General features: G+C 42.3%; 5 protein-coding genes, 1 long non-coding RNA gene and 1 other non-coding gene across 14 annotated transcripts; 3 read left to right on the forward strand and 4 right to left on the reverse strand.

The window, feature by feature from the left end:
- The first annotated feature begins 216 nt into the window (after positions 1 to 216).
- si:ch211-114c12.2 (serine/arginine repetitive matrix protein 1) lies at positions 217 to 7,479 on the forward strand. 7 transcript variants are annotated; one of them, XM_042310976.1, is made up of 10 exons: positions 217 to 414; positions 1,391 to 1,452; positions 1,628 to 2,395; positions 2,695 to 3,342; positions 5,195 to 5,284; positions 5,643 to 5,773; positions 5,924 to 6,029; positions 6,245 to 6,308; positions 6,524 to 6,622; positions 6,812 to 7,479. In XM_042310976.1, exons 1-10 carry the CDS (start codon positions 370 to 372, stop codon positions 6,947 to 6,949), a joined length of 2,151 nt encoding a protein of 716 aa, XP_042166910.1. In that variant the 5' UTR covers positions 217 to 369; the 3' UTR covers positions 6,950 to 7,479. The 7 variants fall into 7 exon arrangements, with proteins under 7 accessions (XP_042166910.1, XP_024253628.1, XP_042166915.1 ...); XM_024397860.2 differs by having other exon boundaries at positions 218 to 414; positions 1,628 to 2,365; XM_042310979.1 differs by having other exon boundaries at positions 219 to 418.
- Positions 7,480 to 7,833: 354 nt separating this feature from the next.
- On the forward strand, positions 7,834 to 11,753 carry LOC112231230. Its single transcript, XR_002950430.2, has 3 exons — positions 7,834 to 10,048; positions 10,422 to 11,006; positions 11,184 to 11,753. It is a non-coding gene; the product is annotated as an uncharacterized LOC112231230 (long non-coding RNA).
- A 176-nt stretch (positions 11,754 to 11,929) lies between these two features.
- LOC112231229 (lipase member H) lies at positions 11,930 to 36,049 on the reverse strand. Of its 2 annotated transcripts, XR_002950429.2 has the most exons (13): positions 35,975 to 36,049; positions 25,550 to 25,627; positions 23,631 to 23,694; positions 22,993 to 23,363; positions 22,784 to 22,892; positions 22,540 to 22,641; positions 22,351 to 22,440; positions 22,036 to 22,203; positions 21,662 to 21,751; positions 21,265 to 21,373; positions 20,978 to 21,151; positions 20,601 to 20,783; positions 11,930 to 13,232 (listed from the first exon to the last, which is right to left on the reverse strand). XR_002950429.2 is itself a non-coding variant. In XM_024397868.2 (12 exons), the coding sequence occupies exons 3-12, from the start codon at positions 23,686 to 23,688 to the stop codon at positions 13,148 to 13,150; spliced, it is 1,356 nt and encodes a 451-aa protein (XP_024253636.1). In that variant the 5' UTR covers positions 23,689 to 23,694; positions 25,550 to 25,627; positions 35,975 to 36,036; the 3' UTR covers positions 11,930 to 13,147. The 2 variants fall into 2 exon arrangements, 1 of the variants encoding a protein (XP_024253636.1); XM_024397868.2 differs by lacking the exon at positions 20,601 to 20,783 and having other exon boundaries at positions 35,975 to 36,036.
- Positions 36,050 to 54,077: 18,028 nt separating this feature from the next.
- On the forward strand, positions 54,078 to 60,295 carry poglut3 (protein O-glucosyltransferase 3). The gene is made up of 8 exons (XM_024397870.2): positions 54,078 to 54,600; positions 55,837 to 56,034; positions 56,413 to 56,696; positions 56,903 to 57,119; positions 57,217 to 57,413; positions 57,589 to 57,783; positions 59,591 to 59,695; positions 59,823 to 60,295. Exons 1-8 carry the CDS (start codon positions 54,372 to 54,374, stop codon positions 59,964 to 59,966), a joined length of 1,569 nt encoding a protein of 522 aa, XP_024253638.1. The 5' UTR covers positions 54,078 to 54,371; the 3' UTR covers positions 59,967 to 60,295.
- A 795-nt stretch (positions 60,296 to 61,090) lies between these two features.
- On the reverse strand, positions 61,091 to 61,162 carry trnac-gca. Its single transcript has one exon. It is a non-coding gene; the product is annotated as a tRNA-Cys (tRNA).
- Positions 61,163 to 63,985: 2,823 nt separating this feature from the next.
- On the reverse strand, positions 63,986 to 67,360 carry LOC112231232 (coiled-coil domain-containing protein 82). The gene is made up of 7 exons (XM_024397871.2): positions 66,512 to 67,360; positions 66,122 to 66,344; positions 65,935 to 66,027; positions 65,708 to 65,832; positions 65,375 to 65,545; positions 64,928 to 65,116; positions 63,986 to 64,658 (listed from the first exon to the last, which is right to left on the reverse strand). Exons 1-7 carry the CDS (start codon positions 67,031 to 67,033, stop codon positions 64,593 to 64,595), a joined length of 1,389 nt encoding a protein of 462 aa, XP_024253639.1. The 5' UTR covers positions 67,034 to 67,360; the 3' UTR covers positions 63,986 to 64,592.
- Positions 67,361 to 67,588: 228 nt separating this feature from the next.
- Positions 67,589 to 69,638, reverse strand: LOC112230602 (sperm-associated antigen 16 protein). The gene has a single exon (XM_024396877.2). It carries the CDS (start codon positions 69,633 to 69,635, stop codon positions 67,737 to 67,739), a length of 1,899 nt encoding a protein of 632 aa, XP_024252645.2. The 5' UTR covers positions 69,636 to 69,638; the 3' UTR covers positions 67,589 to 67,736.
- Positions 69,639 to 70,746: the final 1,108 nt, after the last annotated feature.

Here is a 70,746-nt window from a genome sequence, read left to right on the forward strand (position 1 = left end):
CGCCATAACACCATAGAAGAAGAAAGTTTCTGAGTGACCGTTTACGCAAAGATGTTAATAACTAAACCAAGATAAACCACAACCCATCGTTTCAAATGGGAACAAGTGAGTAAGAGTGGGCGGAACAAGCAAGGAGGTTGGCAGTGCTAATCACAATTTAGCGACATTCTATTGGAGTATTTCCGTTAGGGGACGCCTACTCTGAAGTGCGCGTGTGCATTAACTCCGCCTTTGCACTCCTATGCAACTCAATTAGTTTTTTTCCTTTGGCAAAGGGTACATTTGACAAAACTTAGTCCACTCTGTTCGTTACATATTTTAGTTTTGGGAACTGAAATCTGTATTGAGATCAGATGTTTAATCGATGAGATGATTAGCAGGACGTCGGCCAAAATTCATCTCGTTCCATCTTCTGTAAGTGAGTGTAAACGCCAAGCGGATTGCTTCATATCTGGTGAAATATGTCTCATTGTTCTAACTGTGCCTCAAGCGTTTGCAGCACTGAGGGTTAGTTATACAAATATTTGACTGGGTATAATAAGATTTGCAGCGGCACACCCTCCACCAAATATTTTTGTTGTTGTTGCACATTTCTATGTCATTTAACTTTAGTACAGTTTTTCGTTTCGACGGATCTGACTGTAGAAGAACGAAGGCGTTTAGTGTCGGTTACAAAATTGAAAGGTAAATTACGATTAAAATGTCCCATTACAAACAACTAGTTTTACGTGGTGCTATGCAAATCAACTTTATAGAGACGTCGCTAGCTGGTAACTAGTTAACGTTAGCCAACACAGGCTTCGGGAGTTTAGCTAGCGAGAACGTACAGTGTAACACTGGCCTCTTAAATTATATTCAATAACAGATGGCTATTTAATCATGTAAACCGCAACGTTTGTTTATTAACGCGAGCCAAGTTGACTTAGTTAGCTAGGTGGACTTGTTTTGCGAGACGATATCAAAATATAACGTTACTGATATAATAAGGCCTACTATAGTCGAAGTTGTTTGGTACACTGCGTTTAGTCATAACATCATCCCACATCCCCCCCCCCACACTCGTAGATCTAAATTTTTATCAGATGACTAACTACTTTTTATAGCAACTGTTACATAACGTTACAGCTGTAACTAGCTAATTAGATACATTAGGACACTTCTGACAACCCGGGGTAGCTAATGTTAGCTAGCTAACAAGCTACCGACTAACATGTGCCCTTTTTAAAATGGCCGCAAGGGTCGTTAAGGTTCAGGTAGTTACTATTTATCCGAGTGTGTCACGTCAGTAGCTAACTAGCTATAGTTTCGCAAAATCGGCTAGCTAGTTAGACATATTTTTACCACTAACTGGCACTTCTGTCAATGCAAAAACGTTATTTCTTGTCTGCAGATTATTCAGTGTATCCCAAAGATGGTCAGACCTTACTCCGGACCTCCTCGGTTCAAACCCAGGTATGTGCAGTTACAACAAAAGGGGCAGTGTATACTAATTAATGATTGGTGATGTCAATTAATTTGGATTTTAGTCTATTTTACTTGTGTAGACTAGATATGGCTAATGATATAAATAACATGAATTGTGTGGGTGTTTCAAGTTTCTTCAAGACTTTGTTTTGTTATTCAACAGGCCCTACTCTGATGGCTACAATATGCCACATGAAGAGAATTACAGCCCCCACCCCAGGAGTCAGAGAGGATTCCGGGGCCACTCAGGAAAGGTCCCTCCAAGCTGGAGAGATTCCAGAGGCAGAGGACGTGCTCACTTTGCCAAAAGGCCCCCACTGATGGGAGAACGGAGACCCCCACTGATGGGAGAACGGAGGCCCCCACTGATGGGAGAACGGAGGGAGCGACCTTTCAATCAGTGGAGGTCCCAAAACCAGGATTCCTTCAACACATACCCCTCCCAAACGGAGCCCCATCATGGCCACAGGAGGCCTTCCCCTTCCGGGCCAAACCGTCCCCCCCCAGCTCAGCATAGGTCCTCCCCGCATACTCCTGGACAAGGGCCCCAGGGCCAGAGGGGTGCACTTATCCATGGAAACCACTCAGGTTACAGATCCCCCTCACCACGCCATTATCATAACCAACCTCCTGACAGGAGGCCACAACCCTCACAGTCCCCCCACAGTTCCTTCAGGGGCCCTCACAAGCGCCCAAGTCCGTCTCACGAAGAGGACAGGAGCTGGGGTGTCCGGCCGCCTTATAGTCCCAGGGAGAGGCAGTTTGAGCGCCCAGGTCGCGGGGGGATGCGCTGGAATGGGCCAGGGCCCATTCCCCGACCACACAATGGTGAACGTGGGCCCTCTGGCTCCCCCCAGAGAAAGCCACGGGATTCTCATAGCAGAGGTCCTTATCCAGAGAGGTACAGGAGTGAAGATACAGTATGGGCTGGGTAATATAAATGGAGGGGAAAAGTGTAAACTCACGTAGTCCTCTGCGTCAGAGGTCAAAATTATCGTTCAGTATTACAATGCTGATAAACAGTAAAATGCAGTGATCTGATGTTATTACACTACTAGTCACCTGCCACTGGAAAGTATATGCTCTCTGAAGGTTTTACTCTCCTACCTGTATCATGGCATAATGGTGAAGGGGCAGCATAAAGGAAAGCTAAACCTCCGTTTCCCACTTCACACGATAATGGATCTTCCAATGTAATCATTTTTTGTATTGTTTGTGATGGATGTGCAGGTGGTCTGCTGAGCGAGATCCCAGGCAGCAGCATGGAGTGGTGGGAAGGGAGCGGGAGGGCAGCGGACGCCGCAGCGCTGAGTGGGCACAGGAAGGCAGCCCTCACCACCCTCCCCACAGATCCCCCACATGGAAAGGAGGTTGGTCGTCGTCCTCTTTCCACGAGAACAGCCCTCAGGCAAGGCCAAGTGGGCCACCACACAAGAGGAAGTTCCAGGAGCGCGGGATCCCTCCTGCAGGCCCTGATGTGGAGCATGGTCACCCAAAGCGCCCTCGCAGAGAGATTCCACATTACTTCAACACCCCTAGGGGATTTGGCGGCCGTCCCTTGTCATTCAGGGACAAGAGTCGTTTGCTGAAGGGGCGTAAAATGAGAGCGGAGTCGGTGATGAGGCTCAAAGTACCTCCACCTCAGCCCCAAGGAGCAGAGATCCATGAAGAGGAAGGGCCTCATACGTCCAGGGGAAATGTGCCATCCAAGTTTGCTCTTCGGAGGGAGCGTTTCCAAGCAAACGCTGGCCCACTGAGGAAGAGGCCGATGCCCCATCAATCACCCCCCAACCAAGAAGCCAATTCAACCAAGTCTTCCAGGGACTCAGAGTCACAGAAGGAACAAGTGGACTCTCAGCGAGCCTTGAGCACACACAGGTACGGTATCTTCCTTCTCACTCTGGGAGCAGGGGCGTGATGATGTTTAGAAGGTCAATCTTCAAAGATATCTGAATATGAAGGGAATGCCAACTTACAGCCATTTTCCTGTGATGGAGGAAATGGAGTTACAGTGATGTCCTGTATCAGTTAAGTTTTGAAATCAAATATCCAAAGACCTCTGGGGTTGCACTTTCAAGTGTGCTGGCAGTGTACAAAATAATTCACAAGGGATTGTTCTGGGCGCCAGTCATTCAAAGTTGAATTAATATCTGCCTATTCGATACTATTCGATACAAAAGATACTAGAAAATCTGTGTTTTGCGAGGCCTGTCCCTCTGTGGTGCTATTGGGGTCTGAAGCTAGAGGTGCTCTGAGGAGCTTCTAGAGGTGCTCTTCTCTGACCAAGTGGAAAAGTTGAAGAAACATTCTCATGATGCCAGACACAACATAACCCCCTGACATAACAGAAGTTCAAAAGAGCAGTTCATACATGAAGAGGACTGCTAATAAGAGAACTGAGGACATTCCCTTTAAATCAGCTGAAATGCCACAGTCGTTGCACACCAACATGCATGACTCATAGGAAAGGAGGAGATTGATGTTGATCACCATATAGAAGGCTCTGAAACTGGAAGCTGTCATACTGGTTTAGGTTACACAATCTGTCCGTTTGAGCAATAACATTCAAATGGCAAATGAATATGCACCAGCTTCCATGAAGATGATGTCTTGAGGAACTTTGGGGAAAATGCATGATACTACCACTGGCAACAACGGGACAAGTGGCAAGAGGAGAGGACGATGCCATTAATGATTTATTTTTTAAACAACAAAAAAACATTTGAATAATTTGGCAGACCCCTATCCAGTGATTTACAGTAGTGAGTGCATCAATTCTCATACTTTTTCATACTGGTCCCCCATGGGAACTAAACCCACAACCCTGGCCAAGTGCCACGTGCTACCAACTGAGACAATTGGGACCTTACGCTGTAATAATACATAGATCATACAATGCTACTTTTAATTCTTAGACACAGAATGCAGACGTGCAGTTGACTCTATCTAAAAAAAATATGAATTACTCCCCAAATGAACAATTTGACCTTCAAGAAGCAAACTTGACGACTGAAGAGATAATGGACCACACCTCTGTACATTAACAGCACACTGAACTTCATCTGGCTAGGCCAGTGAACAGTGGACTTTTTCTGCATGCAAGAATACATCAAATCTGTGTCTATACAGAACATATGCAGTGGACTACAGTTCTCTACACTACACAGTGGATCTAATCTTTACACCGCAAGTTTTGCAGAGGATGGCAGCCTTACAAGTACAACAATTGGAATGTTCACAAGCAAACAATGGATTCCATTCATACAAAGTGCAAGCTGCTTTACAACAATTGCTCTGTATGGCTTGTTTATTCAAGCATACTAAGTTTTGACTGAAGATGTACAAGTGGAACACTGACCGTACACTGACCACCTCGAGCTGAATTCCTCACACTACTTTCACCAGATAGGATGCAAGATTACAAGATAATCCCCCATTGAAATTGAATGCCCAGGGTTTGAAGAGGAGTTTAGATTTGGAAGCTGAGACTGACCTTAACGAAGACTAGTAAGGATGAACTAAAGATCAACAGGGAAATCATGGATAGATGGACCATTTGGCTGAACAGATTAGACGCTCATCTCCCTTTTTCATCATTATTTCAATAGTAAGTGGAGAGAATTGACAGCCTTTCGAGTCCAGCTTCAAGTGAAAATCTGGACAGCAAGAGACCAGTTCCTCAGAGCTTTTGGCAACACTTTTCCATTCATGCGTGTCAATTTTCATTCAGAATTTGTGAGCAGCACTACTGGGATGTCAGGTGGATTCGGGGTTCAGTGACAATACAGCGTAAAGAAAACATGGACATTACGTGCTCTTTGTAAGTACCTGAGTGATGAGCAGCTTTTATCATTTTATTTATTCCACATGTAGACCAATGGTCTTTCCTGAGTAATTATGTGAATGTAGCTTTTCCAACAGAACTCTCTCCTTTCTGTTTGTCTTTCCATGTCAGTCCATTTTTTGAGATTACATGTTTTTGTTCTACAGAATAAAATAATTTACATTTTCCAGGGCATTATTTAGACTGATGGAAATTTCACTTACAGGGCAACATCTAAAGATGATGCTAGTAGTAGTAATGTTCTGCTCCGCTGCTTACCTAACCTGGCCTCACAGGCTCCACTGATGGGATGCTCATCACTTGTAATTCTCTGTCTTGGCTGGTCCTGCTCCAGCCCTTCCTCTATAGACAAACGGCTGGCTCGTGACCTAGTCGTTGTGTCCCAGTGGCAGGCACCTGGGACTAACTCAAGCTCAAAGGACAGCCCCCCAAGGGATAGAAGTAGGACACCAAAAAACAAAACTGGCAAGTGGCCCCTGATTTGGTTTGGTCTCATTTTGTCTGTTGGCTAACAGTTTGTTTGATGCTCCTCAATGGGAATGCAATGTCTCTTGGTGAATTTAATATGATTCATTATGAGAATACCTCTTACTCACTCAACTCCTGACTTTTCAGAGCGCTATTACAATTCAGATGAACAACTTACGCTGAATGAACGCTTCTCTAAAATTCATGACTCCAGTCCTTCCCCTTCACCAAGAGACCGGAGATATGCGGAAAGGTAATCCACCAATATGAGAATCAATATAAAACATTTGATGTGAAGTGACTTATGATTGTGTTGCATGGAACCATTTGATTTGTTTAAATCTTGGTGCCTAGTGGTTATGGGTATTTGGTAATGATGTGTCACACGATGGGTGTGGCTTCACACCAATAACTAGTTTCATTCAAGGTTATTTAGTCAGATAATTAACTTTTTACTTGTTATTTTAGGCCAACGAATGTGCCACAGGAGAACCACAGACCTGAAAGACCCTTCAGGAAACCAGGACCACAGGTGAGAATTTCCTGATGGCTGGGTTCTTTGAAAGCTGAGTGTTCATAGCTTTAGTCTTGGGAGTGGGAACGTGTTTACTGTAATGAGTAGGCCGCCCAGGGATACAATATGTCGAATGTTGCCTCCCATACTTTTTGGCAACCCCTGCGCAATTATATTTCTCGATAAACTCCATTCCACCATGTTTGCACATCCTTTACTCGTATGTCCCACAGAGATCGAGCTTCCGTCCCACTAGCCCAAATCGCAAACCAGGTCCTCCTCAGAGAAGACCAGGCCCTGAACCGCCTGGTCCCTTTAGGAAGCCACTCATGGTATGTTGCATTTGTGAGCAGCTCCTATTATAACTTGTGGCCAGTAGGACTTGTCTTAGCCCACTGACTGTGTTCATGTGCCTCTTGGCCTTTTGAAAATGGAGGTAGTAATATCACGGGGATGAAGCTGTAGGTCACTGAAACTGCATTTCTGACCGGTTTTGTTGAATTTCTTTCCCCCCTCTGTAGGGAGGCTTTGTGCCACGTCCTTTCTCTCAAAGGCCAGTGTTCAGGAAGAGCCAGAGCATCCTGTCCAAATACCGTAACATGCCGACGATGCGTCAACATGTACCCCACAACAGAGGGTCTAATTATCGCCGCTGGTGATCAAACTAGAGGGACCAGGGGCACAGTTCAGGGTTACACACCCTTTCCCCCTTGGCCTTGGGTTGCGTCTTTGTCCTGGAGATGGTCCCCCAATGGAACTCTCCCTGTCGTCAGGAGTACATCAGAAAATGACAGTTGTACTGTTTATTTTTTGACTCTGTTTGCATAAGATGTGTTTAAATATACAGAATAGGCTATCAGTTTCTAGTCTTCCAGACTGGTTATTATGGACATTGTTTTTTTGATTTCATAACTGTTACACCTCTCATATCGTGTAAATGAAATTATGAAGATTTTACCTTTTTTATAGTTCCCAGTACCACTTTTTTGTTGTTCCCCAGTGCTTAGAGAAACACTTTTTGCTGTAAAGTAGAAGCAGTCTTCAAGACGATTCCCCAAGGGCTGTTGAATATGATGCTCAGTCTAATTCTCAACCTGTAAAAACTACTGATGCCATCTTCAAGTCCTGCTCATTTCAACCTATGTACATTGTTTTGTTTAAGATATTGCAAATAAATGGCTCAACATGCCTTTTGTGAAATTGTCTGTTGTGCCGTAGGATACACAATAGAATTGGATCTATTGGATGTGTTTTCATAAGGACTGGGGAGATGTAGTTTGCATTTCACATTGCGTGTCACCAATTTCATCATGTCAAGGTTAATGTAAAATAGATGCTTTATTACTGGTCTCCCTTTACTCCAATAGAAGCTTAATGGAAAAAGCAGTGATCAGAATATAGCTGGGAAATTCAATAGACTGATTCTCATTTATGAATACAATGATGTAGATGCTTTATGTAAATCAAGTCTTTACATCAGATCTCTTTCAGAGCCTAGTGGTTAGAGCGTTGGGCCAGTAACCGAAAGGTTGCTGGATCGAGTCCCCGAGCTGACAAGGTCAAAATCTGTCGTTCTGCACCTGAACAAGGCAGTTAACCTACTGTTCCCTGGTATGCTGTTATTGTAAATAAGAATTTGTTCTTAACTGACTTGCCTAGTTTAAGGTCAAATTAAATAGAATCGGGCTGCCTGTCTAAATGCAGGTAAGGCAAAACCTTTGACAGATGTTAAAGACAAAAATGTACAGAGAAAGAATCAAATAGAAAAACGTGTGATAGAAGGAAATGTGCTGAAGTGAGAGGTGTGGAGACAACTGTTCTCGGGTGTACCGTAAATACATTCCTTGGGGATCACCAGTCTGACGAGCCGTTGGCGGTGTGTAGGCTAGCCGTGTCCTTTCTTGTGATTGGTTGTACAATGTCACCATAAAAGGAGAGGACTGCAGGGGACCATTTGTTTTTATGGACAGAAAAGAGCAGAAGCTCAGCTATCCGATCAGGCCCATTGTCTATGTTGGACCGGTTGCATCCCAGAAGTGTCAAAGGTTTGACAGCTGAAGGAAGCTTGTGGGAATAACAGGTATAGATGTAAAGAAAAGTAAGAATTGAAATAAAGGAGACAAAGGGACAAATACACTTCTTTACAGGTTTGCTACAAAGGTAACATTAGGTAGCAGGAGGGTTACAAGACCACCATCCACTTTTACTCTACGAAAAAAGATTGCTTTCAGAGTGCAGTATAACTGCAGAATGCTGAAAATACTGTGTCCAAAATATATATATATATTTTTTACTGCAGTTATTTTGTAGTGTAACTGCAGTTACAGTGCAGTATTACTGTGCCACATTTGACTGCAGTGACTACTTTTACTGCTGTTTAAAAATTCATTTTTTTTTGGTAAGGGTGGAGTTGGTTCCACTTGGAGTGAGAATGGTATAACAAAGGAGAGGTTATGGTTAAATATTAATTAAAATCTGACTCATTTTGGTAGACTGAGAGTCACATATCTCATCTCTGCATAATATACAAAAACTAATGATAAACTGGTTGCGCTTCTTATTCCAATTCAACATCCAATCCAGCTTCCTCTTGACTTTTTCCATTCAAATTCAAACTCAAATGATGGAACTGACTTTGTTTTCATGGCATGCTGTATAGATCTCAGCACCCTGTTCTCCCCTCAGAGGATATTGGATAAATGTGTGTGTTCGATGCCCTGTAGTCTGTCCCTTTAAGTACTCCCAAGTCTGTGTCCCTGCAAACTAGTTGTATCAGGGACTGCCCCAATGGTATTGGTGGTAAGCATGTCTGTGCGCTGAACTTAGCCCAAGACCACCTCTCATCACACTAGCACAATTCATGTTAGGTTACAATGGAACCAGGAGTGAATGGTGTAGAGTTACCATCAATGGAGCTGTATTGCGATAGGAACACTGGCCAAACAATGTGTGTACAGCAGAACTCCTAACAACACCAGCTAAGATTGCTGTTTTGTCAATCAGTCGCTGTCTATTTTCTTGGCTGTAACAAATGGTAACTGCTGACGCTTGGCATTTCTTCTACTGTAAACAGCACTCTGGTTATAGTGTATGCAATCATGTTATATTTCAAACAACAGTTGAACCTAGTTTATTTTCTTGATAAAGAATGATTCATTAATTCTCTTGGCTGTTGATATCTGATAAGTTTGACGCTTTTCAAAATAGGCTTGAACACGTGCATGTCTATGTTCTGATTGACTAATGTGCTTAGTTGGAGAAATCCCAAAGACTATCTACTGACTTAACTCACTCCACTCTGTCATCATTTTTAGATAAAAATTCGAAGCTTCTGGAGCTCTTTTCTCACTTTCATTTTGTCGCTCGACATATCACGTTGGCATTCTTCTGTGTCTCCATGGGCAACTATAGCTCTGGCCTTACCGTGGGTAAGCCATGTCATCATTCTCAAATCCTTTCTTATGTTCCTTTGAACTCACCTACGACGGTTTAGATTCTCCAAACTGTCATCAATGACAAAACAATGTAATACTGGATGACACTCTGTTTTTGACAGCCTGTTGTTTTGCTTCAATGACCCCACCATTAATTATGCCTTCAAATCAAGTCAACAATTTATCTAATGCGTCTGTTGGTTTGTTTTATTTCTCCAAGACATTGAAGATTTTAAGTCACACAGTGTTTCAGTCACAGAGACCCTGAACCAATTGGCAGCACGTGTGGCGGATGAAAGATTTCAGTCACAGATTTTTTCACTGGTATGTATATTTGTACACTGATGTCAATGGCTATCTGGTTATTATTGTGGAGTAGTGAAGCATGCGAGAGGGGTTGTTTATTGTCTCTGAGGAAACTTTTCAACTACTCACTGTGTTCTGTTTGTGTCCCATTTGTCCTTGAGTTAAATTTACCTAATTTGAGCTGGCAAGATGGCAGATAACACAAACGTACATTTGGCGTGTGTTAAATTGAAGTATTCCATATACTATAGTCATTAAGGACTACAGACCAAACGACTACAATATTACCATAACTACATGTACATGTAACAGGATATATGTCAATCAAAATAACAAAATCCTTCTTTCAATCCTCATGTTTCTCTGTCTGTGTTTGCTTGTGTCCTCTCAGGCTCCTCAGTCTAACCTTGACATACAGGAAGACGTACAGGTAGCCCCTACACAGGTGGGTGAGACGCAAGAGAATGAGAAAGAGGACCTCTCCTCTGTCATATCACTCATCAGCAGCCTGGCAGCACCTACAAATGCCCCAGTGTTACCTGTAATTCAATTTTCACCTTACCATGCATGCTGCCCAATGTCAATGTGGTCTATAGAGTTGCTTATTCAATCAATATTGTTCCATCAAAACATTTACACCCAAAAGGATCTTCTGCATGCCTCTTGAATTTGTTTGACCAGTTGTGCTGTTGTGATGTGTCGTTGGACATGTGGTTGAAAAGAAGCTTCACCGGCCTTCAAGGCCCACAATGCTCTCCTCCTCATTATCCACTGGTGCCAGTGCACCACACCCCTTCTCCACACTCATCCCTGGGGCTCTCTCAGCTATCCTGCGTGCTACCCTGCCCCCCCACCTTACCTCTGACCCCAAGCCCAGGAGAGAGCCAGGTGCCCAGTGCCAACTGACCCTCGAGCAGCTGCGGACAGAGCTCCGGGACCTAAGGGATGAGGTCAAACTGATGAAGAGCCAGCACAAGTAAGTCTTTGTTTATCTCAGTGTGTGCAATACAGTAATGTATTCTATTGTTAAAGTATCTCTGTTTGTGCAACTATTGTTTTGTATTGTTATTTCTGTGTGTGCAACTATAGTCATGTATTGTATTGCGTTTTCTAAGTGTGCCACTGATTAGGATTTCTCTTCTCTATGTGTTAGCAAAGAGATTCAACTGCTGATGAATGAGCTGGATGAGGAGAAAAGGATTTGCTTGTCATTACAGGTACTGCGGGTCTGTCGGTAGACGTCTGCATATGATCCAAGTACTGAATACATCACTCTATCAAATATGTACCTAACAGAGATTAGGGGTGTACCTCCACATTGTATTAGTGATCAATTTTATGACATTAACTTTTCCTGACTTACAGGCCCAATGCAGTTGTTTTTATATCAATATGAAATCATTTCTGGGTAACAATTAAGTACCTTACTATAATATTTTTCCATTACATTTACAAAAATAGCAATAATTTAGCTAGGAATGTATGGGAGTGGTCTGAGTGGGGAGGGGGGAATCTGAACTCTCAGTGTTATTAGTTTATTAACCAATTTACCACCTTGCTCGTGTCTACTTGATGTTACCTCTGGGTCTCATGTCTGTGTGTTGTCTTGTGGCCCAGATGGATGTGGCACAGATGAAGAAGCACAAGTCTAAATGAGCAGGCAGGCTCAAACAGCATGGCATCACCAACAATGCCAGAACAAGTGGTAATCTGTCTCTTAGAATGTTCTCTCAAAATTAAGTATCAATGAAATCCAGCCAGGAATTTGCTGTATAGTATCAATCATTTATGAAACAACAGAAAAACTATAGTGAATATTTTTTTTAATATAATGAACAATCTTTGTTGTCTATTTGAGAAAAGTTGATGTAACGTATGTAACAAAATAAAACTAATGAGCATCTTCTACAAAAACATTTTATATCATGTGACATTTTTTATAAAATAAAAACAAAAAAACAAGCATGTTCTTTAAGTCAAGTGGTTTAAGGTCTATGTTCAATTGTATTGGGGTCATTCCACCAATTAGATTTTGATTTCACCTAACTTTAAGTGCCAAATTAAGAAGCAGGGTTAACCATAACAGGGTTGACCATAACAGGGTTGGGGCTTTACAATGAGGGTGGAAACTTGGAGAAATGTTGGAGTCAAGTCAGTTAAAATCTTCCAAGAAGTCACAGAGGTGCACAGAGGAGGCACAGAGGGACATGTCAAAATGATTCATTTTGGCACTTTAGCAAGTCTTTATTCATATAAAAAAAATCTGTATTGAATTCTCCACGTGATGTTTAAAAAATATATGTACAATAAACCCCTTCTTTTTGGCACTAAACAGTCCAAGCCGTGTCTAAGAGGGGGGTGTGTTCTACTAAACTATATGGAATTGTTTTAAGGTCATACTAAGGATTATTTAGCTAAAAAAATAATCTAAAGGAAGTTAGTTCTTAAGTGTCTGTCATATATCTGAGAGATATAAGAAAGAGCAGGGACCGTATTTAACCCTTCTTTTGGGCACTAAACAGTCTCCATATATACTTCCAATCTTTTCTTAAACGGGTACCGTGGGACCTTCAGACAAGTCTTGTGAGGTCCTAGAGCAAAACAACTGATATTTACTGACAGACGAGTCCCAAGACACTTGTGGGGGTCGTAGAGCAAAACGGAGAACACAATTGTGTTCGAGAGAGTCTCTTCTTTCCATAGAGGGGTTAATTAAGATATCAAAGGGATACAAAATGCACTCTTTTCGTGTAATGACCCATTGACGTGGCTCTCATTCCCAAAAATGTCATATGTATTTACGTTAATAAAATATGGATTTAGTAGTGGTTTCCCACAGATATTATACCACACAGTGGTCTCAGTGATACAGACACAATCATCATAATACTTTTAAAAAATTCATAAATGAATACAATATATCATTCATTAAAATCATCACACTTACACACATTTACAATGCTCTGGACTCATACTAGACTTAAGCCACTGAATACACAGACCAGAGGGTGAGTAGCATGTAGGCTACCTGGGTCAACTGCCTCACTCCATTTACCCAGAGAGCCATCAAATGGCCACTGCTGACTCTCTACATCATACTGTGTATCTGTTATTGTCTCAGAAGTTGGACTCCTCACAGGGGATGGATCTGAAGGTCACCTCTCTGTTGTCCTCCAGGAGAATGTCATAGCGGCAGAGAGGCCTGTGTGTGAGAGAGGGTGACATTGATGATTTAGTAAAAGGGTACGAGAAGTAAGATGAGAGGTGAAAATGTTATGCAAAATGCACAGAGGAAACAGTGACTTCACATATTGTTAAAGCTACTATATCTCTCCTCTCGCGAATCGGTCTCAACCCGGACCTGCCTATCTCACAGCAGTCAGTTATTCCTTGTCCCTGATCCCAAGCGGCCTGTAAAAGGCTTCTTTGCCTTGACAACAGACAGGTCACAGCATGGGTTTGAACTAAGCCTCGGTGCCAAGGGCCTTATCGAATAGCGAGCGATCCTCAGTCTAATATCCATGCTACCTCACACTCTTGTGAGCAGGGCTTATACCGAAAACATTAAGTACCAACCTCTCCTTGCCTAGCTAGGACTAGATTGAGATACTATACAGACTCCTACTAATGCCTTACTTTTGACAGCTGGGTGTGGAACCATTTCTAGAAACCAGGACTCTTAACGCCTCCAGCCAGAACTGTCAATAGGCTAATAGGCTAACTGAAATGTTTTGTTTTGTTGTTTTAAGAGGGTCTTTGAGATTCTTGCTGTCATTAAAAGCGCTATACAAATGAAATCTTATTATTAATATAATTTATTATTATTATAAAATCCTCAATCAACTAACTAGAACAAAAGTCCTGAGTAAAATACATGCACTTGTCTGACTCTTTAATTGAATGGAAACAGGTTTGGAAATAATAAAACAAGTTTATTAAAAGTTTCACAACAGGTTTAAGAAGTCCATGTGGTTACATTTAATCACATGTACATGACAAATGCAATATTTATTTGACAATACATAATGCTTTTGGAGCCTTTAACTACATCCCTTTAGGCATTGTTTTATTGTATTGACTGTGTTTCTGAATGTGTAATACACTACATTACCAGAAGTATGTGGACACTTGCTCGTCGAACATCTCATTCCAAAATCATGGGCATTAATATGGAGTTGTATTGATTATGGATCCCCTGCCAAAGCAGCAGCTACTCTTCCTGGGGTCCAGCAAAATTAAGTCAGTTCATACTATTTAAAAAACATGACAATACATTCACAGATTTCACAACACACTGTATGCCCTCAGGGCCGTACTCCACCACTTCCACATATCTACAGTACTAAATCCATGTGTATGTATAGTGCGTATGTTACTGTGTGTGTGTGTGCCTATGTTTGTGTTGTTTCACAGTCCCTGCTGTTTCATGATGTGTATTTTAATCTGTTTTATTTAATCTAATTTTACTGCTTGCATCAGTTACTTGATGCGGAATAGAGTTCCATGCCTCTATGTAGTACTGTGTGCCTCCCATAGTCTGTTCCTGACTTGGGGACTGTGAAGAGACCTCTTGTGGCATGTCTTGTGGTGTATGCATGGGTGTCCAAGCTGTGCGCGAGCAGTTCAAACAGCTCGGTGCATTCAACTTGTCAATACCTCTCATAAAAACAAGTAGTGATGAAGTCAATCTCTCTGTACATCCAAGGGCCAGCCGTGCTGCCCTGTTTTGAGCCAATTTCAACTTTCCTGTCCTTTTTTGTGGCACCTGACCACATGACTGAACAGTAGTCCAGGTGCAACAAAACCAGGGCCTGTAGGACCTGCATTGTTGATAGTGCTGTTACGAAGGTAGAGCAGAGATTTACTTCTCCCCATCTTAGCTACTGATGTATCAATATGTTTTGACCTTTTGCTGCTATAACAGCCTCCACTCTTCTGGGAAGGCTTTCGACTAGATGTTGACTTTTTCGAGTCAGCCACAATAGCATTAGTGAGGTCGGGCACTGATGTTGTGCGATTAGGCCTGGCTCGCAGTCAGCATTCCAATTCCTCCCAAAGGTGTATGATGGGGTTGAGGTCAGGGCCCTTTCCAGGCCAGTCAAGTTCTTCCACACCGATCTGGATAAACCATTTCTTTATGGAGGTCGCTTTGTGCACAGGGGCATTGTCACACTGAAACAGGAAAGGGCCTTCCCCAAACTGTTGCCACAATGTTGGAAGCATAGAATTGACTAGAATGGCATTGTATGCTAAAGCGTTAAGGAGCCTAGCCCGAACCATTAAAAAAAGCCCCAGACTATTATTCCTCCACCACCAAACTTTACAGTTAGCACTATGCATTCAGGCAGGTAGTGTTCTCCTGGCATCCGCCAAACCCAGATTCGTCCGTCGGATTTCCAGATGGTGAAGCATGATTCATCTCTCCAGAGAATGCGTTTCCACTGCTCCATAGTCCAATGGCGGCGAGCTTTACACCACTCCAGCTGGCGCTCAGCATTGCGCATGGTGATCTTAGGCTTGTGTACTACTGCTCGGCCATGGAAACCAATGAAGCTCCCGACGAACAGTTCTTGTGCTTAAGTTGCTTTCAGAGGCAGATTGGAACTCTGTAGTAAGTGTTGCAACCGAGGACAGATTATTTTTACACGCTACGTGCTTCAGCACTCAGTGGTCCCCTTCTGTGAGCTTGTGTGGCCTACCACTTTGAGGCTGAGCCGTTGTTGCTGCTAGACGTTTCCATTTCACAATAACAGCACTTACAGTTGACCAGGGCAGTTCTAGCAGGGCAGAAAAGGTGACATCCTATGATGGTCCCACGTTGAAAGCCACTGAGCTCTTCAGTACGGGCCAGTCTACTGTCAATGTTTGTCTATGGAGATTGCATGGATGTGTGCTGGATTAAATACAGCTGTCAGCAACGGGTGTGGCTGAAATAGCCAAATCCAGTAATTTAAAGGGGTGTCCACATACTTTTGTGTATGTATATATAAATATATATAGTGCATTTTCCTAGAATCATTACGGACCATAGCCCTTTGACCTTTATGTTTAAGCTCAAATGCAAAAACATAGCGATTTAACAAAATGTTACTCAACACAGAAAGATGTTTTTGGAAAAACATTTATACAATGAAGTATGCCCAACTATTGTCTGGGAATCTGTTAAAGCAAGACGGTGTATCATGTCTAACTCTTAACATGAGAAAAAGAAGACCCCATATAGAATAATAGAACAGAAAATACACGACTTAGAAAGAAAACACAATTTGGAAAGAAATGTTGAAACCCTTCAACAGTTGGAACACTTTGAAGCTTGAATATAACACAATAAGCACCTGATCTGCAGAGATTGCTGCCATCAAATTCAATAAGAGAGAGAAAGAAGGAAGAGGAACATCCCATCTACTGTATAACATTCAAACAAAAGATGGTAGTATGACAATGGATCCTTCTAAAATGAACTTAAAAACATTCTATCACAAACGGTATCAATCTGAAAAACAAAAGCTCAAAGGAGGATATAGACAATTTCCTTAAGGCTGTTTTACCAATTATAAGTGCACCAGAGAAAATGTATATGGATAGAAACATTACCCCATGTGAACAATTGGAGGCCATCAATAATCTACAAATTGTGAAATCTCCTGGTAATGATGAATTCCCAGTGGAATGTTATAGACATTTTTGTCCCAAATGATTAAAGCCAATGTTACTTACACTCACAGTAGCACTAGAAAAAAATAAACTTCCCAAGTCACTATGTTTGGCTACAATCCCGCTACTTAAAAATAAAGTCATGCAGAGCCTTCCACCCAGTATCAATTTCGAATGTGGATTACAAAATCCAAAGAAAAACATTTTTAGTTGATTCACTCAGATCAAGTAGGGTTTTCAGACAATCGCTGCAGTTTTTTCAATATAATTACATTTACATTTTAGTCATTTAGCAGATGCTCTTATCTAGAGCGACCTACACTTACAGTAGTGAGTGCATACATTTTCATACTTTATCATTTGTACTTTATAACTTTATAATCCATCACTCCATATGGTGTAATGTGCATATTTGGTGGCTGTCTTAAAAATGTTTGGTTTTGGTCCGGTTTATATTTAGTGGATTGAACTATTGTACAAATTTGTACAAGTGTCTTTACAAACAAATGGACAGATCTCTGAATCATTTAAGTTATCAAGAGGAGCAAGACAGGGAAGACCTTTGTCAAGTTATTTATTTTCTCTAGCCACAGAACCCCTAGCATCAATCATTAGAAATCATGGCTCAATCTGGGGCATAGAGATTGGTGGAGATCAACATGTAATATCATTGTATGCAGATTACAGCTGACATTTTACTTTATTTACAAAGTCATGGCCATTGGAGTGGCCATCACAAAGCCCTGACCTCATTCCTATATACAATTTGTGGGCAGAACTGAAAAAGTGTGTGCGAGCAAGGAGGCCTACAAACCTGACTCAGTTACACTAGCTTTGTCAGGAGAAATGGGCCAAAATTCACCCAACTTATTGTGGGAAGCTTGTGGACGGCTACCCAAAATGTTGGACGCAAGTTAACCCAAGCTACCAAATACTAATTAAGTGTATGTTAACTTCTGACCCACTGGGAATGTAAAAGCTGAAATAAATCATTCTCTCTACTATTGTTCTGACTTTTCACATTCTTAAAATAAAGTGGTGATCCTAACTGACCTAAGACAGGGAATTTTTACTAGGATTAAATGTCAGGAATTGTGAAAAACTGAGTTTAAATGTAAGGTGTATGTAAACTTTCGACTTCAACTGTATGCATAGTCACTTTACCCTTACCTACTTATACCAATTACCTAGACTAACCTGTACCCCCGCACATTGATTCGGTACCCCTGGTATATAGCCTCACTATTGTTATTTTATTGTGTTACTTTTTATAATTTTTTACTTCAGTTTATTTGGTAAATATTTTCTTAACTCTTTCTTGAACTGTTTAGTTGGTTAAGGGCTTGTAAGTACGATTTTCACGGTAACCTGTTGTTTCGGCGCATGTGACAAATAAAGTTTGATTTGATTCTCAATACCATTCGTATTTGGGAAAATGTACATAAATTCATGAAGTGGAAAGAACCAATATAGCCAGGCACCTCTATTTGGAATAACCCCACCGTACATCCAGTGTTTACTGACAACACCTTTAAGTTCTGGTTCCAAAGTGGCATCGTGATTTAAAAAAAATCTCTACTGCGATTCAATCAATAAAATAAAAGAGTTGTATTATCCAAGGCCAATTTCTTCAAGTCCTTACAACTCTGAAATCTTATTTAATCGCTTCAACAGAATCTGGATACACCTAAGGCCTCTGGCACAGAAAAAATACTGAAAGAAGCTGCTACAACAAAGAAGTTGATTGAAGTTATATTAAGGGTTGATTAAAACATAAGGGAAAAATGGGAAACAGATCTAAAGAAAGAAATTGAGGAGAACAATAGGTCACAGAGATGTGAAAATGTTCATACCTGCCCTACAACCTAAAACATAAAATAATGCAATTTAAGATAATCTATAGGACTCACCTCACTCCTGCCAGAATGCATGTAATGCACCACGAAATGTCACATCTCTGTTAGAGATTCAAAAAGCACAAAGGAAACCTATTACATATATTGTGACAAACTGACACCATTTTGGGATAATGTATGTCAGGGATCATAAACTAGATTCAGCCACAGGGGCGGCAGGGTAGCCTAACTGACTTGCCTAGTTAAATAAAGGTAAAAAAATAAAAATAAAAACAGGCCAATTTCTTTTCTTGAGCAGATGGTCTGGGGGCTGGAACATAATTACAAATCATTTGTAGACTACAAATTGACTGCAAGAAGCTCAAACAGTTATAATATAATTTGACGTAAACAGTCATTTCAAACCTTGCGTACTTGTATACGATCACGTGCCTTTCTATTATGCATCGGAATACTTGGGAACAGATGAACAAAATTAAAATACATTGGAGCTGATTTCCTGGTGTTTTTACAGTCTTTTATGTCCAACAATGAAAAAAAAAATATATATTTATTTATACAGTACCAGTCAAGAGTTTGGACATACCTACTCATTCCAGATTTTTCTTTATTTGGACTATTTTCTATATTGTAGAATAATCCTGAAGACATCAAAAACTATGAAATAACGCAGGGAATCATGTAACCAAAAAAGTGCTAAACAAATCAAAATATATTTTATATCTGAGATTCTTCAAAGTACCCACCCTTTGCCTTGATGACAGCTTTGCACACTCTTGGCCATGAGAAACAAGATTATCTGATCCGATGAAATCAAGATTGAACTATTTGACCTAAATGCCAAGCATCACTTCTGGAGGAAACCTGGCACCATCCCTACAGTGAAGCATGGTGGTGGCAACATCATGCTGTGGGGATGTTTTTTCAGTGGCAGGGAGTAGTCAGGACGAGGCAAAGATGAACAGAGCAAAATACAGAGAGATCCTTAAATCCTTAAACTTGCTCCAGAGCACTCAAGACCTCAGCCTGGGGTGAAGGTTCACCTTCCAACCGGACATCAACCCTAAGCACACAGCCAAGACAACGCAGGAGTGGCTTCGGGACTAGTCTCTGAACGTCTTTGAGTGTCCCAGCCAGAGCCCGGACTTGAACCTGATCGAACATCTCTGGAGAGACCTAAAAATAGCCGTGCAGCAATGCTCCCAATCCAACCTGACAGAGCTTGAGAGGATCTACAGAGAAGAATGGGAGAAACTCCCCATATACAGGTGTGCCAAGCTTGTAGCGTCATACCCAAGAAGGCTCGATGCTGTAATCGCTGCCAAAGGTGCTTCAACAAAGTACTGAGTCTGATACTTTTTGCTAATAAATTAGCAAACATTTCTAAAAACCTGTTTTTGATTTGTCAGTACGTGGTATTGTGTGTAGATTGATGAGGGGGAAAAAACAATTTAATACATTTTATAATAAGGCTGTAACGTAAAAAAATGTGGAAAAAGTCAAGGGGTCTAAATACTTTTCAAAGGCACTGTGTGGAGACTGTTTAGTTCGATTTTTTAAATTTATTTTTTACATGTATTTTTCTTATCTCTCAGATATAGGATAGACACTTCAGAACAAACTTTTTGAACATTTTTGGGGTGGGACTATCTGTTGTTCCATGTAGTGAATCTGTTATTCGATGCATTTGTATGGGCTAACAGGGCTTATATTGTTTAGTGACAAATAAGGAGTTATATACATGAACATAAAAAAACATGTTTCCTGATCTTTCTTGTATCGCTCAGATATAGGACAGACGAGGCTTCTCTTAAAACTTATTTGGGATAGGGGGTAGCATTTTCACTTTTGGATGAATAGCGTGCCCAGAGTGAACTGCCTCCTACTCAGTCCCAGATGCAAATATATGCATATTATTATTATTGGATAGAAAACACTCTGAAGTTTCTAAAACTGTTTGAATGATGTCTGTTAGTATAACAGAACTCATATGGCAGGCAAAAACCTGAGAAAAAAATCCAAACAGGAAGTGGGAAATCTGAGGTAATTTTTGAACTCACCTCTACACAGTGGCATATGGGTTATTTTGCACTTCCTAAGGCTTCCACTAGATGTCATCCGTCTTTAGAACGTTGTTTCAGGCTTCTCATGTGAAGGGGGGCCGGATGGGAGCTGTTTGACTAAGGGGTCTGCCTGCAGCCTTGTCACGTGCTTTCACATGAGAGCGACCTGCTCTGGCTTTTCTACAGACAATGGAATTCTCCGGTTGGAACATTGCTGAACTTTTATGATAAAAACATCCTAAAGATTGTTTCTATACTTAGTTTGACAAGTTTCTTCGACCTGTAATATAACTTTTTAAACGTTTCGTCCGACTAAACCAGATCGCGCTTTTGATAGAAGCTTTAGAGGAAAGAAGATGTGACGGAACACTGACCTGTCTTTGCGCTCCAGGTGTGTGAGACGGATGCGGAGCACCCGTAGTTTGTACTTAGGTTTAAATGCATTCACCCTGGAGAATTTGATTGAGATCTTGTGGACTTTCTGAAGGTCTTTTTCAAACTGGGCCAGTAATCGGGTCTCTGAGTACTTCTTAAAACTGGATGCTTTACTGAAGAAGGAGAGCATATGAGATGTTAATGAGATTCCCCAGAGTGTCTATCTATACTGTATGTACAGTATGTGTTGTTTTGGTAATGATACAGTGAGTAAATAGTTACTTACTGGTTTATTGTTGCCTCTGTCACCTCACTACCATTGTGTAGTTTTATGGTGATGTAGCCCCAGCGAGTATCATGGTTCCATGTTACAATGTCCACCCAATAGCTCGTCTCTGAGAGAGAGAGGTCAAAAAGTACATACATTAATTTGATTTCCTCTCACCAATGACCTAGTTACAGACTCTGTATGTTTCCATTCATTGAATAGGTGTAGTAACATATTTTAACAACTTTGACAGAGCTCTTGTTAGTGTTGCTATACTGTATGTTTGCCTGATCATTTAAAATAAGCCAGGCACGCAAAGCTAGACCAGGAAGACCGTCACAGAAAAATTACTGGCCATTATGTACAACAGTATTCCCGGTCAAACGTGTGTGCAAGCAGATGATTATCCTCTTACTGCAGTATGGTGTCTGTTTATTGGTGGTGAAGAAAGCCTTGGTTTGCTGCAGAGGAACCAGAGAGTCCTTCCACTCTATGATGTCATAACCTGAAACAACAGATAAAACAGCCATGTTATGTCTACGTGAAGGGACACTGCCTTCCAAAACAGAAAGATCTGATGTGATTGGTCCAAATAGCAACTAGTGTGAAAAAAATATATCAGAATTGGGCTGCATGTGTAAGTGCAGCCTATGTGCGATTCAGTAACGTACATTAGCTTAATTAAGGCCTTGATTTTGGCGAGTAGGTAAACTATCACATCTTTATGTGATTATAAAAAGCTTTTAATGAGATGAAACTCATGAATCTAAGGGGAGTTAGAGGGCCCACCAAACACAGGGCATCCGGCAGGTTTGAATTGATCACAATCCATGCAAAGTCCATCCAGGAAGTCAGTGTAGGAGGTGCAGGGGAAAGCTCTGATGTTACAGGTCCGGTTCAGGGAACCCAGATAGAGGAGCACTGATCTCTGGTGGTCACACTTAAAATATCCAGACCCTGGGAGAGTAGGAAGGGGAGAACTGAGGATGGATTTAGAGGACATCAGTGATGTATTTACCATTACAGGAATAAACTATGTGATACACATGTTGAATTTATATCTAATGTATCATTCGAAGGACGGTCTCTTACTAAGCGACTTACCTGATAAGATGGTCAGTGGACAGCCAGGCTGGTCGGCTCCACCGTTAGCATAGAAATCAATGTGGCCCAAAGGCTTCCTGAAACCAAATGCTGGTAATGCACAATGAACACGTGACAGAACAGGAAACACATCACATAACTACATGATTCCCATTGTATTAAACCAAACAGGCAAGCAGAGGCACATACCGTCCATGTCCGTGTGCACAACGTCTACAAACTGTGCATCTGTAGGGTCCAGACGATCCTCAGGGGGTTTCCCGTTGAACTGAGGCCCCGCTGGATCTACAGCTGATCAGGTCAATATCAGATCAGTACAGATGTAGGATCTTCATTTTATCACTCTTTGCAAACTTATAGTGTATAAGGTTTTTAAAGACTTCTAAAGTTTGTATCCATAATAAAAACAACAAAGAAGAAAATCTATTCTAACCTGTGATCCTCCCAATTTTGCCATTAAACTTGGCTCCAACAAAGCCTGTGATGTGAGCTCCTAGACTGAGCCCAATCATATGGATGGAACTAAGAGAGGCACCATTCTCCTGATACAGACAAAACAGGCAAAAGAGATAGTACAAAATAATACATTTGGCCCTCATCAAATATGTTAGGTATTCAGACTTAGCACTCATTCTTAATAACCTGCATGTTTCGGATGAAGGCAGTGAGGTTGTCCGCTGTATCTCGTGAGTAGGTCACAACTTTCAGGTAGTTGATATTGGCAGCTCCGCGGTTCCAGTCCACCACCAGGACATTCATGTCTCCGCGGGCCAACAGCTGCTCTATGATGTTATTCAACCAGTTGGGCGGAGCGCCCGTAGGACGGTAGCCATGAACGACAAAAGTGGTGGGCTTGGTGAGGTTGAACTGGGGCTGGGCTGACAGGTTATGGTGGGACAGCTCCTGACCACAGGTCAGATTAGCTCTGGTGTACAGCAACAGCTTCACATACAGACTGGTTCCAATGATAGCGTGATAAAGGTCCAGATAAGTGAACACATCACATTCATGGGCTAGAGACAGGTTAGGGTTAGTCAAGGGGAAAGAGAGAGTCAGAAAGAAGAAATCACTGTCATTGCTGATTGGGAAGTAACATAAGCAGCCTTTCCTTTAAGTGACTGCTTACACAGCCTATTTATGTGATGATTTAAAGTTTCCAAATGGTGGGGGGTATTATTTGATGTCCCCACCCTATGTGTAGCACAGTTAAAGTGCACTTAATCAAGTGTGTATGTATGTGTGTGTGTGTGCATGCGTGTGTGTGTGTTAGGTCACCGTACCTCTATATATTTCAACAGATCCCAGCAGCAGTGCCAGGAACCACCAAAAGATCATCATTCAGGTCTGCAATGGTTACAAAATGTCATAAAAACAGGGTGAATCTTTTCTCCAACTATTGTCAAATAACACTATTTGATTGTACATTAACATGATGAGACCAGTTGACTGAGCTGGATATCTCTGTCCCTATCGCTTACAATTGTGATTATGTGATTATGGTGAATTTGTGTACTACTGGGCATGCCGTGGTGCTGCATTTGCTTCACCGCATCAATAAGGGCATGTGTGAACTTGTAGAGCAGGCAAAAGAGGGACGATTTCGAAAAGTGTAAGTTCTCTAAAGCTAGTGAGCTATTTTTGATTGCAATTGTGCAATTGAGAAGTATCCCTCAATTGTCACTGGAGAGTCACTCTGTCATCAGAACAGCTCATGGACATAGGTTGATACTGAAGCAGCACTCTGGTCATGTAAATGTAATGACAGATCAGCACTAGGTAATTTACTAGGTAGTTTTCTAATCCTGATTCTGCAGTGTGTGATCCCATGTGTGTGGCTTTCTTCGTTGTTACAATAAAATGAATGAGGAGATAGGAAGACACTCTTCCTGACTGATCCTGCATTCAAATCGAACAGTGATAGGCATTACTGATGGGCACTGATATGGCAAGTATCAGCTGCATTTTTTCTAACCAATGTCGATATCACATTGGTTTGAATGACATTGTGTGGACTGTGTGGGCTTCACTTCAAAGGCTTGTGAAATTCAGACAACTGCTTGCTGATTGCCCATTGGGTCAGGTATGAATGTTCTGGGGTCCTAACCTTCCCAGTCAGTTTGAATACAATGGGAAGCCATCAGCAGGCAGTTAAGTATGCTAAACTGAGAGCCTGTGAGAGAGTTTGTGACAGCCGGCCGGAACAGTCATGTATGCTCTTTTACATAAAAGTGTAGGTTAACAGCAAGGATAAAACAATATCTTGATATGCCTTGCTCAAACAATAATGATATCATATTGCATTAGTGATATTGGTGCTCACCACTAAGACAGCACAGACACCTTCCTAATTAGTAGCACAGATATAAGCACATTATCATTGCATTCTTTGGAACTAAAGGGACAGTAACTTCCAAAGTTGCCTCACCCTCCCACCTACAGTTTCACTTCCTGTTTGTATGAGAAAGGGATCCAATCTTTGTCTTAGTACAGTTTTTAATAGAAATGTATTCCTAGGAAAAATGTGTAAGCCTATAGCATGCATAAAAGTAAGTGTGTGTATGTGTGAGAGAGAGAGAATGAGATAGAGAGATAATAAAATAGATAAAAAGGAATTTGGTAAAAGGAAAACATTTGTTTCTGACCACCAAAACCTAATGCATTAATAACACCGTTGATCTACCCTGTGACAACGACACTGCTTGGCTGTCAATGTGAAACCTTGTGGTTAATCCATATAGTTGTGTTCAAAACTTCTTGGATGTGGTCATGTACTGAGCTGGATTGTCGTCTAAACACAAAGATAATAATCCACACAACCCGGGAGCCGGTTAGATGACTGAATGCAATGTGAATGTTGAATGGCTTCATTGCAAGTAGATTGTAGGTTTTAATATTCAGTAATTAGAATGGAAAAAAAGGTTAAAAGTAATCCACACAATCAGAAGAACAATGCCTGTACATGTTGCTCACAGACAACGTGTTTTATTTACATTATTAGACCTCACATGTTTACAGTAATAAAAACCCTGCCGTAATGCCATTCTCCATAGTGTACATGCTGTAGTCTGCTCTGCCAACAATCTACTCTATTATAGAATAATAATACTGCTGAAGAAGCTTTAAAACCTTATTCAGGGAGAAATATAGGGAGTATGAGAGAGATAAGCAGAAAGGAATTGAGACATTGTGGAAGCCATACCTTGTTGTTAGCTGGGGAGCACTGGTTCCCTGCGCTCAGTGTGTCAAGTTCCAGAGCCCTCTATTCATGTCTGCGTGTCTGTGTTCAATAGAGAAAGTAAAAGAGGTGAGACCACAGAGCGATATAAACTCCCACTGTTCTAGCCTGGCCACACCCCCCTGCCCAAGGACATAATTTGGCACATTCCTACTCAGGTTGCTGAGATAGCTTTCTAGTATCTATCAAATCAAAACTTGTCACATTCGCTGAATACAGTGTGGACCTTACAGTGAAATGCTTACTTACAAGCCCTTAAGCAAAAATGCAGTTAAGAAAAATATCTAAAAAAAGAAGAAATAAAAGTAACAAATAATTAAAGAATAACAATAATCAACTCTGCAACCTGCTGGTAGAACAATCAGAAGAGACCTTGACAATTTCACTTGCCATAAAAACACAATGGTCTCTTGTCAAAAAGTTTTATATTTTATTAAGAGCATTAGAGACACATCAAATCAAAAATCAAATCAAATTTATTTATATAGCCCTTCGTACATCAGCTGATATCTCAAAGTGCTGTACAGAAACACAGCCTAAAACCCCAAACAGCAAGCAATGCAGGTGTAGAAGCACGTTGGCTAGGAAAACTCCCTAGAAAGGCCAAAACCTAGGAAGAAACCTAGAGAGGAACCAGGCTATGAGGGGTGGCCAGTCCTCTTCTGGCTGTGCCGGGTGGAGATTATAACAGAACATGGCCAAGATGTTCAAATGTTCATAAAATGACCAGCATGGTCAAATAATAGGTCTGGGACAGGTAGCACATCCGGTGAACAGGTCAGGATTTCATGAGGCATGGTCCTAGGGCTCAAGAGAGAGAGAGAGGTACATATATTAGCTCAGGGAACTGAAGTATGATGAAAGTCTGGAGAAAAGGAAAAACTAAAAAAGACAATAGTGAAGCAAAGCAAACACATTCATACATGCAAAAATTCAATATCACAAATACAGTACACAAAACATCGAAATCAAAGGACAACAGACACAAAATTATAATGAGGAGATAAGGGACAAATGGACACAGTAAGAAGTAAAACAACACAATCTTTGGTTGTGGAAAAATATATGGAGGTAGTCAGCACTCCTGACTGCCAGTTACTATATGATGTAGTCAGTGTTATGCATTAGCCAGCTCCATTGTTGCTGCGGTGCCAAACTTGCTTGATTGGCAGGGCAGACAGCACTGATTGAGTGAGCTGAACAGAGCAGCTACCTGACAAGATGTCCCATTCAATCAAAGTTGATTGAATACAGCCCTAGGTCTTTGGAAGAGCAGTGCAGAAAGCATGACATAGTCTATTCACTCCTAGGGAGCCAACATGAAAAACGGCCTTTCTATTTACATAAACCAGTAGGTAAGGTAAGGCAAGGCATCGCTCTGCAGGCATCTCCACGGGGGACCAGTACAAATAAATGTGTAAATGTATGCACTCACTACTGTAAGTTGCTCTGGATAAGAGCGCCTGCTAAATGACATACCGGTAAATGTTATTGTAAATATAAGGAAACCAGTCAATAATAATTTTTAAAAATCATTAGGCCCTAATCTATGGATTTCATATGACTGGGAATACAGATATGCATCTGTTGGTCAGAGATACCTTAAGAAAAGGTAGGGATGTGCATCAGAAAACCATTCAGTGTGACCACTATTTGCCTCATGCAGCTTCACACATCTCCTCTGCATAGAGTTGATCAGGCTGTAGAATGTTGTCCCACACCTCTTCAATGGTTGTGCGAAGTTGTTGGATATTGGCGGGAACTGGAACACACTGTTGATCCAAACATGCTCAATGGGTGACATGTCTGGTGAGTATGCAGGCCATTGAGGAAATGGGACATTTTCAGCTTCCAGGAATTGTGTACAGATCCTTGCGATATGGGGCTGTGCATTATCATGCTGAAACATGAGGTGATGGTGGCGGATGAATGGCACGACATTGGGCCTCAGGATCTCGTCACGGTATCTCTGTGCATTCAAATTGCCATCAATAAAATGCAATTGTGTTCGTTGTCCGTAGCTTATGCCTGTCCATACCATAACCCCATGGGGCACTCTGTTCACAACGTTGACATCAGCAAACTGCTCGCACACAACGCCATACACGCTGTTTGCCATCATCCCAGTACAGTTGAAACCAGGATTCATCCGTGAAGAGCACATTTCTCCAGCATGCGAGTGGCCATCGAAGGTGAGCATTTGCTCCCTGAAGTCGGTTACGACGCCAAGCTGCAGTCAGGTCAAGACCCTGGTGAGGATGACGAGCACGCCGATGAGATTCCCTGACACGGTTTCTGACAGTTTGTGCAGACATTTTTCAGTTGCGCAAACCCACAGTTTTATCAGCTGTGACTGGTTTCAGATGATCCCGCAGGTGAAGAAGCCAGATGTGGAGGTCCTGGGCTGGCGTGGTTACACGTGGTCTGCAGTTGTAAGGCCGGTTGGACAAACTGCCAAATTCTCTTTGGGAAAGAAATTAACATTCAATTCTCTGGCAACAGCTCTGGTGGACATTCCTGTCAGCATGACAATTGCACGGTCCCTCAAAACTTGAGACATCTGTGGCATTGCCCCAGCACAAGGTGCACCTGTGTAATGATCATGCTGTTTAACCAGCTTCTTGATATGCTACACCTGTCAGGTAGATGGATTATCTTGGCAAAGGAGAAATGTTCACTAACAGAGATGTAAACAAACATTTCTAGTCCATCGCCAAACATTTCTGTAAAAAAACAACTTTTAAGCCTTGTGTTCCTATTGTTGTTATTAGTCTCGGGCTGTTGGTGGTATGTGTAACCAATTCAGCTGCGGAAATCAAGTGCACTATAACTTCGCTGGCCAATCAGATTGCTCAGATGAACGAGCCTGCAGGAATTTAGCAGCCATAAAAGAAAGCTAAAGGCAAAATTGATACTGTGAGATTTCAAAATGTTTAAAACCATGACTAGAGCGAGACTGTCAACGAATACAGCAAAGAGCTGCTGTTTTTATGAATGTGCTCATGTTAAGTTCTGACTTAGCACTGTCAACACTTTGTATTCAACACTTGTATAAACCATCAAATGCGCGTTCTTCATATTTCCACTCAGCGCCACAACAAGCAGTGCAGCAGTAATGAATAAGTAGGAAAGTGTATCTATAGTCTTGCGTTGTTATTATTAGCGGCTTGGGTCTTTTTTTATATCAAGGATTATTTCACGATCTCTGTTCATAGGAGTGACAACATGAATTTGTGCATGAGGGAGAAATAATGCAGTGCGACTCGAGTTTTCACTACCAGCTGGAACACAGTGTCCCTTTTTGGTCAGTGTCAGTGGAGGAAAGGGAGAGCGGAAGGATATTGAGAGACGGCCCTTCAGTCTGCTGGTCTCTCCCTCCGCTGAGACTGACCATCAGATGCAGGCACCATCAGCCCAGTAAATTAAAAAGCAAATTATTTAAATGTATGCTAACTCAGCTGTACCTCACAAGTAATACATCAATGGATCTATTACCGGTGTGATCATAAGTTAAACCTTTGTTGCAAAATGGGTCTTCCAAATGGACAATGACCCCAAGCATACTTCCAAAGTTGTGGCAAAATGGCTCAAGGACAACAAAGTCAAGGCATTGGAGTGTCCATCATAAAGACTTGACCTCAATCCCATAGAAAATTTGTGGGCAGAACTGAAAATGCTTGTGCGAGCAAGGAGGCCTACAAACCTGACTCAGTTACACCAGCTCTGTCAGGAGGATTGGGCCAAAATTCACCCAATTATTGTGGGAAGCTTGTGGAAGGCTACCCCAAACATTTGACCCAAGTTAAACAATTTAAAGGCAATTCTACCAAATACTATTGAGTGTATGTCAACTTCTGGGATCCACTGGGAATGTGATGAAAGAAATAAAATATGAAATAAATCTTTCTCCATTATTGTTCTGACATTTCACATTCTTAAAATAAAGTGGTGATCCTAACTGACATAAGACAGGGGATTTTTACTAAGATTAAATGTCAGGAATTGTGAAAACTGAGTTAAATATATTTGGCTAAGGTATATGTAAACTTCCAACTTCAACTGTAGTTAGACTCACTACACACTACACAGGGCGGAATGATTATCGTATGACAGTTCATCACAGGAAAAGTGTGTGAATCACAGAGACCCTGAGAATTGGGTGTGAGCTGTCAGCTGATGGACAAGAAGACTGTACTGACTGATTGTGTGAGGAGGTCAGGAAGCCATGTGGTGTGGGAAGCGGCGTTGCTCGTCCACGGAGGGACAGCAGTGTCTGACCCTGCTGGTGGTGTGTTAGTTTTATCATGGTCACCTGACTGACCCAGAGAAAAACCATCCAGACTTAAACATTTCGATTTTCTTCACTGTGACATTCAACGTCTCAAATAAAAATAAATAGTTTTCACATGCGCCGAATACAACAGGTAGACCTTACCGTGAAATGCTTACTTACAAACCCTTAACCAACAATGTAGTTCAAGAACTAGAAAGAAAATAATCAAATAAAAAGTAACACAATTAAATAACAATACCGAGGCTTTATACAGGGGATAACGGTACTGAGTCAATGTGCGGGCATACAGGTTAGTCGAGGTCATTTGTACATGTAGGTAGGGGTAAAGTGACTACACATAGATAATAATAAGTGTTGTAAGTAGTCCGGGTGGCCATTTTATTTATTGTTCAGCAGTCTTATGGCTTGGGAGTAGAAGCTGTTAAAGACCTTTTGGACCTAGACTTGGCGCTGCGGTACCGCTTGCTGTGCAGTAACAGACAGAACATTCTATGACTTAGGTGACGAGTCTGACAATTTTTTGGGCCTTCCTCTAACATCGCCTAGTATATAGGTCCTGGATGGAAGAAAGCTTGGTTCCAGTGATGTATTGGGCCGTACCCACTACCCTCTGTAGCACCTTACGGTCAGATGCCGAGCAGTTGCCATACCAGGCGGTGATGCAACTGGTCAGGAGGCTCTCGATGGTGCTACTGTAGACATTTTTGAGGATCTGGGGACTCATGCCAAAACTTTCCAGTCTCCTGAGGGGGAAAAGATATTGTCATATATACGGTTATAAAATATATATACTGTTTGGACCATGATAGTTTGTTGGTGATGTGGACACCAAGGAACTTGAAGTTCTCAACCCGCTCCGCTACAGCCCAGTCAATGAGAATGGGGGCGTGTTCGGTCCTCCTTTTCCTGTAGTCCACGATCATCTCCTTTGTCTTGCTCATGTTGAGGGAAGGGTTGATGTGGTGCCAGGTCTCCGTCCTCCTCCCTATAGACTGTCTCATAGTTTTTGGTGATCAGGCCTACGACTGTTGTGTCGTCAGCAAACTTAATGGTGGTGTTGGAGGCGTGCCTGGCCGTGCAGTCGTGAGGGAACAGGGAGGGGCCCCGTGTTGAGGATCAGTGTGGCGGATGTGTTGTTACCTACCCTTACCACCTGGGGGTGGCCTGTCAGGAAGTCCAGGATCCAGTTGCAGAGGGAGGTGTTTAGACCCATGGTAATTAGCTTAGTGATTAGCTATGTGGACACTACGATGTTGAACGCTGAGCTTTAGTCAATGAATAACATTCTCACATAGGTGTTCCTTTTGTCCAGCTGGGAAAGGGCAGTGTGGAGTGCAATTGAGATTGCTTCATCTGGTGATCTGTTGGGGTAGTGTGGTAATTAGAGTGGGTCTAGGGTTTCCAGGATGATGGTGTTAATGTGAGCCATTACCAGCCTTTCAAAGCACTTCATGGCTACCGACGTGAGTGTTACGGAGTGGTAGTCATTTAGGCAGGTTACCTTCTTATCTGTAACAACGTTTGAGGGTAAAACATATGCCACCTCATAGTTATGTTTCTGATCGGTTGGCCATGTATAGCGTGAGGTGTCAGTCTAGGGTGGACCAGGTGAAACTGGGTCTGTGTTCAGTGGCAGGCGTGTCATCATGAATGGTGCTGTGTTCACTGAAAAAGTGAGGGACAGGAGCAGCCTGCAGTTCAAGTACCTGGCCTTCGACACAGAGCATCTGGTATGTAGTCATCCAATCCACACAAGTATCATTCTGCTGTCCACTCTCCTACACACGTTATCCATGTATTATATACTGTACACTGCATTGTCTTATGGATATCTTAAGCTTATGGCTCCCTCACTGGCAACTCCTGTGAAGTTTTACATTTTGGGAAAGCCCAGATGCATTCGGAAAGTATTCAGACCACTTGAATTTTTTCACATTTTGTTACGTGACAGCCTTATTCTAAAATGGATTAAATGCATTTTCCCCTCATCAATCTACACACAATACCCCATAATGACACAGCAAAAACAGGTTTAGACATTTTTGACAATATATTAAAAATTAAAAACGGAAATAGCTTGTTCACATTAGTATTCAGACCTTTCGCTATGAGACTCGAAATTGAGCTCAGGTGCATCCTGTTTCCATTGATCATTCTTGAGATGTTTCTACAACTTGATTGGAGTCCACCTGTGGTAAAGTCAATTGATTAGACATGATTTGGAAAGGCACACACCTGTCTATATAACGTCCCAGAGTTGACATTGCATGTCAGAACAAACCCAAGCCATGCGGTCGAAGGAACTGTCCGTAGATCGCAGAGATAGAATTGTGTCAAGGCACAGATCTGGGGGAGGGTACCAAAAAATGCCTGCAGCATTAAAGATCTCCAAGAACACAGTGGCCTCCATCATTCTTAAATGGAAGAAGTTGAGAACAACCAAGACTCTCCCTAGAGCTTGCTGCCCGGCCAAACTGAGCAATCGGGGGAAAAGGGCCTTGGTCAGGGAGGTGACCAAGATCCTGATGGTCACTCTGACAGACTTCCAGAATTCCTCTGTGGAGATGGAATAGCCTTCCAGAAGGACAACAAATACAGGTGTGCCAGCACTCCACCAACAGGCCTTTATGGTAGAGTGGCCAGACGGAAGCCACTCCTCAATAAAAGGAACATGACAGCCCGCTTGGAGTTTGCCAAAAGGCACCTACAGGACTCTCAGATCATGACAACAAGATTCTGCTGAAACCAAGATTGAACTCTTTGGCCTGAATGCCAAGTGTCTCATCTGGACGAAACCTGGCTCCATCCCTACAGTGAAGCATGGTGGTGGCAGCATCATGCTGTGGGGATGTTTTTCAACGGCAGGGACTGGGAGACTAGTCAGGATCAAGGGAAAGATGAATGGAGCAAAGTATAGAGAGATGAATGTCCTTGAGTAGCCCAACTTGATCGAACATCTCTGGAGAGACCTGAAAATTGACGTCAGTCTGACATGGGGTCCCTGTGAGGATGGCCCACCAGAGCCATCCTTGTTTTTATTTATATACTAAAACTGTGTTTTTTGTTCGTTGCCTCAGGGCAACATTTTGCAGTTAGACCACTTTTGTTATGGACAATATCATGCTAAAGTGTGACGACGTGCTCGAATGCATAATTATGACCATAGTCAATATTTTTACTATCTACTGATACTTACAGGAAATGGACACAATAATATTTTCTGGGCGGAAGGAACATGATCAAGCAGTTAGGGTCATTCCCTCTGACAGTGAGGACTGAGCTTGAGGCAAGTGACGATGAGCTTGAAGAGAGTCAGGAAGAGTGGATCCCCGAATCAGGTTTGAGAGACAGTTTGGTCAGGGGTCAGTTAGGAGTCAGTCAGCAAAGTAGCGTGTGTGTGTTTGCATACGTGTCAGCGGATGAAGGGTATATGACACATTCAAATTTGTGCTTTATTTTTTTTTTAAAGTAGAATGCCTGTCTGTTGACAATGAGACTGAGTCTAAGGATAAAGACGTAGCAGAGGTTGATGTTCCACGCCTACCCCGGTGGAGACCCCCACACTGCATACCTCAACGCTTACCCAGAATGGCAGGGCCTGCTTTCAAGATCTGACAATGCCCCCCCTCCAGTACTTTAAAGCAGTTTTTCTCTGAAGACATTCTGTAAGTTATTGTAGGGCAGTCAAATCTATATGTGGTACAATGTAATGCAAATAATGTAATGCAAATTCAAAAGAATTGGAGCAGTTCCTGGGTTTTGTAGTGTACATGTCATTGTTTAGTTTACCAGGCACCTGAATGTTTTGGAACAAAGCCTGCCGAGTGTCCCAAGTAGATGACACCATGATACTGAATAGATGGGAGGCCATCAAAATCCCTGCACTTCAGTAACGAAGCGAGACAGGAGGAAAATGATTCACTCCACAAGATCCAACCGACAACTGGTCACTCATCTAACCTCAAAACTGACATCAATCCCAATGGGTGAAAAGCTGGCTGTTGATGAGCAGATGGTCCCATTCAAGGGAATAAATAGATTGAAGCAATACCTGCCATCAAAACCAAAGAAATGGGACTACAAGATACTCGTCTTGGCTGGTTCTGATGGTGTCCCGCACAACTTAGAAATCTACACAGAGAGAGTTGTACAACCCCCTGAGATAGCAGATGTGGGAGCAAGTGGCAACGTTGTCCTCCGGACTGGCCCAGCCTATACCCAAGCAAGAGAACTACAAGCTCTTATTTGACAACTGGTTTACAAGTGTCCCTCATCTGCTCACACTGGCTCAGCAGGGAATTCACAAATGTAATGATGGATATATTATCAGGGACCCCCAAGCTCCCCAAAAAATGAGGTGAAATATTACCCCCCCCGTAATTAGCGCCATCCATTATTCCTTCAATTCTGACCAGTTTCCCAATCCCTGCCAATGAAAAACATCTCCACAGCATGATGCTGCCACCACCATGCTTCACTGTGGGGACGATGTTCTAGGGTTGATGAGAGGTGTTGGGTTTGTGCCAGACAGCATTTTCCTAGATGGCCAAAAAGCTACATTTTTATCTCATCTGACCAGATTTCTCATTTCTATGTCAGATTTCTAATGGTTAGGTGTAGCCTAAACATTTATATCATTAGTTTTTGCTTTTGTCTGTCCGGAGTGATTAGTGTTATCATATTTGCTAAATAAATACCTGAGGAAAGTGGAAAGCCTACTTGAGCGCACGTGGAAAATGCGCTGTGTCAAACTCTCTTTAATCTTTTAGTGGATGATGCGATGGAAGCTATCAAATACGCAGATGACACCATTCTGTATACTTCTGGCCCTTCTTTGGACACTGTGTTAACTAACCTCCACAGGAGCATCAATGCCATACAACTCTCCTTCCATGGCCTCCAACTGCTCTTAAATGCAAGTTAAACTAAATACATGCTCTTCAACCGATCGCTGCCCACACCTGCCCGCCCGTCCAGCATCACTTCTCTGGACGAATCTGACTTATATATGTGGACAACTACAAATAACTAGGTGTCTGGTTAGACTGTAAACTCTCCTTCCAGACTCACATTAAGCATCTCCAGTCCATCATTAAATCTAGAATTTGCTTCCTATTTCGCAACAAAGCATCCTTCACTCATGCTGCCAAACATACCCTCGTAAAACTGACTATCCTACCGATCCTTGACTTCGGCGATGTCATTTACAAAATAGCCTCCAACACTCTACTCAGACTGCATCCAATTTGCTATCACAGTACCATCCGTTTTGATCACCAAAGCCCCATATACTACCCACCACTGCGACCTGTATGCTCTGGTTGGCTGGCCCTCGCTTCATATTCGTCGCCAAATCCACTGGCTCCAGGTCATCTATACGTCTTTGCTAGGTAAAGCCCCGCCTTATCTCAGCTCACTGGTCATCATAGCAGCACCCACCTGTAGCACACGCTCCAGCAGGTATATTTCACTGGTCACCCCCAAAGCCAACTCCTCCTTTCCTTCCAGTTCTCTGCTGCCAATGACTGGAACTATTTTTTTTTTTAAATCACTGAAGCTGGAGACCCATATCCCTCACTAACTTTAAGCACCAGCTGTCAGAGCAGCTCACAGATCACTGCACCTGTACATAGCCCATCTTTAAATAGCCCATCCAACTACCAAATCCCCATACTGTTATTTTTTTGTTGTTGCTCATTTAGGTTTTGTATTTGTATCTCCTCCTAGGTTTTGTATTGAAGTCAATGTAGCCAGACAGAAGCTAGCTGTCCTCCAGCTGCACCATGGTGCTACCCCAGACAGTGCTGTTGAAGTTACTGTAGACCTTCATTGCAAAAAATAATAATTTAATTATTTGGTGAGATATGAATATATTTAATATAGTTTTATTAAAAAAATGTGTTATTGTGTTTAACTATTTTTATTTTCACTGAGAAGGATGGTCCTCCCCTTCCTCCTCTTAGGAGCCTCCACTGGTTTGTGTGTGTGTGTGTGTGTGTGTGTGTGTGTGTGAGCGAGCGAGCGTGTGTTTGTTAGGGAAGAGGATAAATGAGAGGGACAGAGGATATAACAGCTGAAACTGTGTGTTGTGTTACCTTCGCCTGCATGGCTGTGCAGTGCTGCTGCCTGTGTTAGTCAATCTCTCTGTTGTTCATTGGCTCGGTCTTAACTGGGGAGGAGAGGAAAGAGATGAGAGAACAGAGTTCACAGGATGTAACATCAGAAACTATGTGTGTGTTACATGAAGAACAGTGACAAAGGAAATAACAAGTAACAGTTAGGTCATACTCATACTTACCAGAATAGTACTTACAGTCATAAATCCAACTCAATGAAACGGGTTGTACCTGGAACAGAAACAAACTTGATTGTTGTTTAAACATCGTTATTAAGCCCATATATATGCGCTATCACTAATAGGCTGTCAACTTAGGCTAATCATTACCCATGTGACTATGTAATGATATAATATTTAACATGTTACAAAAAAACACTGAAGACATTGTTCCTTTTTTAAAATATTGATTATCTTTTCTCTCTATGCTGAAATAAAAAAAAGCACAACTCATTGGTCCGAACCATGCAAATGGCCTCATAGATGTGACAACATTACAAAGCACAGGTGTTGTGGAGCATACCACACAAGGCTCCGCTACAGATGAAAAAGTAAAGAAGCTGATCCCCCTGGGAAAAGTAGGAAGTGAAGCAAAGCAGGGGTTATACTATAACTGAGTAAAAGGGGTCATTTGGGGTTAAGGGAAACGTTGCCCATGTAAGTGTCTTTTTTTGTCTAAAAACACAGAAGGTATGTGTACTGTATATTAACACTAAACGCACCTATACATTGACAAGAAAGTATGTAACCCTATACCTAATGTGAAGTTTATACTCATCGTTCATCTTCTCCCTCAGTGCTGCTCGGATTAATTTGAGGGGTATCTCTGGAAACTTAGTTTGCACAGTTTCTACAAAGTGCTGCATTAGGATCTAAATGTTTCCCTTACCAATTATCAGTTTGACTGTCACTTCGAACCCTGCTCCCCCTCTCCGGTGCTCGATATCACCGGTCTAGTAACCACCGGTCCTGGCAACACATCCTTCATTACCTCCCTGATTGCTTCCCCTTTATATAGCACTCTGTTGTTATCACCCACCAGGCAATATTGTTTAGACGCTTTTCTTGTTTTGTATCGTTCTTTGTCATTAACTTCTTATGGGCAGGTGAGACGGTAGCATCCCACCTGGCCAACATCTGGTGAAATTGCAGAGCGCGAAATTCAAAAATACCAAATTCAAACATTTAACATTCTTGAAAGTATATGTGTTATACATCAAAATAAAGCTTAACTTCTTGTTAATCCAGATTTCAAAAAGGCTTTACGGTGAAAGCAAACCATGCTATTATATGAGGACAGCGCCCTGCATACAAACACATGAAAATTATACTTCAACCAGGCAGGTGCGCCACAAAAGTCAGAAATAGCGATATAATTCATGCCTTACCTTTGAAGATCTTCTTCTGTTGGCACTCCAAAATGTCCCAGAAACATCACAAATGGTCCTTTTGTTCTATAATATCCTTCTTTACGTCCCAAAAATGTCAATTTATTTGGCGTATTTGATTCAGAAATACACCGGTTTCAACTCGCCCAACATGCCTACAAAGTATCTAATAAGTTACCTGTAAACTTGGTCTAAACATTTCAAACAATGGTCCTAATCCAACCACAGGTACCCTAAAACGTAAATAATCAATCAAATTTAAGACGGAATAAACTGTTTCCGATACCGGATAAAAACAACGTGAAGCGCGCTCCAGTTTTCACGCATAAAAACAGTAGAATCCACCTGGAGTGACACTTACAATGAATAGCACTACTTCTTCATTTCTCAAAAGAAAAACATAGAACAATTTCTAAAGACTGTTGACATCTAGTGGAAGCCATAGGAACTGCAACCAGGTAATAATAAGGGTATCCCATAGAAAACAAATTGAAAATCCTATGACCTCAATTTGTTTTCTTCCCTGGATGGTTTGTCCTCTGGGTTTTGCCTGGCATATCAGTTCTGTTATACTCACAGACACAAAGTCGTCCTCGTCCTCCCATGGTTCCAACTCCACGACCCCACCATCTCCTGGCCGAGGATGGAGATTATGGCCTGGGCACCCAAATGCCGGAAGACCTGCTTTGTGGTTTCATGTCAGTTGATAGTCCTGTGGTTGCCCCTCCAGGCTGACATCCCGGAGGTTTTCTCCAAGACTCGCTCCCCCTGTCTCCCTCCTCATCGCCCCTGGGACTGAGCCATCGACCTGCTAACAGACTCTGTGACTCCGCGCAGTCGCATCTGCACTCTATCGGTGGCTGAAACCAAGGCAATGGAGGACTACAACCAGGAGGCTCTCCAACATGGTTTCATTCGCCCATCGACCTCCCCAACGTCAGCTGGTTTCTTCTTCGTGCCCAAGAAGGAGAGGTGTATTCATCTGTGTATTGACTACAGAGGTCTCAATGCCATCACCACCAAGTACCGCTACCCCCTCCCGTTGGGGCCGGGCGCCATTGAACAGCTCCACGGGTCCCAGTTATTTACCAAGCTGGACCTGCAGAGTGCCTACAATCGGATCCGCATCCGGGAGTGTGATGAATGGAAGACGGCCTTTAGTAGGGTGTCTGGGCACTACGAGTACTTGGTGATGCCTTAAGGTTTAGCCAATACTACATCTGTGTTTCAGGTATTCGTGACCGAGGTGTTTCAGGACATACTTGGGTGCCAGGTGGTCGTGTATATCGATGACACCCTGATCTACTCAGCCACCTTGGAGGAGCACATCCCCCATGTCCGGGTAGTCCTGGGATGCCTCCTGGAGAACCATCTGTACGTGATTGGTTTAAACTGGTGTAGTTAGAGCAGACACGAGAGTGAGAAAGACCGGAGAGCAAGACAGGGAATGTACATATTTCTTCCAGCGGTCACATTTACACTAGCTAGCTATTAAACTGTAGGTAATTAGTCTGTCTTACTGAATAACTAACCACATATCCAACTATCTAGCTAAGTTAACTATCCACTAAGTTAGAAAATAATGTTAAGGTTAGCTAATGTAGCTAATGTTAGCTATCTAGCTATCTAACATAAACAACTTAACTTTACAGTAGCTAGATTAAGTCATATAACAGTAGCTTAGTTGGAGGCCGTGGTTATCTAACGTTAGCTAACATTACACTAAAGCTAAAGGGGTTTTCAAAGCTATCAATAACGTTAACGTAGCTGTCAATGGGGTCAGTAAGGCATATATATCCCTATTGACCCCATTGTAATGATTTCTCGATGTTGAACCTACAGATAAGTGGGTGCTAATAGAGTGGCAGGAGGAGCCACCCAAATGTTATATTGTATGCATTAAAAAAAAAAACTCATAAAGGTGTTCAACCTGGGGGAAATAGTGGATGATGTGTGGGAGGACGAGAGTTCTCCTGTCAGAATGATTGAAACAAGTGGTAGGTTTTGTTCTGTCTGTAACTTACTGTATGTGACATCAGTTCTCTCTCACATGTCTGCCTGGCTGATTGTCTGTCTCTAATGTTTACATGGATATGTTAAACTGGTGTCTCATTGTTGCTGTCTATCAACTCACACTTTTATTGAGCACAAAGACAAATTGATGAGGAAATTACTCAAACTAGAGGAACCCAAAAGCAAAGAGAAACGCAGACCAAGCGCCCATACACTCCCCCCAGCCCTCCCCAGTCTGCCAACCTTAGTTCCAGTGAAGGGAAATCTTAATGCTACAGCATACAATGACATTCTAGATTATTCTGTCCTTCCAACTTTGTGGCAACAGTTTGGGGAAGACCCTTTCTTGTTTTAGCATGACTGACAATGCCCCTGTGCACAAAACGAGGTCCATACAGAAATGGTTTGTCAAAATCGCTATGGAAGAACTTGACTGGCCTGCACAGAGCCCTGACCTCAACCCCATCAAATACCTTTGGGATGAATTGGAACTCCGAGTGCAAGCCAGGCCTAATCGCCCAACATCAGTGCTCGACCTCACTAATGCTCTTGTGGCTGAATGGAAGCAAGTCCCAGCAGCAATGTTCCAACATCTAGTGGAAAGCCTTCCCAGAAGAGTAGAAGCTGTTAAAGGGGGGACCAACTCCATATTAATGCCCATGATTTTGGAATGAGACGTTCGACGAGCAGGTGTCCACATACTTTTGGTCATATAGTGTAGCTCTAACATTGTTTTTCTAGTCAACATTGATGATCATCTTCTTATCCTGCAGGATAAATATTCATCTTTCCAACTGGGAGGCAGTTTTGGCCTTATGTCAGGTTGGCAGTGAGCACAAGCGGCCATGTCATGTTTCGTTCATATAACGAAGATTATTAAGTAGATGTTCCTCACATATACACACATATTCAAACACACATGATATCATCTTCATACGGACTCTGCTTTCAGATTATATTCAACCCATCTGTCTGCCAGGAAGTGACCAGCAGTTTGAGGCTTGGAGGAAGTATTTGATTGCATGCTGGGGACCAGACGCAGAGCAAGGTGAGGACTGGTGTCACTCAACAAGGTAGTTCAGCTTGCAATGAACAGGTTCATCTGAGGATGTGGTTGATGCATTTGTCTGTAAATGTTGATATTCCCTCCAGGCAGTAGGTAATGTGTTGCAGCAGGGAGTGCTGCCCCTGGTGAGCTGGTCCTCACAGCCAGGATGGGGCCATGTACATGAATTAACAATGGTTTTATCCCTCTGTGGGCAGTTTTTTATTTTTATTTCATTTAACCAGGTTAGTCTCGTTGAGATAAAAATCTCTTCTTCAAGAGAGACCTGGACACGCTATAGCATGTTATTGGCTGTAGACCACTACATTTCTCTGAAATAACTACACCAGGAAATATTTTAGAAATGGTGCTGTCCCAGGCCAGTACGAGATAGTAAAGTGTGGGTATTTGTGTGATGTACAATGCATGCCATCAGTACACAATGCCATTGAATTACTGTTAGTAGTATCCATGTAGTGTGTGACAATGATGTCCACCGACTTTGTCTTCCTGTTGTTTAAGGGGTACTCTGGAGATCTTCTCATGTGTGAGGAGGATGGCCGCTGGGTGCAGACCCAGCACCCTTGTGAGTACACCCTGGTCTCTCCGTTCACTGACTGGCTCTTCCAGACCAGACGGCTCCCCTGGCACTGGGATTACAGACTTCAGGGAAGCAGAACATTCAGTCCTGAATTAGGATATTTTGCCGTCTTGATTACTAAATGAATCAATGATTTTGAATAAGGTTGTGGCTAAAGCACACATTTAGGGGCTGTGTCTGAAATACAAATTAGACTTCCCATGGCTTTGTAAAATTATGACACAGAAGGCAGTATGTTGCATATTATGTTTTGAAGATAATGTTGGCGATAATTTGGCTGTTTCACACTCACCACAATGGCTTTTGAATTATCTGTCGTTCTGCCCCTGAACGAGACAGTTAACCCACCGTTCCTAGGCCGTCATTGAAAATCAGAATGTGTTCTTAACTGACTTGCCGAGTTTAATAAAGATTAAATAAAAGGTGTAAAAAAAAAGACAATGTTTTTGTTTTTTTATCGGCCAAATGGGTGTCCAAAAATCGGTCTCCATTCCGATTAATCGGTTGACCTCTAGTGTCTACCCATTCCGGTCACCACACAGCACTAACACAGGCGAGTACAGACCACCAGATATACTGTATACACACACTCATACATGGATGGCAGAACACAATGCTATAGAGTTTCAGTTCTGCCTGTGGGAAGGGACACAGAGCTTTTCTTCACACACCACAGTGAATAAAAATACTTGTATTCCTACCTGGGATGGAGGAAACTTCCATTCCCAGAGGCACAGAAACCTGTATAGTGTTTTATATGTTGCATTGGGTTAAATGTTTCCTCATAATGTAATAGATGTCTCATAACATTACTCTTTCCATATAATTATCTGTATACAGTGAGTATACCAAACATTAGGAACACCTTTCTAATATTTAGTCCCCCCCCCCCGGTCAGTCTATGTAATGAAAGAGCAGGTGTTCTTATTGTTTTGTATACTCAGTGTATGTACTTATTGTTCATTGTTAATTTGCTCTGTCTATGACTGGCTAGACTGAGGTTAGGGAGAATCATCACTATGATGCATTACATGTAATTGTTTACAAGAACTGTACGGTGAACCATGGCCTTAGAAATTTCCCTTAGGACAAGAAATGACTTTTAAAGAGGCCAGAGCAATGTAAAGATTAAGACACATAGAAGTGGAATCAGATCTGCTACTGCTGCAACAAGAGTATGAGTAGGTCACTACTGGTGACCTAGCTATAGATATTGCTGCTACTCATAAGGATTCAGGTCAATGCAGTCCTATTCTTTATAGTTTTGGCTATCGTAGTTCTCAGCATTCAGTGCTGCTTCTCCCAAATTATATTTCAACCCATTCTGTCAATTCTTCAGAGAACCAAAGTCGGAGAAGTCGCCAATAAAAGGGAAGGATGAGCAGAGCGGAAGACATACAACTCTGCGAGGCCGTCTCAGCTCCATGTTCAGTCTCATGCTCCCTATCAGGGGCAGCAGAGACCCAGGAGGAAAAGACAAGAGCCACAGCCACAACAATGGGTTTGTCACAACAATGGGTTTGTCACAATTAAGTAGCTAGCCCACTTACAAAACATGGTGGAAACATGCAGATGAAAGTTATGTATACATTTTTAAATACACTGTACAACAGCCTTCAGAGTATGAAATTAGGGTACGTGATATTCTAATGCATGTTTTATTCCCATCCCCTAGAGATAGCAATATACCCTTATCTGCAGAACCAAGCTGCAAAGACAAGAGTACTGAGGCAAAGCATGTGGAGGAGAAAAAAGGTGAGTTTTCAGAAGACCTCACCAAGGAGGTGCACACAGAGGGGCTCACCAAGGAGGTGCACACAGAGGAGGGGCTCACCAAGGAGGTTCACACAGAGGAGGGGCTCACCAAGGAGGTTCACACAGAGGAGGGGCTCACCAAGGAGGTTCACACAGAGGAGGAAGAGCCAGTTGAGGATCCCTCAGAGGATAATAAGGTACAGACCAGACTCAGGTCTGTTAAATTCCAGTCCTGAAAAATGTCTGTTTCTACCTGGTAGTTAATTTCACTTGCCTGGTATCCAAGGTCTGAATTAGTCCCTGATTAGAAGGAGAGGATGAAAACCAGAAGTGATTCAGCCCTCCAGTACCGGAGTTGAACAGCGCTGTATACAGCATAATGGCAATCAGTAGAGTTGTAGTAGCCAGTAAGAAACTGAAGATCTCATACAATGCTGTGTACTAATCCCTTCACAGAACAGCGCAAACTGTCTCTAACCAGAATAGAAAGAGGAGTGGGAGGCCCCAATGCACAACTGAGCAAGAGGACAAGTACATTAGAGTGTCTAGTTTGAGAAACAGACGCCTCATAGTTCCTCAACTGGCAGCTTCATTAAATAGTACCTGCAAAACACCAGTCTCAATGTCAACAGTGAAGAGGCGACTCCGGGATGCTGGCCTTCTAGGCAGAAATTCTCTATCCAGTGTCTGTTTTCTTTTGCCCATCTTAATATTTATTTTTATTGGCCAGTCTGAGATATGGCTTTTTCTTTGCAACTCTGCCTAGAAGGCCAGCATCCCGTACTCCAACTCAGCCCCGTCGATGAGAATGGGGGCGTGCCCGGTCCTCTTTTTCCTGTAGTCCACAATCATCTCCTTTGTCTTGATCATGTTGAGGGAGAGGTTGTTGTCCTGGCAGCACACAGTCAGGTCTCTGACCTCTTCCCTATAGGCTGTCTTGTTGTTGTCGGTGATCAGGCTGTTGTGTCATCGGCAAACATCTAATGATGGTGTTGGGAGTCGTGCCTGGCCATGCAGTCATGAGTGAACAGGGAGTACAGGAGGGGACTGAACACGCACCCTGACGGGCCCCTGTGTTGAGGATCAGCATGGCGGATGTGGTGCTACCTACCCCGTCAGGAAGTCCATGATTCAGTTGCAGAGGGAGGTGTTTAGTCCCAGGATCCTTAGCTTAATGATGAGCTTTGAGGATACTATGGTGTTGAACGCTGAGCTGTAGTCAATGAATAGCATTCTCACACAGGTGTTCCTCTTGTCCAGGTGGGAAAGGGCAGTGTGGAGTGCAATAGAGACTGTATTATCTGTGGATCTGTTGGGGCGGTATGCAAATTGAAGTGGGTCTAGGGTTTCTGGGATAATGGTGTTGATGTGAGACATGACCAGCCTTTCAAAGCACTTCATGGCTACGGACATGAGTGCTATGGGTCGGTAGTCATTTATGAAGGTTACCTTAGTGTTCTTGGGCAAAGGCACTATGGTGGTCTGCTTGAAACATGTTGGTATTACAGACTCGGACAGGGAGAAGTTGAAAATGTCAGTGAAGACACTTGCCAGTTGGTCAGTGCACGCTCGCAGTACATATCCTGGTAATCAGTCTGGCCCTGTGGCCTTGTGAATGTTGATCTGTTTAAAAGGTCTGACTCACATCGGCTGCGGAGAGCAGGATCACAGTCTTCCGGAACAGCTGGTGATCTCATCGATGTTTCAGTGTTATTTGCCTCGAAGCGAACATAGAAGTAGTTTAGCTCATCTGGTAGACTCGTGTCACTGGGCAGCTCTAGGCTGTGCTTCCCTTTGTAGTATGTAATGGTTTGCAAGGCCTGCCACATCCGACGAGTGTCAGAGCCGGTGTAGTACGATTCGATCTTAGTTCTGTATTGTTGCTTTGCCTGTTTGATGGTTCGTCTGAGGGCATAGCGGGAGTTCTTATCTTCCGGGTTAGTCCCTCTCCTTGAAAGCAGCAGCTCTAGCCTTTAGCTCACACCAACTATCACACTATCACATTAGGGCTGGGCGATATCTCATTTTTGTGCGATATACCAAATGGATATATCGCAAGAATTGATTTTTTTTTCATTACATTTTTTTACGAGGGTTTACGTTGTAACGTTGGCAAATGCGGCATCTCACTCTCTGGCAGCCCATAAATCAAATACGTCACATACACATGGTTAGCAGATGTTAATGCGAGTGTAGCGAAATACTTGTGCTTCTAGTTCCGACAGTGCAGTAATATCTAACAAGTAATCTAACAATTCCCCAAGAACTACCTAATACACACAAATCTAAAGGGGTGAATGAGAATGTGTTCATGTAAGTATATGGATGAGCGATGGCCGAACGGCATAGACAAGGTGCAATAGATGGTATAAAATACAGTATACACACACACACACACACACGTGATATGAGTAATGTAAGATATGTAAACATTATTAAAGTGGCATTATTTAGAGTGCATTGTATGACTAGTGATCAGGTCTCAATGTAGGCAGCAGCCTCTCTGAGTTAGTGATTGCTGTTTACAAGTCTGATGGCCTTGAGATAGAAGCTGTTTTTCAGTCTCTTGGTCCCAGCTTTGATGCACCTGTACTGACCTCGCCTTCTGGATGGTAGCGAGGTGAACAGGCAGTGGCTTGGGTGGTTGTTGTCCTTGATGATCTTTTTGGACTTCCTGTGATATCGTGTGCTGTAGGTGTCCTGAAGGGCAGGTAGTTTGGCCCCGGTGATGCGTTGTGCAGACTACACCACCATCTGGAGAGCCTTGCAGTTGTGGGCGGTGCAGTTGCCGTACCAGGCGGTGATACAACCCGACAGGATGCTCTCAATTGTACATCTGTAAAAGGTTGTGAGGGATTTAGGTGACAAGCCAAATTTATTCAGCCTCCTGAGGTTGAAGAGGCGCTGTTGCGCCTTTTTCACCACACTGTCTGTGTGGGTGGACCATTTCAGTTTCTCCGTGATGTGTATGCCGAGGAACTTTTCTCCTTCTCCACTGCTGTCCCGTTGATGTGGATATGAGGGTGCTCACTCTGCTGTTTCCTGAAGTCATCTCCTTTGTTTTGCTGATGTTGAGTGAGAGGTTGTTTCCTGACCCCACACCCCGAGTGCCCTCACCTCCTCCCTGTAGGCTGTCTCGGCATTGTTGGTAATAAAGCCTACTACTGTTGTGTCGACTGCAAACTTGATTACTGAGTTGGAGGCGTGCATGGCCACGTAGTCATGGGTGAACAGGGAGTACAGGAGGGGGCTGAGCACACACCATTGTGGGGCCCCAGTGTTGAGGGACAGCGAAGTGGAGATGTTGTTTCCTAACTTCACAACCTGGGGCTGGCCCGTCAGGAAGTCCAGGACCCAGTTGCACAGGGCAGGGTTGAGACCCAGGGCCTCAAGCTTAATGAGGAGCTTGGAGGGTACTATGGTGTTGAGTGCTGAACTATAGTCAATGAACAGCATTTAATTTTTTATTTATTTCACCTTTATTTTAACCAGGTAGGCCAGATGAGAACACGTTCTCATTTACATCTGCGACCTGGCCAAGATAAAGCAAAGCAGTGTGACAAAAACAACAACATAGATTACACATAAAGAAACGTACAGTCAATAACACAATAGAAAAATATATGTACAGTGTGCAAATGTAGAAGAGTATGGAGTTAAGGCAATAAATAGGCCAGAGAGGCGAAATAATTACAATTTAGCATTAACTCTTTCACTCAAACCCAGCCCTTTTCTTTTGTGTAACAGGCTGTCATATCTGTTCCGCCCGTTAGGGACGTTTTTCTTTATGACGTAATTTGTAATCAAGTTATGATTAATTATGTGTATGTGTAATTCTGTGTGATTTGTTAGGTATTTAGTAAATACATAATTAAACCCAATTTTGTATTGCTGAGTCAACTTGTTAGCCAGTGTTTGTGAAGATAACCAGGTATTTAAAACTTTCAGATGAAACTGAATTAAGGTGACGATTAATATTGACTGCTATTGATGTAAAATATTACTAGGTCTTTAAGAGTTTATTCGGAAGATAACAGCTCTATAAATATTATTTCGTGGTGCCCCGACTCTAGTTAATTACATTTACATGATTAGCTCAATCAGGTAATATTAATTACGGAGAAAAGATTTTATAGAATAGCATGTCATATCACTTAATCCGGCATAGCCAAAGACACGACAGCCCTTTACCTTGTTCTGTACACCTACAAAACAAAGTTCATGTGGTTTAGTAAGAAGAATGCCCCTCTCCCCACCGGTGTGATTACTACCTCTGAGGGTTTAGAGCTTGAGGTAGTCACCTCATACAAGTACTTGGCAGTATGGCTAGATGGTACACTGTCCTTCTCTCAGCACATATCAAAGCTGCAGGCTATGGTTAAATCTAGACTTGGTTTCCTCTATCGTAATCACTCCTCTTTCACCCCAGCTGCCAAACTAACCCTGATTCAGATGACCATCCTACCCATGCTAGATTATGGAGACGTAATTTATAGATCGGCAGGTGAGGGTGCTCTCGAGTGGATAGATGTTCTTTACCATTCGGCCGTCAGATTTGCCACCAATGCTCCTTATAGGACACATCACTGCACTCTACTCCTCTGTAAACTGGTCATCTCTGTATACCCGTCTCAAGACCCACTGGTTGATGTTTATTTATAAAACTCTTAGGCCTCATTCCCCCCTATCTGAGATACCTACTGTACTGCAGCTCTCATCCTCCACATACAACAACCCGTTCTGCCAGTCACGTTCTGTTAAAAGTCCCCAAAGCTCACACATCCCTGGGTCGCTCCTCTTTACAGTTTGCTGCAGCTAGCGACTGGAACGAGCTGCTAAAAAACACTCAAACTGGACAGTTTTATCTCCATCTCTTCATTCAAAGACTCAATCATGGACACTCTTACTCACAGTTGTGGCTGCTTCGCGTGATGTATTGTTGTCTCTACTAGAGGTCAACCGATTAATCGGCATGGACGATTAATTAAGGCCGATTTCAAGTTTTTATAACAATCGGAAATCGGCCTTTTTGGACGCCGATTACATTGCAATCCACGAGGAGACTGCGTGGCAGGCTGATCACCTGTTACGTGAGTGCAGCATCAAAATTACCGAGGCTGCAAGGAGCCAAAGTAAGTTGCTAGCTAGCAGTTAACTTATCTTGTAAAACAACTATCAATCTTCACATAATCACTAGTTAACTACATATGGTTGATGATATTACTAGGTTAACTAGCTTGTTCTGCGTTGTATATAATCAATGCGGTGCCTGTTAATTTATCATCGAACCACAGCCTACTTCAGCTTCGCCAAACAGGTTGATGATTTAACAAAAGCGCATTCGCAAAAAAAGCACAATCGTTGCAATAATGTACCTAACCATAAACATCAATGCCTTTTTTAAATGAATACACAAGTATATATTTTTAAACCTGCATAGGAAGTTGAAAGAAATTCATGTTAATTAATGTCAATAATAACTAGGGTAATTGTGTCACGTCACTTGCGTTCAGTGCAAGCAGAGTCAGGGTATATGCAAAAGTTTGGGCCACCTGGCTCATTGCAAACTGTTGAAAGGCCATTTATTCCTAACAAAGACTGTAATTAATTTGCCAGCATTTTACATAATTATGACATAACATTGAAGGTTGTGCAATGTAACAGTAATATTTAGACTTAAGGTTGCCACCGTTCGATAAAACACAGAACGGTTCCGTATTTCACTGAAAGAATAAACGCTTTTTGTTTTCGAAATGATAGTTTCCGGATTTGACCATATTAATGACCAAAGGCTTGTATTTCTGTGTGTTTATTATATTATAATTAAGTATATGATTTGATAGAGCATTCTGACTGAGCGGTGGTAGGCAGCAGCAGGCTCGTAAGCATTCAATCAAACAGCAGCTCTTAGCAATGCTTGAGGAACAGCGCTGTTTATGACTTCAAGCCTATCAACTCCCGAGATTAGGCTGGCAATACTAAAGTGCCTATAAGAACATCCAATCGTCAAAGGTATATGAAATACAAATGATAGAGAGAGAAATAGTCCTATAATTCCTATAATAATTACAACCTAAAACTTCTTAACTGGGAATATTGAAGACTCATGTTAAAAGGAACCACCAGCTTTCATATGTTCTCATGTTCTGAGCAATTTTTTCTTTATTCTTTCAACTTTATTTAACCAGGTAGGCTAGTTCAGAACAAGTTCTCATTTGCAACTGCAACCGAGCAAGGAACTTAAACGTTAGCTTTTTTTACATGGCACATGCTGCACTTTTACATGCTTCTCCAACACTGTGTTTTTACATTATTTAAACCAAATTGAACATGTTTGATTATTTGAGACTAAATTAATTTTATTTATGCATTATATGAAGTTAAAATAGTGTGTTCATTCAGTATTGTTGTAAGTGTAATTTATTACAAATATATATATAAATCTGTCGATTAATCGGTATCGGCTTTTTTTGGTCCTACAATAATCGGTATTGGCGTTGAATAATCATAATCGGTTGACCTCTAGTCTCTACCTTCTTGTCCTTTGTGCTGTTGTTTGTGCCCAATAAAGTTTGCACCATGTTTTGTGCTGCTGCCATGTTGTGTTGCTACCATGCTGTGTTGTCATGTGCTGCTGCCATGTTGTGTTGCTGCCATGCTATGTTGTTGTCTTAGGTCTCTCTTTATGTAGTGTTGTGGTGTCTCTCTTGTCGTGATGTGTGTTTTGTCCTATATTTGTTTGTTTTTAATCCCAGCCCCTGACCCCGCAGGAGGCCTTTTGCCTTTTGAAAATAAGAATTTGTTCTTAACTGACTTGCCTAGTTAAATATAAAATTAATATGATTTTCTCTTCCTGGAGCCGTTAACGCTTTACATGGCTGAACTCGTGTTTGGATTTTATTGTATGTTTGCACCAGAAAGAAGGTAATGTCTAAAAATAGACATGACTTGCATACATAACTCTTTCTATGATTTACAGGTGATTGAACCTGCTGCCTTCTCGGAGGGTATAACAGGGAAGAGGTTCATAGATCCACTGGAAACAGGTGGAAAGCAGACAAACTCCACAGTTGTTTAATGGCTCCAGTCCTACCCTGGTTCTTCACTAAATGACAGATTTAAGATTTAAGACCTTTAAGATCCCCACATCAGGTACAGTGGCTTCCAGTTGGGTGGGTAGTGACACATACACTAAAACAAACAGTTCACTTGACCATTCTGTAATCCATGTACATACAAATGGAGCAATATAAGTTCAGTTGTGATTTTTTTTCTGTAATCTTTGGTCTGATATATATATATACACTTCATCAGGAAATAAGATTAGATATCTCTCAAAGAGGCTGGCTTCCTAGCAAATACATACAGATGTGCCAAAAGTTAATGCCAATCTTGTTCTCTTCCATGGCCATAGGTCAGGCTCACTGCAGCACCACTTAGAGAGAGGACCAAGACAATTCTAGAGTAACTGGACCAGCATCAGAACCAGTCAGTCAGCCTCCAGTGAAGCATGAGGATTGTACATCTATCCAATGGAGAGAACACATCCAACCATCAGCTGAATTGAAAACATCTATTCCCTCTAACAGCCCAACTCTGAACATATGTAGCAGCCCCATCAGAGAAGTCCGCTTCAGAAGATCTCTGGTTGTGCCATAACACCAGCTTGCCATTTGTCCTTGATCAGGCCACGGTGTGTGGAGTCGCCAGGAATGATCTCCTTGCTAAGACCAAGCAGATCCACCACACTGCCCACCTCCCACCATGTAGAGACCCAGGCTCAAGCCTCAGGCCTGCCCTCCAACCTCCCCTCTGGCCTTCCCTCCTCTGACCACAGAGAGAGTTAAGTCACCATGAGACAGCACATTTCAAGTAGTCATCCCACCTTGTTCCCTGCCTCTGACCTACAGCGTGCTCCACCCCAGAGCATCAGCAGAACCATGCTTCATACCACAAGGTCTCATTACCCTCCTGAATATAGGACCAGATTAAGCTCATCTTTGATATTTAACTCTCTGTCCATGTATAAGAACACCTCAGCTACAGCAACTGAGAGTCCAAAACACTCTAACAGGGCCAAGTCACTTGATAGACATTTAACCGCTGTTGACAATAACTCCCTCTACTCGCCACCCAGTAAAACAAGATGGTTGTCATCTTCTGAGAGAATCAACATGTTGGCAAAGCAGCATAACTTAGCAGCCCCACAGAGGAATCTGCAGACAAATGCTTCTGTTCAATCCAATAACCAAAGAATGTTCAAACACCATGCATATTTTACAGGTGTATATGACACAGGTCCCAACCTGGCAATTACGACTCATTCTCTCTCCAGCCTTAGCTCCAGGTCCTCCCACCGGACTCAGACACCTCTTCACAGCTCCCCAGTTTCACTAGGTCATAGAAAGAATAAAAGCAATTGGTTCAGAAATGAATGATAGTGAAATACATCATATCAGTGAGCTTAAACAGCAGACTTCAAAAAAGGATTTGTTTGCATTTCGTAATAGAAAGAATAGCTTGGATCTGCCTACTCAGGGTGCAACTCCTATCTCTGAGAGAGCTGAAAAAGAGCCCACTGGATACAGAAGCAACCGCAAAGTAGATCAGATACTGAATCACCTCAGGATAACATTCAGTAGCAAACGTATTAGAGGAGAAGAGTGTGTCGCTTGGTAGAATGGGAAAAATGGTTCCCTCAACACTTGAGGGAGCTTGTGACATCCGTGAGAATAGAGGGACAGGGAAGAGCAGTGGTTCAGAGGTCGAATAAGTGCTAAAACTAAGACTACAGAACAGAGGCAGGAATGGGCAGACAATGCCTACCATTAAAATAGCATCCATGAATGCCCAGTTAGATTTTCAAGACAAAGAAAGGAACACAATATCAATATAAAATGCAAACTCTTCACTATCAAAGGAAGAATGAAGTAGAACACATTATCCACATTCACCCTATTTTAGTAGTCAATCTGTTGTAAAAGAATCCCAGATTGAATCTACAAGTTCTAGACCCAATCATGTTAACCTCAACATGGAGAATGAAGATGCCTTCTTTAGCTCATTAGGTAAGGACAGTAGATCAGATAGGAGTACAACTGGCTGTTTTAAACTCACACAGCACTCCAACCACTACAGATTTGGGCCTGAAACATGGCCGCTCCATCTCTGTCACCAACATTTACTCAAACCGAACATCAAAAAACAGGCGCATCTCCACAGGAACTGATATGGCCTCCACAAGGGACCTAAGGAGTCTGGAGGATATCAGAGGGCCAGGGGACATTGGTCGCACACACAGGACCCTTTCCAGAGCTTGTTCTTGCATACTGAGCCAGAGAACCTATGTTAGCCAGAATAGAACAGACTGCATCCTAAGCTCTAAGAGCCTGACATTGACCCGGCCTCTACGGTTCAATGAGTCATCAATTTTGCCCACAGAGATTTAAAATTCACTTATCATTGATCAGTCGTCACAGGTTCAGTTTGTCAGACTTTGAGGAGTATGACTCAGATACCACTACAGATGGAGAGTACTACTTGAGCAGTGGTGATTGGGAGAAGAGTCAATACTCTAGCAAAGGGGGATGTTTTGAGTAACATTGTGCAAATATTTTTATTTAGCAATTCACGTTTTAGTCAAAATCATTTCTTACAGGCCTCTGTATTGTTGAAAAACATGACTAAAACGGGACTACATATGTGCATTAATTGAATCCATATTGATTACCAACAACGACGAGACGGCCTACAGGGAGGAGGTGAGGGCCCTCGGCCCTCGGAGTGTGGTGTCAGGAAAATAACCTCACACTCAACGTCAACAAAACTAAGGAGATGATTGTGGACTTCAGGAAACAGCAGAGGGAACACCCCCCTATCCACATCGATGGAACAGTAGTGGAGAGGGTAGCAAGTTTTAAGTTCCTCTGCATACACATCACAGACATACTGAATTGGTCCACTCACACAGACAGCATCGTGAAGAAGGCGCAGCAGCGCCTCTTCAACCTCAGGAGGCTGAAGAAATTCGGCTTGTCACCAAAAGCACTCACAAACTTCTACAGATGCACAATCGAGAGCATCCTGGCGGGCTGCATCACCGCCTGGTACGGCAACTGCTCCGCCCACAACCGTAAGGCTCTCCAGAGGGTAGTGAGGTCTGCACAACGCATCACCGGGGGCAAACTACCTGCCCTCCAGGACACCTACACCACCCGATGTTACAGGAAGGCCATAAAGATCATCAAGGACAACAACCACCCGAGCCACTGCCTGTTCACCCCGCTATCATCCAGAAGGCGAGGTCAGTACAGGTGCATCAAAGCTGGGACCGAGAGACTGAAAAACAGCTTCTATCTCAAGGCCATCAGACTGTTAAACAGCCACCACTAACATTGAGTGGCTGCTGCCAACACACTGTCAATGACACTGACTCAACTCCAGCCACTTTAATAATGGGAATTGATGGGAAATGATGTAAAATATATCACTAGCCACTTTAAACAATGCTACCTAATATAATGTTACATACCCTACATTATTCATCTCATATGCATACGTATATACTGTACTCTATATCATCTACTGCATCCTTATGTAATACATGTATCACTAGCCACTTTAACTATGCCACTTTGTTTACATACTCATCTCATATGTATATACTGTACTTGATACCATCTACTGTATCTTGCCTATGCTGCTCTGTACCATCACTCATTCATATCTTTATGTACATATTCTTTATCCCCTTACACTGTGTATAAGACAGTAGTTTTGAAATTGTTAGTTAGATTACTTGTTGGTTATTACTGCATTGTCGGAACTAGAAGCACAAGCATTTCGCTACACTCGCATTAACATCTGCTAACCATGTGTATGTGACAAATAAAATTTGATTTGATTTTTTTTATCACATCTACTGTTGCAGGGCTCTATGCTTTTTTACAAGTTGAAAAATGTTTGCGAACACAAATAAATTGAAGAGCACAATGAAAAATATTTGAGGTAATAAAACTAGAATCTTACATTTTTCTAGTTTCACTGGTGCTCCTAAATAAAAATTCCAGGTCGCACAGCTAGATGTTTAGGCGTATATGCGAGTAAAATGCTCGCACCGTAGAGCCCTGCGTTGCACATATAAGCACAGTTAATATTTTTGTTTAAATAATTGAATCATTTAAAAAAATTGTTAAGCCTATGTATTGTTGCTTTGCGTAAGCGGAACTAAAGTATGGATCCCAGTGGACTACACCGAGGATATTTTCATGGTACATTCAGTCTGGAAAAAAGTTCGTGACATTAAACGAATCTTGTTTAATTAAAAGCGTGTAATATACGGTATTCTTCTGTAATATCCAATCGATAATTGGTCTGTGTAAACAAATGCTTTTTCCTGTGCGTATTTGATCAAAATTCCTCAATACCCACGAGTCCATACATCGTCCAATCACACTCAGCCAAATCAAAACTTCACCCCCCGATCTCCACCCTTTTCTGAAGACGAGATGCTGCCTGCATAATTGGTACCATAAAAATAAATATTAGTTTGCTAGTCTACTTTTAGAAATTAACTATGACGCGTAAAGATAACCTACTCAACCCTATATTATTTCCGTTAGTTTGTATAGTTTTAATATTATCCACATGTTGTAGTGACTTTCCGTGTTGTCAAGCTAGTGAAGTCGGTCCTGAAAAATGTCTTGTTTGGGGTCCAGGGCTCGACCCAAAAGTCGTTTTGCCCGTCCGATACTTCATCATCCAGGCTGTCAACTCAGCTGGGAAAAACTTCACCCTCTCTCCAGGTATGTGTTGATAAACAGCAGAATTACCTAAAACCAATGGGCGCAACCGACTGAAGACGAAAGTTGAGTGACGTCGGGGGGAGGTGCATCTGCGACAGCCGAAAGTAATGTGGTTTTCCAAAGCAAGGCTCAGATCAATATTTTATTTAACCTAAGTCAGTTAAGAGCAAATTCTTATTTTTAAGACAGATTTTTACCTTGGTCTTCGATCTAGCAACCTCTCGGTCACTGGCCCAACGCGCCAACCTCTAGGCTACCTGCCGCCCAAAGAAATGCAGTGGTTTATAAAATGTTTTCTTTATGTCGAAAAAAACATTTATCCAACACCAATATCACACACTCGAAACCCGAAATCACATGTGTGCAATCAATTAGTGAGGGAGAGCCTCAATCACATGTAGCCTCATTCACTGTAGGCTACACATGAATTGCAGCAAATTGGTTTCTGTTTCTTTCGCGTGGGTCAAGTACAAACATCCTAATGATTGCTTGACAATAGCGCCTCCCACAATGCAGGTGATCGCTGCAGGATGAAATTGGTGAAGAGCAACTGCAGACATTTGAAGTCAACTTCATGACCTTTGATCTCATGATTTTGTAAGGTTCATGCAGTCCATAGTCACTTTAACTCAACCTACATGTACATATTACCTCAACTAACTGGTGCCCTCTCGACTGTTATTTTACTGCTGCTCTTTAATTATTTGTTTACATTTTTTTTTTTTTTTACTTATCTATTTTTTACTGAACACTTATTTTTCTTTAAACTGCATTGTTGGTTAATGGCTTGTAAGTAAGCAGTGAATGCAGACTGCAACACACTTTGAAAGGCGGTGACCAACGATAGTCACTGACTTGACAAAAGTGATCCGGTCAAACGCACTCAATTATTTAATATCTGTTGGATGTCTATCCCTTATCAAAGTTCTCTTTTGGGAAACTTTTTAGCAATCCATCCTTTTCAAGGCATTTTATCCCAATATCAATTGAGGTCTCATATATAATGGTGAGTTTGTCATCTTCCAAATACATGTTTTTGTTGCCCTAGCTAATGTTTTATTGCTGCACAAAATCAAACTCTTAAACAGTGTCCATGATTGGGAACCTTTTTATTCCCCTAGTTAGCTTAGTCTTTGCAGACTGAAAATTACTCCATCTCTAATTGACCATATGGTTACATTATTGTTTCCGTTAGAGGTGATCCATCTAACTCATTTTAATTCTCTTTACATGTAGGTAAAGACTCATTCAGAGTGAAGATTGTCTCACTCTCACAGAAGGAGCATGTCCGCATCCACGTCCCCCTCCCCCTGGACAGAGGAGATGGTTCTTTTCTGATGAGGTACCGTCTGTATGGCAGTATCCTCAAGGGACTGAAGGTCGAAGTACTCTACAGAGACAGTCACGTTGCCAAGTCACCTTACACCCTACAAGGTACCTATATCAGTCAATGGCTCACAGATTATTTCAATGAAAGCAGATTAGTGTGATCATTTGACAGAAATTACAAGTGAACTCCTCATCAGAGTATGCCTGTATGAATAATATAGGCTAGATCAGTGTATCCTCCAATACCCCCAACAGCACACATTTTTATTGTAGCCCCAGACAAAAACACCTAATTGAACTTGCAATGGGCTTGATGATTAGCTGACAAGTAGAATCAGGTGTGCTTGTCCAGGGCCATAACAAAAATATGTACTGTTGGGGGGACTGGAGCTAGGAAACACTTGACTAGATGGCAGTATGTTGTAAATTTGATCTATTCTTACTGCTTCCACATGATACATCCCTTTGGTTGTATATACTCAGGCCCAGTCTATCATGAGTACTGCGACTGCCCAGAGCATGATGTTCCCACCTGGCAGAGCATTATGCAGTGTCCTGCTGAGGAACCCCAGATCCAGAGGGACTTCAATGCCTTCCCCTCCATTGATCTGCAGCGCCTCCTACAGGAAGTTCCCCAGCGGTTCTCCAACAGAGGAGGTCTCATTCACTATGCTGTCATCAACAACCAGGTGTACCGTCGCTCGCTGGGAAAATACACTGACTTCAAGATGTTCTCTGATGAGATGTTACTATCCCTAGCCAGGAAGGTAAAGAGTTGCTTTGTGGGGGGTTTTGTGTGCAGGTCTCTGTCCTTTCATCAAGAAGTATGATCATGTTCCTTTCTGAACTGTTTTGTGATACTTTGTCCGTTGCCTGAAACTCTCCTAATACCGTATTTTCAATATAATTGTTTAGTTCATTGTTCTGCATAAACTGAGCTCCCCTGTCTTTGTCTCTGAATTTGAATTGAAAGGTGAGGCTGCCTGATGTGGAATTTTACATCAATGTGGGAGACTGGCCAATGGAAACAAGGAAAGCAGATGACGATCCTGGGCCTGTTCCAATCATCTCCTGGTGTGGCTCCACAGACACCCGAGACATCATTCTGCCCACTTACGACATCACTCACTCAACCCTGGAGACCATGAGGGGCGTTTCCAATGACCTACTGTCAGTCCAAGGCAACACAGGTAAGACATATAACCTCATACACTATCCCTTAACCTCATTCTGCTTACTTACACATCATTACTCACAATAACCTTATTCTGTTTCCTTGGTGTCTAGGTCCCCCTTGGGCCAACAAAACGGAACAGGCCTTCTTCCGTGGCCGGGACAGTCGTGAAGAGCGCCTACACCTCGTCACTCTGTCCAAGAAAAACCCAGAGCTGCTAGACGCCGGGATCACTGGCTGGTTCTTTTTCAGGGAAAGGGAGAAGGATCTGGGGAAAGCAAATCTTGTTGGATTCTTTGACTTCTTCAAGGTGAGGGAACATTCTGAACACTTCAATCACCCAAAGCCAGCAGTTTCCCATTTAAAAACTGATTTTACATGTGTGAGTAGTGAGAAGTGAGAAGATAAAGAAATGTTAGCCATTGATGATTTTTAATTTATTTATTCAGAACTGTGACACCTTGAGTTCCCTCTCCCATTTATAGTATAAGTATCAGGTGAATGTGGATGGTACAGTGGCAGCTTACAGGTTCCCTTACCTGATGCTGGGGAACAGTTTGGTGCTGAAGCAGATCTCACCATATTATGAGCATTTCTACACCCATCTGAAGCCAGGCACCCACTACATCCATGTGAAGAGGAGTCTCTCTGACCTCATACAAAAGATTGAGTGGGCTAAGGTAAGGGAGAGAGTCAAATAAAAAATAAAAATGTCACTTGTTACGTAAACAACATGGGGAAAACTAATAGTGAAATGCTTACTTACGGGCCCTTCCCAACAATGCAGAGAGAAAAAATAATAGAAAGATAACACGAGGAATAAATACACAATGAGTAACGATAACCTGGCAATATACAGTGCATTTGGAAAGTATTCAGCCCCTTCACTTTTTCCACATTTTGTTACTTTACAGCCTTATTCTAAAATTGATTAAATTAATGGTTTCCCTCATCAATATACACACAATACCCCATAATGACAAAGCGAAAAAGTTTAGACATTTTTGCAAATGTATTGAAAATAAAAAACATACCGTATTCAGACCCTTTGCTATGAGACTCGAAATTGAGCTCAGTTGCATCCTGTTTCCATTGATCATCCTTGAGATTTTCTACAACTTGATTGGAGTCCACCTTTGGTAAATTCAATTGATTGGACATGATTTGGAAAGGCACCTGTCTATATAAGGTGCCACAGTTGACACTGCACGTCAGAGCAAAAACAAAGCCATGAGGTTGATGGAATTGTCCGTAGAGCTCTTGAGACAGGATTGTGTCGAGGCACAGATCTGGGGAAGGGTACCAAAAAATGTCTGGTCACTCTGAACAGAAACCAATGGCCACTCTGACAGAGTTCTAGAGTTCCTCTGTGGAGATGGGAGAACCTTCCAGAAGGACAACTATCTCTGCAGCACTCCATCAATCAGGTCTTTATGGTAGAGTAGCTAGACTGAAGCCACTCCTGAGTAAAAGGCACATGACAGCCTGCTTGGAGTTTGCCAAAAGGCACCTAAAGGACTCTCAGACCATGAGAAACAAGATTCTCTGGTCTGATGAAACCAAGATTGAACTATTTGGCTTGAATGCTAAGCATAACGTCTGGAGGAAGCCAGGCACCATCCCTACGGTGAAGCATGGTGGTGGTGGCAGCATCATGCTGTGGGGATGTTTTTCAGTGGCAGGGACTTGGAGACTAGTCAGGATCGAGGGAAAGATGAACAGAGAGATCCTTGATAAAAAAAACTGTTCCACTGTGCTCAGGACTTCAGACTGGGGCGAAGGTTCAGTTTCCAGCAGGACAATGACCCTAAGCACACAGCCAAGACAACGAAGGAGTGGCTTCGGGACAATTCTCTGAATGTCCATTTAAGAATAAGGCTGTAACTTAACAAAATGTAGAAATTGTCAAGGGGTATGAATACTTTCCGAATGCACTGTAGGTAGGGGTAAAGTGACTAGGCAACAGGATAGATAATAAGCAGCAGTAGCAGCGTATGTGATGAGTTAGTGCAAAGGGGGTCATGCAGATAGTCTGGGTAGCTATTTGGTTAACTATTTAGCAGTCTTATGGCTTGGGGTGAGTAGAGGCTGTTCAGGGCCCTGTTGGTTCCAAATTTGGTGCATCAGTATTGCTTGGCATGCAGTAGCAGCGAGAACAGTATGACTTGGGTGGCTGGAGTCTGACAATTTTTAGGGCCTTCCTCTGACACTGCCTGGTATAGAGGTCCTGGATGGCAGGGAGCTCGGCCCCAGTGATGTACTGGGCCGTACACACTACCCTCTAACGCCTTGCGTCGTATGCCAAGCAGTAAGTGCATGTTAAGGAAGGACATGCCAAGGAATGTATGTCAATGTGTGTCAATATGCATTGCTACCATTTGTATGTTTGTCTGCTTGCAATGCGAATGCATTTTTTTACCATTAGGATTTAGCTGTTTTTTTGTGCATATTTGATTTAAGATAGTAATGTCTTTATTTTCCCTGCAGGAGAATGATGCTGAAGCACAGGCAATCGCTAAAGCAGGCCAGGCAATTGTAAGAGAGCTGGTACAACCGAACAGACTGTACTGTTACTATTTTAGTGTGCTACAGGTAATTGCCTCCTGGTAATTGTTTTTATGCTATGCTTGCCAATGCTAAATCGGCTCATATATTAAGGTAGCATTCTTATCATTGATATAAGAAACCCGGCTGAGGAAGTTCTTTCCTGTCATAACAGATGTACTCTGAGCGTCAGACAAGCCGGCCGACACAACATCCAGATATGGAGCTGGTGCCCCAGCCTTCAGACCAGAGTGCCCTTTGTAGCTGTCAGCGAGAGCCTCAAATAGATGATCCCAGCCGGAATAAGGATGAACTCTGATCAAAACACTTTGAAAGGAAAGAGGAGAGACCCTAGCTATTTCAATACAGAAAGTGCTTATTAAAGGAAGAATTACCTCTGAGATCAGGACTGCTAGCTAAGTGGATGTACCAACATTCATATAGAGAAATATTCCATTTGGTTTGAGCCAGAGGGACCATGTCACAGCTCACTTTGCCTGGATTATGACTGCTTTATTGACAAGACCATTATGCAAACATCAATTTCCACTGTTTTCACTGTCCTGTGTGATATTTTGTACTGCATTTTGTAATTGTATGATGGTCATCATGATTGCATTTTTATAAAAATTGATATTTTTTACATTTTCTTAGATTGCCTTTGATGTTTGTTAACCTCCTGTTTGACCAAGATCAGGTCATTTGCCTTGGTTATTTATTTTTATTTAATTTAACCTTTATTTTTCTTGGCAAGTCAGTTATAAACACATTCTTATTTACAATGATGGCCTACCAAAAGGATAAGGCCTGCTACGGGGATGGGGGCAGAGATTAAAAATCTAATAAATGAAATATAAATATAGGACAAATCGCATCACGACAAAAAGAGACCTAAGATGACGACATAGCATGGCAGCAACACGTGACAACACAGCATGATAACAACATGGCAGAAGCAAAGGGTACAAACATTATTGGGCACAGACAAAAGCACGAAGGACAAGAAGGTAGAGACAGCAATACATCACGCAAAGCAGCCACAACTGTTCTAAGAGTGTCCATTACTATAGATATTCCTTGGATGGGGACAATATAAAATTTGTTGGCATGATATACTATAGATTGATTGCTTTTTTTTCGGCATAAATATTGGTCACTAGCTGGCACAGCCACAAAGTCATCAAATCTGCTAACTGCTAACCATAGTGCCTAACCCTAACCTTAAATTAAGACCAAAAAGCGAAATGTTGTTTTCATGAATTTGTACAATACAATACTGCGGTTCAACCATCTAGCGGAAATCGCTCAATTCTGCCTTCAGAGCAAGACTCGTGACAATAACCTATGATTGTGCAATTAATAAACTACATATTTGCTTCACAGTTACTGTTGCTTGTGATCCATTATTCTTGTCTACAACTAAGGCTAAAAATCACAAAAATGAGGGGGCACCCGGATTTGAACCGGGGACCTCTTGATCTGCAGTCAAATGCTCTACCACTGAGCTATACCCCCAGTGCGTGTAAATTAACGAATGTTTTCAAATATATAGCAATTTATTGAACAGCACAAAGGTGGTTATGCGTGTATTGTTAAATTTGCGTAAGGTATGTTTTAGTACTTATAGCTAGCTACTCGTTCAACAGCACCGAGATGGCTATATGCTTACATTGTAAAACTTACGTAGAGTAGTATCACATTGACTTCACTTTGGACTGCCTGTGGTTTTATTTCCTAGATAATTTAAATGTTTTGACTAAAGTCTATCGCTACAGTTTTGATACAAAACAAGTATATTGTAATGAAATAGCAGGGAGCAGGTCTCGAACCAGTTGGCTAGTTGTGGTGATGTGTGTTTTTTCCTACATTTTTATTTAATTTATTTTAATTTTTAATCCCAGCCCTCGTCCCCGCAGGAGGCCTTTTTCCTTTTGGTAGGGCATCATTGTAAATAAGAATTTGTTCTTAATTGACTTGCCCAGTTAAATAAAATAAATATAACGTTTTAGAGCCTACACCGGAAGTAGGCAGTGAGTATTTGTTCAATTGAATGACAAGACAGCAGCCATAGTGAGCATTTTGAGTAGTTTGCTAGCCAGCTTTATAACAATTTCTTATAACCCAGTATCATATAGCATATTACTCTAGAAAAGCTTTTCATACTGATCCCATTTCGAGAGGTCAAAAACAATTACCCTCTTGACCTGAATTCCAAGCCGATCCTTTTTCACCTTTAATTCCTATCATTGTGATTGAATACCGACTTTTATTCAAACTCATTGCAAATGATTGTACTCTTTACCAACGAAGTCTAGTTAATATCTTACAATCACCTTCATCCTAACTAGCTAGATAAGTAGCTAGCTGACGTTAGCTAACCATTTAGAACACCCCCCCCATCCACATCGCTGGAACAGTAGTGGAGAGGGTAGCAAGTTTTAAGTTCCTCGGCATACACATCACAGACAAACTGAATTGGTCCACTCACACAGACAGCATCGTGAGGAAGGCGCAGCAGCGCCTCTTCAACCTCAGGAGGCTGAAGAAATTCGGCTTGTCACCAAAAGCACTCACAAACTTCTACAGATGCACAATCGAGAGCATCTTGGCGGGCTGTATCACCGCCTGGTATGGCAACTGCACCGCCCTCAACCGTAAGGCTCTCCAGAGGGTAGTGAGGTCTGCACAACGCATCACCGGGGGCAAACTACCTGCCCTCCAGGACACCTACACCACCCGATGCTACAGGAAGGCCATAAAGATCATCAAGGACATCAACCACCCGAGCCACTGCCTGTTCACCCCGCTGTCACCCAGAAGGCGAGGTCAGTACAGGTGCATCAAAGCTGGGACCGAGAGACTGAAAAACAGCTTCTATCTCAAGGCCATCAGACTGTTAAACAGCCACCACTAACAGTGAGTGGCTACTGCCAACACACTGTCAATGACACTGACTCTACTCTAGCCACTTTAATAATGGGAATTGATGGGAAATGATGTAAATATATCGCTAGCCACTTTAAACAATGCTACCTTATATAATGTTACTTACCCTACATTATTCATCTCATATGCATACGTAGATACTGTACTCTATATCATCGACTGCATCCTTATGTAATACATGTATCACTAGCCACTTTAACTATGCCACTTGGTTTACATACTCATCTCATATCATCTACTGTATCTTGCCTATGCTGCTCTGTACCATCACTCATTCATATTTCCTTATGTACATATTCTTTATCCCCTTACACTGTGTATAAGACAGTAGTTTTTTGGAATTGTTAGTTAGATTACTTGTTCGTTATTACTGCATTGTCGGAACTAGAAGCACAAGCATTTCGCTACACTCGCATTAACATCTGCTAACCATGTGTATGTGACAAATAAAATTTGATTTGATTTGATTTAGCGGTATAGTAACCAGCTAGCTTTGTTTGGTCCATCCATACCAATGGTCCATACTAGCTAGTTAGCCAACTACATCAAGTTCCCTAGGAATTTGCTAGCTAGTTAGTTACCTTGCTACGTGTACTAAACTAATAAAATTATTGTACATTTAATTGCTATCTAGTTAGTTTTCAGTGTCTTTGATTGTGTACTACACATGCATCTGTCTTTCCCACACTTTATTACATTGTCATCTTATCCTAGGAGACAGGCGCTTGACTTCCTACAAAGGGTGTGTTCGTAAATTCACTCTGGCTATCAACTCCAATTTCAGTGCACTCTCGTCTGAGTGCCAGATTGCAGAATAAGTTAGGAATTCCTACAAAGTTTCAACCTTTCCCTAGACACACTCAGTGGGAGTGATGAGAGCATGTGATTTGAGGATGTTCTTAATGGTGAGTATTTGAATACTATAAAAAAAAGTTGCACACACTAATCAATTATGCCCCTGATCATTTAATGGGTGTAGCAACCAACGTGTTGGCACACAGTGGCTTCTTCAATCCTGAAGAAAGCACAACACTGCGTGCCGAAACGTTGGTTGCTACACCCATTAAATGTTTTGGAGCATAATTAATATGCAACATTATTTGTATAGTTTACTGTTTACTAGAGTATTTGAAAACTGCCATCATTCAGCTGTTTTACAAAGGAGTGTGACTAATGTGGTGGTCATATTTAGATTTTCTTGCAGATCCAGCTCAATGTGAATTGATGGGAGAGCTACATCTCAGGATGGAGAAAACATTGGGACTGATGTAAGTCTCCCAACTAGTGTTGTTACATTTGTCTGTGGGTTTATTTCTGTGTTTTTAATTGTTTTTCTTACATGCCAGATAAAATTGCAGTGTGAAATATGAATGTATGAGGATGGACAACATGTTGTTTAATGTAGTTTTTATTATTGGTTTGTGTTATGAAGCAGCACAGGCGTTTTTAATAGAAAATAAGCAACTCACAAGAGTCGTACCTTCCTATACTGCAGTCCACAGAACATTACTCATGTTTATATAGTCAATTCATTTCAGATCATCTGTTGTAGCAAACTCCATTTGACATGATCTTAACTATTAGAAGGACAACACTGTTTCAACTTAGTAGGGAAGGTAAGGACAGTTTAAAGAAAACACTCAGTGGTAGCATTAATTTGATTTACAGCAGTACCAGAGTATTCTGCTTCATCTTTGCACATACAGTATATAACATATGTCTGCACTAAATGTTTTGGTTGCTTATGAGCATTTACTGATATAAAATGGTTGATAAAATACAGGTACAATAGATGTCTTTGTATAGGGTAACAACTAAAGGAGGAAAATAGTTATTAAAAAGCTTTCAGTACAATCTTAAATGTTTACATTGAATGAAAGTCAAATGTCTATAGGAATAAAACACTTCTTTCCTAACAATGTGCAGAATAAACAGTAAAACTTAAATGGATGCCGATATGATGTAGATATGGATCCATGATCCTGTCTGTTGTAAACCTTCAGTCTAGCTTCTCCTCCTGGAAGTAGTCTGCCTCATTGAGATGGTCCTGGAACTTCTCATATTCCTAAGAGAGACATGAGAGTGAAACAGCAAGTGATAGTCAGTAAAGAAAATCAGAGAGCATGGCTTTCTATTCTACACATGTGGAGTTTGGGGAAACAAGTAAAGAGGAAACAGGCATTAGATAACCAACAGTTCAAGAAAGAGTTAAGAGCTTGTAAGTAGGCATTTCACAGTAAGGTCTACACTTGTATTCAGCGCATGTGACAAAGTTTGATTTGATGATTCAATGAGGAGTAGTGTCATTTTATGGAGAGTAAGTGGGGTATATACCTCTGAGATCCAGCCACTCTCCTCCAGTTTTGTGAACACCCTTTTCACAGTTTCCTTCACCGGCTCCTCCTCGCCATTCTTCTCCTCCTCCATCACGGTCCGGCAGTGTTGAAACAAGTGGTACTTGAAGTGTTTCAGAGCATGATACACCTCTGTTCGGTTGGCACAAACAGAGCACACACTGAAAGCCTGTAATTTAGGAAAGACATGCAAGGTAGGTGACCTGTTGTGGAAAACCCTCTCAGACAAACTGCAAACTTGACATTTCACAAGGTTAAATTGGTGCAAGGATAAGATACATAATTATTCGATCTGATGTTGATCTGTTGTGATGTACTTTTTGTTAGGGTGGATTTTATGGGATGGCAACGTCATGTACTATATGCGTTCATCTGGGGACAGCGATGGATAAAACAAAGACGGTTGGTTTCTTCTCAGATGTAGTACCTGTGTGTCACTGGGCATGAATTGGTCCTCTTGAAGGCTGTTGAGGTCATACAGTTGCCCCGAGAGATTCACACTGAAACTGCACTGTCGCTGGAGCTTGCATGCCTCACAAACACTCCCATGCAATCCTAACTTCATCAGCTGGACCTTGGGGTAACACTCCACCCGCTCCTGTACATGGACACAAAAAAACATACCTCAGTTTGCATATATTGTTTTTTCACATGATGTAAAGAATGGAAGTCTTAGCCAAAGTACAAGCATAGATCTATACAGATCGGTGAATATGCAGCCAATGTTGAATGACTTAAGTTCTCTGAAATGTTTCTTCACCTTGTACCGGTCAGTCCAGCGGCTCCTCTGTTTTAGGTTCTCCAGGCGAGGGAGGATCATCCGCTCATCAAAGTGGAACAGCGACGCCATCATCTCCTGAGCATATCGCTTTGTCCGATCACCGCCTGCTCACAGTGATCAACCAATTAGATTCCCTACACTTGGATGATACAGTCAATTGGGGATGGTGTTAAAGACCCATTATTGTTTAAAAAAAAAACACTTACCATAAAGAGACTTGAGAAAGGTTTCATCCAGGACGTTGATCATAAGGGCTTTGACGACCACTTGAAAGTGATTGAGCTGAGACCCAGTGATGACTAGCAAAAACAGGAAAATGAATCATAACACATATAGTAGTGGTGATTTCAGGTGTAAACATTGACCCATGATATAGTGTCAGCTAAGACTCACACTGGCGTGGAAGAGAAACAGCCTTTTCATCTGACGACTCCTTGTCCCCTGTCTTTTTCTTATCCTCAACTATGAACTCCTTCTGACTGTCGCTGTCATCTGCCGCCTCTTCTTCACTACTGCCCACCAATACTTCAGGGGCATCATCACTGTGGGCATCATCCTCATCACCACTAGCATCTTTTGCTTCTTTACCTTTCTTTTCTTCACCCGAATCCTGAATCTTTACAAGCGAACAAAACATTGGTTGTAAAACAATGTAAAACATTTCCTCAGTACCTTATGGACGTTTTGTGGGTATATGCGACATGATTTTGCACAATGGATCAACACTTAAAGATACTGCATGTTATGTTATGCTCGTTCACATTATATATGGTGATAAGCTACCTCCAACGTGCTCCTGCGTTTCGGGACGCGGGACTTCATCTTCTTGGATAATGCCAGGAGTTGAGACTGGCGTTGCTTTCGTTTAGCTGCGGTCTCTTTGGCTTCAGCAAATTGTTTGGCATTTTGTGCAGCACTCTGGTCCTCCGAGTCAGAATCTTGACTTTGCTGTTTAATGCGTTTTTTGGGAACGACTTTCCGTTTGGGTTTGGTTCCTACGTCGCTGTCAGAGTCACTGGAGCTGTCAGCGAGGACGCGCTTCCGACGAGGACGGGATCTACCTTCACTGGAGCTACTACCTTCACTCTGTTCTCCACTGGCAGGTGTACTTTCGCTCCCGCTGTCTGAATTCTGATACTCACTCTCTGAGTCTGAGGCGCTGATGCTGGTCGTGCTCGCGCATGACTCCTCGTCACTGTCATCAAGGATAGACGACGGCAGACCAATTTGAGCCCTTTTCTTCTTTGCTTCAGCTTTATTTTTTCGCATCGTCGCGAACACTTGACGCTTGTACAGGCTTTCCATAGTTGCTTACACAGTGCTGCTAAGTTAACAGACCAAATAAAAGTTAAACAACGTTACCAACCCTGGCTCCCTGGCTGGCTGGCTGGCTAACGTTAGCAATTAGCTAGCTAATGTGAGATGCAGAACATGCTCATTTGTGTAAAATGTCGCCTATAAAACATTATCTATGCGAGCAACCATATGTAAACAACGTTACTCTTAAGTTGATACCAAGCTTTAATCTCGGTGAACCTTCAAAAATTGAAACTTCCAATTGTATCTCGTGTGCACGTTTTGTTTTGTTTTTGTAGATGTTGTGTCTGTGCTTCTTCCCACTTCCGCTCTCCACTCAAAAAAGGGCTACTAAAATCATAGCGCCGCACCTGGGCATTCTAGAGAGAAACGACTAGGTTTTTCCTTACCGGTAGACTACATGTGTCAATTAAATTAGTGATTTGTATTAATCATAGGCATAGCTAATGTGAATCATGTAAATAAGGTCATTAAAACCTTATTCATGCTTCAATTCAGAAATAAATTAGTAAATTATAAAACATCTTTAAATATCTTATTTTATTCAGGAAAAGTGGTAAATGTTCTTCAAAAATAAGATCATTGGAGAACAGAATTATGTGCAAGAATCAAACAATGTAACACGTCAGCAATTAGAAGTCTATTTTACATTTAATAATCAGCTAAAAATAATTTTAAGCATTTATTAATTTCATGACCAGATGAGAATGGCACCATCTGACCCAGCTGATAATAAGTACTCCCCCTTGTGATCAAAGACTACACTCTGGACAGCATCATCATGGCCCAATAAACTGGACACCTGCGTAGATGCCAGCTCCACCAGCTTAACTGAGCCATCATTACTGGCGATAGCCAGTGTTCGGCCTGACGGGCTAAAGGCCATTTGGTTGCTGGGATGTGGCCCAGTGTCCATGGTTATCAAGGCTGCTACTTTCCTCACATCCCATAGTTTGACCACTCCATATGAATCACAGGAGGCAACAGTGTTGCCCAGTGCATTAAAGGTGGCATGGTTGCAGGAGTGCTGGTGGCCATAGAAGGTCTGTGCACACAGGCCAATCCTGGCGTCCCACAAAGACAGGGTTTTATCAGCTGAACAAGTAAGAAGAGTGTTGGAAAAGGGCAGGAAAGTAACACTGTTGACCGAGTCAACGTGGCCACGCAGCGTGCTACGACAGCGCTCGCTCTGCAGGTCCCACACCTTTGTAGTGTTGTCCATTGAGCAGGAGGCCACAAAGTCCCCACATGAGTGGAAGGAGCAGCCCCAAGTGGCATGGGTGTGGCCATCCAGAGTCAGGACGCAGCGGCCTTGGGAGAAATCCCAGATCCTTACTGTTGTGTCTCCACTGGTGGTGGCCAGGCTACCACCATTTGGGTGAAAGCTGCAGCCAGAGAGCCAATCACTATGACCCTCTCCAGTCATGATCATGTCCCCCATGGGCATACCCCACAACCTCCAGAGCTGATCGTCACTGGAGGAGGCTACAATAAACTTCTGGGGGTGCAGGGCGAGACAGCTTATTGGCAGGGTATGGGCCTTCAGTGAGTTGGTGAAGCGGAATCCAGATGCTTTGGGGCAGTGTGAGGCCAGGGCTTTAATTTGGCCTAGGTAGGGGTTCACACGGCTGCTGACAGGAAACTCTGAGTCTTTCGGGTGTTTCTGAGCTGTGTTTTTGGTTGGGTCTTTGTCTTGGTCATAGAGGGCAATTCCATCATTCTGTAGCTGGATTCCTTTCCCAGACTTACTCTGATATTTCTCCTGTTGTGGGGGCAGACCTTTGTCTCTGTTGGCTGAGCGGATTGTAGATGAGGAATGTACATTACACAGGGTGGCTTCCAGGCTGTTGGCCTGGCCACATGCTCTGTCCCTCTCTAAACTGATGAGCATCTTCTGTTTCAGGGCCACTTGGTACTTATCACTCAACTGCTTCAGTGCAGGCTCATATGACCCATAGTGCTTCTTCAGTCGTTTGATGTCTTCAACAAGCCTGTTCTTTTCTTGGACAACACGCTTATGCTGCAGACGATGGAAATCCCTCTCTTTCTGAAGTTTGACCAGTGTTTCGCTAGCTTTGGAAGCTGCCTGCCTGTAGCTGTCCCGCTCTCTCTGTACATTCTTCAGCTCGTTGTCTAGAAGTTGGTTGTGTGTATACGCGTCAGGCACAAACTCCACTAGTTCGGTTTTCAACAACCCCCTCTGCTCCATTTCGTACCACTCTGCTTGGAAACAATCCAAAGTTCTGCTCATGCCCATTTTGACAAGGAAGTTGCGGAGAAAGTCGTCCACCACTTCTGGAATGTGTGAGACGGGTTGCTTAGCTGAGCTGAGCCTCTGTAACACTGACCCCGTTCCATCTGAAGCATCGCGCAATGCTCTTACCGCGGCCTCCAAATCCTCATCATCCCCCTCTGCCAAGCTCCTTTCTTCATCGGCCAGAACCTCCTCATATTGATAATCGTCGTCTGAGTCATCTGGTATCAACACCTTTTCGAGGTAATATGGCCCATCGACAGATTCTTGCGCTGTTTCATTTTTCGCAGCCATTCTACTAACAACCGCTTTCTGTGTTTGTTTACCCGTCTCCATGGTCACACATTCTCGAACGCTGAGAGATTAAACATCCTGTTTGCCAAGTGTCTATGGAAATTGATAAGCCAATCAACCCTACAGGCCAGAGAAATGTGGGTGATTTTCAATCTAAATAAAAAATATTTCTCTTTTTTCCCCCAATCCTTTATTCCTCAACTACAACAATTACGCAGGAGTGTGTAAAATAGACAGAAACACACAACACACAATATCTAATGATATCCAATATCACACGATATCTAATGCCATTGCCGTTGATTTGAATGCATTCAATGTGATAAAAAAAATGTAATTATATAGCTAGGCCTACCTGTGTACGTCATGCCAAATTGCCGATAAAGAAAGCGAGAAATAGAAAGGGAGCGAGCGAGAGAGAAAACCAACCAAGGAGGGCCTACAGCAGCACCTAGATCTAATGCACAGATTCTGTCAGACCTGGGCCCTGACAGTAAATCTCAGTAAGACCAAAATAATGGTGTTCCAAAAAAGGTCCAGTCACCAGGACCACAAATACAAATTCCATCTAGACACTGTTGCCCTAGAGCACACAAAAAACTATACATACCTTGGCCTAAACATCAGCGTCACAGGTAACTTCCACAAAGCTGTGAACGATCTGAGAGACAAGGCAAGAAGGGCATTCTATGCCATCAAAAGGAACATAAATTTCAACATATCAATTAGGATCTGGCTAAAAATACTTGAATCAGTCATAGAGCCCATTGCCCTTTATGGTTGTGAGGTCTGGGGTCCGCTCACCAACCAAGACTTCACAAAATGGGACAAACACCAAATTGAGACTCTGCACGCAGAATTCTGCAAAAATATCCTCCGTGTACAACGTAGAACACCAAATAATGCATGCAGAGCAGAATTAGGCTGATACCCACTAATTGTCAAAATCCAGAAAAGAGCTGTTAAATTCTATAACCACCTAAAAGGAAGCGATTCCCAAACCTTCCACAACAAAGCCATCACCTACAGAGAGATGAACCTGGAGAAGAGTCCCCTAAGCAAGCTGGTCCTGGGGCTCTGTTCACAAACACACCCTACAGAGTCCCAGGACAGCAGCACAATTAGACCCAACCAAATCATGAGAAAACAAAAA

Source organism: Oncorhynchus tshawytscha, linkage group LG33, assembly GCF_018296145.1.
Source record: "Oncorhynchus tshawytscha isolate Ot180627B linkage group LG33, Otsh_v2.0, whole genome shotgun sequence".
NCBI lineage: Eukaryota > Metazoa > Chordata > Actinopteri > Salmoniformes > Salmonidae > Oncorhynchus > Oncorhynchus tshawytscha.

Coding starts and splice junctions, on each gene's coding strand:
- si:ch211-114c12.2 (XM_042310976.1), top strand. CDS start 370: ATGATTAGCAGGACGTCGGCCAAAATTCATCTCGTTCCATCTTCT. Junction 6,309..6,523: donor TCAGGAAACCAGGACCACAG/GTGAGAATTTCC, acceptor TATGTCCCACAG/AGATCGAGCTTCCGTCCCAC. Junction 6,623..6,811: donor CCTTTAGGAAGCCACTCATG/GTATGTTGCATT, acceptor CCCCCTCTGTAG/GGAGGCTTTGTGCCACGTCC.
- LOC112231229 (XM_024397868.2), bottom strand. CDS start 23,688: ATGATGATCTTTTGGTGGTTCCTGGCACTGCTGCTGGGATCTGTTGAA. Junction 23,364..23,630: donor ATCTGTTGAAATATATAGAG/GTACGGTGACCT, acceptor ACCTGTCTCTAG/CCCATGAATGTGATGTGTTC. Junction 21,374..21,661: donor TAAACAGACACCATACTGCA/GTAAGAGGATAA, acceptor TCTCTCTCTCAG/AGACGAGCTATTGGGTGGAC.
- poglut3 (XM_024397870.2), top strand. CDS start 54,372: ATGACGCGTAAAGATAACCTACTCAACCCTATATTATTTCCGTTAGTT. Junction 56,035..56,412: donor GTCACCTTACACCCTACAAG/GTACCTATATCA, acceptor GTATATACTCAG/GCCCAGTCTATCATGAGTAC. Junction 57,784..59,590: donor AAAAGATTGAGTGGGCTAAG/GTAAGGGAGAGA, acceptor TTTTCCCTGCAG/GAGAATGATGCTGAAGCACA.
- LOC112231232 (XM_024397871.2), bottom strand. CDS start 67,033: ATGGAAAGCCTGTACAAGCGTCAAGTGTTCGCGACGATGCGAAAAAAT. Junction 66,345..66,511: donor AACGCAGGAGCACGTTGGAG/GTAGCTTATCAC, acceptor TCGCTTGTAAAG/ATTCAGGATTCGGGTGAAGA. Junction 66,028..66,121: donor TGTTTCTCTTCCACGCCAGT/GTGAGTCTTAGC, acceptor TGTTTTTGCTAG/TCATCACTGGGTCTCAGCTC.
- LOC112230602 (XM_024396877.2), bottom strand. CDS start 69,635: ATGGAGACGGGTAAACAAACACAGAAAGCGGTTGTTAGTAGAATGGCT.